Genomic DNA, 72,089 nt, shown 5'->3' on the forward strand with positions numbered 1-72,089 from the left:
AGTTTTTAAAATCTATTTTGGATGTTAATTCCTTATTGGATAAATTGTGTATGAATATATTCTCCCATACTGTAGGTTGCTCTTTTGTTCCGTTGATGGTGTCCTTTCCTATACATAAGTATTTTAGTTTGATTAGTCTCACTTGTTCATTTTTATTTTGTTCTCCTTGCCTGAGGAGATTTTTTTCAGAAAAATATTGCTCCTGCTTATGTTCAAGAGATCTTTGCCTATGTTTTCTTCTAATAATTTTATGGTTTAATGTCTTACATTTAGGTTTTTAATCTATTGAGAGTTTACTTTTGTGTATGGAATTAGACAGTAGTCCAATATCATTCTCTTGCATGTAAGTGTCCAGTTTCTCCAGCACCAAGTATCGAAAAGACTGTCTTTTCCCCATTGTATAATCATGGCTCTTTTATCATATATTAATTGACTATATAGGTATGTGTTTATTTCTGAGCTCCCTATTCTATTCCATTTATGGGTCTGTTCTTGTGCCAGTACCATACTGTTTTGATTACTATAGTGTAGCTTGAGGTCACGGAGCATAATACCTCCCAGCTTTGTTGTTCTTTCTCAAGATTGTTTTGGCTTTTTGGGTTCTTTTGTGGTTCCATATGATTATTAGAATTATTTGCTCTAGTTCACTGAAAAATGCTATTGGTATTTTGATAGGTATTTCACTGAATCTGTTAATTGTCTTGGGAAGGATGGGCATTTTTGCAATATTCATTCTTTCTATCCATGAGCATGGATTGATTTCCATTTATTTGTTTCTTCTCCAGTTTCTTTCATGACTGTCATACTATTTAGTGTAAGTTCTTTCACCTCCTTGATTAGGTTTATTCCTCAGTATTTTATTCTATTTGATGCAATTATAAATGGAATTGTTTTCTTGATTTTTCTTTCTGCTAGTTCATTGCAGGTATATAAAAATCAACACATTTCTGTATATTAATTTTGTATTCTGCAACTTTGATGAATCCAGTTATTGTTTTTCAGTGGTCTTTATATAGTATATATACTCTATATATAGTATCATGTCTTCTGAAAATAGTGACAGTGTTACTTCTTTCTTATCAATTTGGATGCATTTTATATCTTTATCTTATCTTATTCCCATGGCTAGGGCTTCCAGTACTATGTTGATTAAAGTGGGGAGAGTGGGCATCCTTGTCTTGCTCCTGATCTTAAAGGAAAAGATTTCAGCTTCTTGCCATTGAAAAAGATGTTATCGGCGAGTTTGTCATGTATTGTCTTTATTATGTTGAGGCACATTCATTCTATACCCATTTTGCAGAGAGTTTTTATTATGAATGGATGTTGAATTTTGTCAATGCTTTTTCAGCATCTGTTGAGATGATCATACGGTTTTTGTTCTTTATTTTATTAATATGTTGTACCACATTGATTGCTTTACAAATATCATACCACCCATGTATCCCTGGAATAAATCCAACTATGCAGTGATGGATGGCTGTTTTGATGTATTTTTGAATTTGGTTTGCTAATGTATCATTGAGGATTATTGCATATGTGTTCATCAGGAATATTGTCCAAAATTTGCTTTTTTTAGTGTTTTTGGTTTTGGCATTAGAAGGTTGATGGCCTAATAGAATAAGTTTAGATGTATATCCTTCTCTTTTACTTTTGGAATTCTTTAAGATGGATTGATATGAGCTCTTCTTTGTATGTTTGGTAGAGTTCAGGTGTGAAAACATCTGGTACTGAACTTCGGTTTTTTATCAGTTTCTTGATTACCAGTTCTTGGTACATTGTACTTTTCCAGGAATTTGTCCACTTCTTCTAGGTTGTCCCATTTATTGTCATAATTTTTCATAGACTCCTCTAATAATTCTTTGTATTTCTGTGTTGTCAGTTGTAACTATTCCTTTTTCAATTCTGATTTTGTTTCCTGTGTTCTCTTTTTTTCTTGGTAAGACTTGTGGAGAGTTTCTCTATTCTGTTTATCTTTTCAAAGAATCAACTCGTGGCTTCACTGATTTTTTTTCTATTCTTTTATTATTCACTATTTTATTTATTTATACTCTGATATTTATTATGTCCTTCCTTCTACTCACTTCGGGTTTCATTTTCTCTTTTTCTTGTTTCTTTATGAGTTTAGACTCTTTACTTGGGATTGTTCTTGTTTCTTGAAGTAGGCCTGTATTGCTCCATACTTCTGTTTTAGAACCACTTCTGTGGCATCCCTCATATTTTGTACTGTTGTATTTTTGTTTTAATTTGTCTCCAAGTATTTTCTGAATTCTTCTTTGATTTGTTCACTGATCCATTGATTTTTTGGAAGCATCTTGTTTAGCCTCCATGTGTTTGTATGGTTTATTTGTTTTCTTTGTGTTATTTATAGTTTCATACTGTTGTGATCTGAAAAGGTGCTTGAAACAATTTTAATCTTTTTTAATTAATTGAGACTCTTCTGGTGTGCTGATACATGATTTCATCTGGAGAATGTTCCATGTGTCTGGCTGCTTTTAGATATCAATTAAGTCCTTATGATCTAGTGTGTGTTCAGTGCCTTTGTTTCCTTACTTATTTTCTGTCTAGTTAATCTGTCCTTTAATGTAAGTGGTGTGTTAAATTCCCCTAATATGATTGAGCCTTGGCAGTCTACTTCTCCCTTTAGTTAGTATTTATTTTACATATGTGGTGGGTTTGATGTTGGGTTCATAGGTATTTATAATTGTTATGTTAGACTGACCCTTTTATCATTATGTAATATCCTTCATTGTCTCTTCTTACTTTGTTTTCAAGTCTATTTTGTCTAAGTACTGCAATTCCTGATTTTTTCTATTATTTACAAAACTAAAATATTTTTCCATCCCTTCATTTTCAGTCTATGTCTTAAATTTCCAGTGAGTCTTTTGTAGGTGGCATAAAAATTGGTTTTATTTTTTATCCATCATTCCATCCTATGCTTTTTCAGTGGTCCTTTCAGTCCATGTAGATTTAAGGTAGTTATTGATAAATATGTACTTACTCCCATTTTATTAATTATTTTCTTGTTTTTGTAGATCCTCTGTGTTCCTTTCTTCCTCCTTTACACTCTTCTCTTGTCCTTTCATGGTTTTCTTTAGTGTTGTGATTGGATATATTTTTTAAAATGTTTTTTGTATTACTATTGCCTCTGTGGTTGTGGCATAAGTTCATGGATAGTTTCCTAAATACATAACAGTCTATATGAAAGTGTTGGTCACTCTATTTCAAACACAATCTTAAATTGCTTTTTTATTCTTCATCCTCCAAAATTTATATATTACATGTCATAATCTGTATTTTTTTGTATGCTTTGATTGATTTTGTTTACAGTTTGTTTTACTATATTTGTTTTGTTTTTCTTTGCTTTGTTTAACTTCATACCTTCTTGGTAAGTAACTGGTCTACTAGTTTTACTGTGGATTTATTTTCACGGGTGAAAAATATTTAGGTATAAAGACATTTCCATCTACAGAAGTCCCTTTAACATATTCTGTAATGCCAGTTTAGATTTGGTAAATTCGTTTATTTTTCATTTACCTGGGAAATTGCTATCTCTTCTTCAATCCTGAATGAGAACCATGATGGGTAAAGGATTCTTGGTTGAACATCCTTTCATTTCAATACATTAAATATTTCATGTCACTCCCTACTGACCTACAAATTTTCTAAAAAGTCATCTTCTTGCCTGATGGTATTTCCCTTTTAAGTAACTTCCTTTTTTTTGCCTCTCTCTAGCTGCTTTCAATACCCTCTCTTTATCCTTAATGTTTGTCATTCTATTATATGTCTTGGTGTTTTCTTCCTAAGTTCCTTTTGTTAGGGGCTGTCTGTATTTCTACTATCTGGGGATCTATTTCCTTCCCCTGATTGGAAAAATTTTCAGCAATTATTTCCTCAAGGAGACTTTCTACTCCTTTAACTCTCTCTTCTCCTTCTCGTACCCATATTATGCAAATATTGTTTTATTTGGAGTTGTCACAGAGCTGTCTTAACATCTTCTCATTTCTAGAGATTTTTTTTCTCTCTGTTCCTCAGCCATGTTGTTTTCCTGTTCTTTAACTTCCATTTCATTGTATGTCATCTCTAATTTCAGCCATCTATTCATTCACTCCATTGTATTTTTCATTTCAATTCTGTATTCTTCAATTCTGAGTGGCTCTTTTTCGAATCTATCTCTTTCTTGAAGTCCTCCCTGGCGTAATTAGTACTTTTTCATAGACCAGTTGGCATATTTATGACTGTTACTTTGAAATTTTTATCAAGAAAATAAGTAATCTCCATTTCATTTAGCTCCATTTCTGGTATCTTGTCCTGTACTTTTGTTTGTAACATATCCCTCTGCCTCCTCATTTTGTCTGTATTTCTGTGTTTCCTCCTTTGTGTTAGATAGATTCACTATGCATCTTGGTCTGGGGAGAGTAACGTCTTTTTGCAGAAGTGTCCTATGACATCAAAAAGCTTCAGACTCTCCTCGCCAGTGCCCGGCTCCACTTTGTGGTGGGTCCGCTGTTGCTCTTGGTGGGTGATGGTCAGCACTGCCTTTGCTCCTGTCTGCCAGCAGTGGTCAATCCTTATCAGCAGAGGCCCTTTGTGAGCCATGTGTCTGGTTCTGCCACTGGGACTGCTTTGTGTGGGGCAATCTTTCTGTCCTGAGTAAGTGGCTGATCTTAGTCATGGTAGCAGCTTGCCTCAGCTGTCCCTTTCTGAGCTGAACAGTTGGGATTTTTCTGGGATTTTTGTTAGCAGGGCCACCTCTGCTTGTCATGCAGTGATGATGGGGCTGCTCAGCTAAAGATGTGTGAAGGCTGAGTGTACTTCACTGGGTTGGGCTTCCAGCAAGGAGTAAGAAGCTTTGAAGCTGGTTCCACAGGCAGCCCCCCTCAGTTGGGCTGAGAGAAGGCTAAGAAAGCTAGAAAGCCTCCCACTGCCTGCAAGGCAGCAGACTAGGAGCTGTTGGACTGAGCAGTCTGGTTAGGTGGGCTTACAGGGAAGCATCTCAGGGCTACACCACCATCAAGGGGGATAAAACATTTGGGGCTAGCTCCTATGAGGACCCAATCTTTTGAGATGAGGGAGGGTTGGGGATACATCACCCACCTGCCCTTTCTCTTGCAGAGGTAGCTCCATTTAAGCCTCACCCTCTGTCCCCCTTCTGACAACTGGTAAATCTTTCAAACTGCTACCTCTGTGTTGTATCTCAGTTGGACCACTGGAGCATGTCTGTCCTCCACAAGTAGCAATAGTCTCAGCCTCCCAGAATGCTCCAGATATCCCTGGTGTCCAGCCTTGTTAATCACCAAAGCCCAGTGCAAAGTGAACGTGTCTTCAGAGCAGATCTCCAGGGCCAGATGTGCAGAGTTCCTGAGTGCTTATCCTTTCCCAGCTCTGTTCCTCTCCCACCTACTTATGGGCTGGGATGGGGGAAGGACTTTAGACCTGATTTATCATGGCTTTGCCACTTTACCCTTTCTGTGTGTTCTTCTCCTCTTCACCAGGTGTAAATGGTCTGTTCCACAGTCTTCAGGTAATTTTCAGCGTTAGTTGTATTCGCTGTAGTTGCTCCCTTGTAGTATGTGGAAGAAGGTAGTTCTGCCTTGCCTTCTTACTCTGCCATCTATTTCCCCCTGCACAAAACGTTTGTTGGCTTCTTTAGTTGTTTTTTCACTGTCTTAGACTGATTTCTAGTAGAGGATTGTAATGTATCAGACAAAGGCCTAGAGTGGCAAGAGTTTGTGCCTAAAGTGAAGACATAAAAATGATAGAAAATCGTGAGAAAGACAGGAAGGAAAATGCAACTCTTGGGTCAACTGAAAATATATTTTATTTCTTTCTACTGAATATACCTTTAGAAATATTTAAACAACAGCCAAGAATCCAAATACATTCTTCTCTTTTTTTTGTGTGTGTAAAGTTTTCTAGGACTATCCCAGTTTCATTTATTTTTCCATTGTTTAAGTCTGATTTTACACTACCATGCCAAAGTTGAGTAGTTAATAGTGAGGATGTGTATCCCATGAAACTTAAAATATTTACTACCTGGGCTTTTATAGAAAAAATTTGTCAAGCCCTAATTCAGATTAAAGAAGAAAAATTTATGTTGGAATTAGAATTATAGAAAAAAGATATTACTATTTTATGGTACATTAAATAAAAAGTATCTACATATCTCCCATACTTTACAGATGGACCTAATAACATTTATGGAAGCTGACAAGTCCTGTGTTCAAAATTAATAGCCAAAAATACTTCAATATCTGAAAGATTATATGAAATAGAGGATGAACCTAAAGTTTTCTAAGCACACAGACTCAAAAAAGAAATAGAACACCAAATAGTCACTAAGAGAAATAATAAAAAAACTCTGGTCTATTGTTTATACATTGCTTTAAGTACTATATCTTTTGGAATATAAATAATTCGTTATTAATTTCCACAATTAATTTTGAAATTTCTCTGAATCATGTAGAGCTGTAGGCCTTCAATCAAAACATTTGGTATTAAATAATGCTTAAAGAGAGTTCAATAGGAATATACAATTTTTTCATTTCATTTTCCTGTTTTCTATAAATCTCTTTTTAAAAATGAGTAACCCAAGGTTCATGCTGAGTTCTTCTTTTTATTTTTTTCCCATGGTTAAAGGATTTACAGATTGAAGCACTTTTAAATAAAGGATATTTTGTTACAGTATAAAAATTTTGGAGGAAAACCCAATATATATCAATATAAAATAGATTAGCTTCTTGGGGAAAAGAAATTGATACAAAATCCATTATATCACAAAATATGAAAAAGATTGAAAATTTAACATAGAGTAGAAAATGCAGGATTACTGCATACCTTAATAATAAATTAGGAACCTCATATTTTTTGAGGAATAATAATGTGGTTACCCTGTAGGGTTGCCAGATAAAACAGGCTATCCTGTTATATTTGAATCTCAAAAAACAATAAATATCTTCTTCTGGGACAAATATATCTCAAAATCATTCATAGGGTGTACTTATACAAAACAAAAGAAAAAAGTGTTGCTTTTCTGAAATTCAAATTTCAATGGGCATTCTGTATACTTACTTCCTATAATCTGGCAACTCCACATTTCTTGCCCAATTAGGCTGGTGCATAGCACTTAACAGCTCAGCTACTGAGCAGAGCAGCAGGTATCCTACCGTCAACTCTCAATGGCGGTTCTGCCACATACATGTCTAATCCTGCTTGCTTCCCCTTTTCCGAAGCTCTGTGCTAATTTTATTTCATCTTCCTCTCTGTTATGTACAACAGAGCTGGGCTAGACTGGTTCTTTCCAGGGCAAAGAAGGAAGCTCTACCCTAAAACTTCATGCCTGCAGTTGTCTTTTCCTAGGGAATTATAATTGGGAGTGAATTGTCTTAAAATCTTAATGCTATAACACTTTTCCTGTTCTAAAGTCAATGTAGGTTCTACATTTCTTTTTTTGTTTACTTATCTCCTTGAGTTGGATCACGGTTTTATGTGAATTTAGAAGATTTAGAGGGAGAAATCATAAGGAATAGTATGGTTTCACTTCAGATTATTAAGTATTTTCAAGTACTAATTATTAAAATGTGCCAAAACTGAGTGAAATATTTTATATATGTAATCTCACTAATCATGATTCAGCTTTGTGAAGTAGGTATTATTTTCATTTAAATATGAGGCTATGAGACATTGGTTACATCGCCTAAGGTCACATTTGTAATAATAAGTTTGGCTTTTGAAACCAACTCATCTCACTGTGTAGCTCATGCTTTATTTTTTCAATGGGCTGCATACATTATAATATTGGTTTATTTAGGGAAAAAGACATCTGGAGAAATGACAGCATTAATTATAATAAGGTATTTTAATGTTGAAAATTATAATTTAGATTTAATATCTGCTCTGATTCATTTTCAGGAAAGAAAGTTTGGATTATTAATTCAATTTCCTTGTTAGTGTAATAATGAGCCTGTGTGGTCAGAAACTGTATGCAGGAATTATGATGATTGAAAAATATGTCAATTAGATGAAAATACAAAAATGAGTCACTAGTACTGAACATAAAAAGATCCTGTGAGAATTTGTTGGCAGTATTGAAGGAACCTTCTTATTAGAGATTTATTTTCAAATGTATCACTCTTACAGTGTTTAATACTCAAGAAGAATAAAAATTAAAGAGTGGCATTCCATCAGATCAAATAGTTTTAAATACTGGATGTAAAAGATTTGGGGACATGAAGAAACAGTCTGTTATAAACACAAAGGTCTAAAAATATCATAGAGATCAGCAAATTGAAGCTCTGTCCAACACAGAACTTAAAATATGGAAACACATTATTTCAAAAAATTATAAATATAAACATTTTGTATTGAATGAAAATCTGAAATTTAATTACCTGTTGTTCAAAATTTATGTATTTCTGTATTTTTTTTATATTTGTTGATTTCCTTTTTGATTCCATTAGGTCCCTTCATTAGAATGACATGGAAGAGTATAAAAACATAAAATGATATAATGATTAAATAATGCCCACACTTATTAAGAACACTGAAATAACTTCTAAAAAATAAACAAGGAAATACCATAAAATAAAATTAAGGTAAAAGTGGCAAGTAAAAATTAAAGATCTATTAGGAAAGAAATTTTACATCTAAATTAAAACTAACACCTTTTCCTTTTTCTCACCACAGTCTAGTTCGTGTTCCTAAATAACACCAGTAAATAAAAAACATGTTTAATTGTAAGATTTATGTTATTGATTATTTAAAAAATACATTGTATATTTACAAGAGGCACATATTTTTTTCAAACTGAAAGTTGTACTAAGGAGAGAGACTAAACAGTAAAGAACATACAACATTCCTCTCTTCAGTAAGAATCACCCACTACTATACTTGAGATCACTGCTTTGTGGGACGCTTGAACAGTAATATAAACTACCAGAGATGGAAATAAGATTTACGTGTTTAAATAAGAGAAAAATAGCATAGGCACTGTGGCTGGAGCACAGAGGTACGGCTCCCCTTCCATGAGTGATGTAGTTGGCAGAATAGGATCTTTAGACTATTCAGAGTTGTTTATGCCACACGAGAAATTTGATATTTATTAAGGGAAGATATTGAAATATATTGTTTCGCTCTTTTTTGCTTGTTTTTTAATTGTTTTTGTAGAAAAATGCTTTTAAATTATTTAGTTTTCAAACACCACTCTTCAAGCTGTGTGGAAATTTACTACTGGAGTGGAAAGAAGTAGACTAATTAGGAGTTTCAAAAAAATGTTTAGAAGAGATTATATGATGGTTTGAATTGGGGTAATTCACCATATGAAAACTATAGACATAATAAGACATGGATTCATAGACAAAAACATTGGCTGGTAAAGAGAGCTAAAAGAGTGAACCGATTATAGAATACCTTTGAAGTTTATGTGCTTAGTAAATGTATAGATGGTATGTACCTAGGTCGGTCCTGGAATTAGAGCATGCCTGGAGGAGATGGGAAAAGTTTTTCTGTTTTGGGAACGTTTGACATACCCATACAGACATCCAAATGGATGTGTGCTCAGTAACGGCAGATAGAAATTTAGAGTTCAAAGAAGAAATCAGGACTAACGACTTACATTTCAATTTGGATATAAACAGCCTTATTAATAGTTACTAGTTTCAGAAATGGCATGAGTAGAGAAGTAGTTCACTCTCCAAGCATTTTGAGCTCAGGTGAGAGAGAGCATGTCCAGCACGTGAGACATCGGTCACTGTGAAGGAGACTGGTGACAGACAAGGAGGAAGCCAATAAGGGAAACAACTTTGAGAAAGAAGAAGTAGTGAACGAAGGTGCCAAAGGCTTTTGAGATGCTGGAAAAGATAAGAACATCGGTTACCCAGTGGGTTTTGAAAATTCAACATATTTGGTAATTTTGTAATAGTGTTAAAGGAAGATATGGTATCAAAATGTTCTACTCAGATGAGTTGAAGAGGGAAAACATGGGTTTGGTAGGAAATTGTTCATCTTTTTACTTCATAAATACGTGAGAATAGTTAGTTGAAAATGTCTGAATCATTTGATTAAAAAGTGGAAAACAGACAAGTAATAGCCAAAAGGAGGCATAAGGACTGAAGAATTGACTTTCTGCTTTTATACATCAGACATGTGAATTTGGTCAATATGAATAACTATACTTTTTAAGATACAGTACAAATTGATTAATATATAAAATATATGAAGAAATTCTACCCATTGGTGGAAATATGATAGCTGATGATACTCATGAGCAGTCATTTTTTCTAAAGTATGACTAATGTTTTCATGAAGAGATATAGGAAATATGAACTAAGGATATAATAAAATAAATCTCTCAACCAATAACTTGGGAAACATTAAGCTATATTAAGTTATATTATTGATAATCAAGAAATTAAAATATATTTTGACCTGTGGTCTTTTCCTTAAGTTTGTAAAGCAAACGAAGTGTGTCAAATGGCAAACTGAAAACAGTTTAATAGAAAGTTTGATGTCCTTCATTCAAGGGAGACAATCCATGGATTGGGAAGGTGGGTAAGTGTCCCATAAGCAGCAGAGCATCTGCCTGAGCAATTTGAGTCAAAAGAAGATGTAAGAAGAGGTAACAAAGAAACAACACATGATTGGCTAGGAGGTCTAGGATTTTCTTATAAAGCCAGCCAATCCTGTTTCTTAAGGTGAGGTGAGTCGGAGGGTCGTGTTTGGCTAGCTTTCAGCGACAGTGGGATACTTCCCATCAGTGCAGGGTGACTTAGGCTTATATATTTGTGAATTAGACTGGTCACAGGGCAACCTCCATTTTTGGGTCCCAGTATATGAACTAACTTTACCAAATATGTTCTTGTTAAAGTTAAGAGTGACTGGAGAATTGTCGTGTAGGATTTGTGGCACAATTATAATCATTTTACAAATGGCATACCTATTTCTAAAGTTTCTGTGATATGACTGCCCTTGCACTGCTCACCATGTAAGAACTTATTCACTATGTAAGAACTTGTTCACCATGTAAGAACTTGTTCATTGTGCTTCGGAGGATTGGTGACTGTTGAGAGTTGGGCTTGGGGTTGATTAATGATTGTGCATTGAGTCCCCTATACAGAATTTTATTGTTGTTAACAACCATTTGATCAATAAATATGAGAGATGTCCTCTCAAAAAAAATAACTTTAATATTTTAGGAGAGAAAACCTTTAAAAGATTTATCAAAATGTTAATATATCTTAAAACATATCTCTAAATGGAAGTATAATCTCAATGACCCTGTTATAGCTATTTAGCTTCACAGAAATCATCACTGAAACTTGAGCTGCCTATAATGTGGTAGACTAGGCTATGTTGTAGTGCTCACAAAACATAAAATACAAGATAAAATATGATAAAAGTATCTGTAGAAATGTATGCTGGAGTACAAAAGAAAAGGAAATTCCCGTATTTCCGAAGAAAATAAAGAGCTGAGAACTACAGCATTGACTCATGAGCTAACGTTCTTGTAGCTACCCTAGGAAGTTATTGGATCCAAGAGTTAGTGGTTTGGGCTTTATTGCCAAGACAGGAACTAGGACAAAGTTTTCTGATTTAATCAAGTATTGTATATAGTGCTGAAATATTATTCCAGGATCAAGTAAAAATAAACTTCTATGATCCTTAATAATCATAGTTGATATATGAAGAAAATATTTAAAGCTATTCTTCATGAAAAAAACACACAGGAAAAAAATTAGTAATGGTAATGATCACTTGGAAGCTGTGGTTTAAAACAAGATGCAAATATATAACAGTAAAACACAGGATTGGAGGGGGTGACTGGAGGAACAGGCTTTTAGAAGCCCTTCCCCCACCTCTGTGTATTGTTCAAGACTTACTCTAACATAGCTTGAATCCATCCAGCTCTTTCTTGCATCATAATCTATTTTTATCCAAAAACCAGCTGTTCTTTCCTTCATGTTCTTCTGAAATACCTTACTCACTTACATCCCATGGCCTTTGCACATAATATCTAAATGGCTTAATCTATATTAACCCATTCTCTTAGTCAATACTTTCTCTTCATCTTCCAATATGTTATTTTTTAAAGAAATAGTCATGCCATCAATCAAATATGATACAGTACCAGGTAATTGTTAAGAACTTAGTCTCTGGCCCTAAATATCTGGGATTTGTTCCCAGATCAGCCACTTATTAGCAATATGGCCTTGGATAAATATGTTAACATTTCTATATTTAAGGTTTCATCCTAATATGGTTAACTAGACACTCCTCAGTGTCTATGAATTTATTGCTATTCTGTTCATTTTGTTTTGCTATTAGATACCAAAAATAAGTAAAATTATATAGTATTTGTGTTTCTCTGCATGGCTTACTTCACTTAGCAAAATATCCTGTGGGTACATCCATGCACCCAAATGGTGAGATATTTTTCTTTTTTGTGGCTGAATAAATTTTCACTATTTATAAGTTACACAACATCTTTACATTGGTATATTGATGCTTTGGTTGCTTAAATATTTTGGCTATTGTGAATAATATGGCAATAAGCATAGGAGTACATATATTTTTTAGAATCAAGGTCTTTGCTTTCTTTGAGTAAATTCCTATATGTGGAATTCCTGGGTCTTATGGTATTTCTACTTTTAGTTTTTTGAGGAGTCTCCATACTGCTTTCTACAATGGCTGCACCAATTTACATTTCCACCAACAGTGCAGGAGTTTTCTCTTTTCTCAACATTATCTCCAACACTTGCTATTTCTTGTCTTTTGTATAGTGGTCATTCTGATTGGTGTGAGGTGATATCTCACTGTGGTTTTGATTTACATTTCTCTGATGAGTGATGTGAAGTATCTTTTAATGTGCCTATTGGCCATCGGTATTTCCTCTTTGGAAAAAGGAGCCATGAATATACAATGGAGAAAAGACAGTCTCTTCAATAACTGGTATCAGAAAAACTGGACAGCTACATGCAAGAGAATGAAACTGGATTAATGCCTAACTCCATACACAAAATAAAATGGATTAAAGCCCTAAATGTAAGACATTAAACCATAAATCCCTCGGAAGAAAAATAGACAATAATCTCTTGAATGTAAACATGAGCAGTGTCTTTCTACACACATCTCCCCAGGCAATGGAAACACAGTAAAAAATGAACAAAGGGGACTACATCAAACTGAAAAGCTTCTGTACAACAAAGGATACCAACAGAACAAAATGGCAACCTGCAATATGAGAGAATATATTCATAAACAATTTATATGGTAAGAGGTTAGCATCTAAAATATATAAACAACTAATAGGAGGCAACACCAAAAACCAAATAACCAAATGAAAAAATGGGTGGAGGACCTCTGCAGACATATTTCCAAGAAAGAAATACAGATGGCCAACAAGCACATCAAAAGATGCTCCACATCCCGAATCAGCAGGAAAATACAAGTCAAAACCACAATGACCTATCACCTCACACACCTCACAATGACCTATCAGTGGTTAGAATGGCCACTATCTAAAGGACAAGAAACAACAAGTGTTGGAGATGATGTGGAGAAAAGGAACCCTCCTACCCTGTTGGTGGGAATGTGCATTGGTGCAGCCACTGTGGAAAGCAGTATGGAGGTGTCTCAAAAAATGAAAATTAGAAATACCATATGACCAGTTATTCTACTTCTAGAAATTTATCCAGTCTGTTTCTTAACCCTCCTCTTCTGGGATTGTATCATCTGACCATATTAAAACTTTATAAAACAAAAAAGCCGAGTTGAAGACAGTTGCTTGCCTAGCTGTGCAATGTTCTAAATGTCAGAAAGCCTCAATGAAAGCAATAGTCTGATGCTCATTTCCTTCAGCTGTGGAATGAATTCACCAAAACTCTTGTTTAGAAGCTGACAATGAGGTTGACAGACCTGCAAATGAGACAATCTTCTCAGGTGGACTAGTCTGTCCATACGGGGCCTGTAGGGTGTGGAAACATGGGAGGGCAGTAATCGAGATCATTTCGAACCCCCAAATTCACCTGATTACTCCTAGCTGGAGAAATGGCTCCCTCTGTGTTTGTAGAAGAAAACAGACCCTCTGCAGGGAAAAACATAAAGCCAAGGTACTTGGTTTTTCCTCCCTACTCCACGGACACTGTTCTCTACAGGGCCAAAACAAAGTTCTCACTGAATCACAAGCAAAGAAGTGCAATCCCAGCTCTAATCTCACCCTTAAGGAATTATAGGAATTAAGAATTAACTTCATCCAAAGAACTGAGGATGTGAGAGATGTGTCTTTATTGTGCTGGTCTCTAAAGGGTGGAAGGGATTTAAGGGTGTATAGAAAGAATTCTTGACATGTGTTATTCAACCACGATTCAACATTCAATGTCCTGACAAAAACTTGAGTGGTTGTAATTATGGAAAAAAACAGATAAAAAATTGTAGCGAAACATTGAAGAATTTATTTAATAAATTAATGACTACTAACTACATGCCAGGCAACACTCAAGACACAGGGCAACATTAATAAAATAGATAAAATTTGCCCTCATGGAGCTTACATTGCATATTTAGTGATATAGAAAATAAACAGTATGCATAATAATTAAGTACATTATATTGAGGCTATTAATATTAGGTTATTATTAATAATATTATTGTTATTAATCTAGTAACATTAGGGCCATGTCAGGTACACTGGGGGTGCCAAGAGTAAGCCCAGAGACTCTAAATGAGGTTGTCAAGACAGTACTCTATTTGAAGTAAACATTTGAGGAAATCTAAAGGCCAAGAAGGAGTTAAGTCTTGAGTATCTGGGGGAAAAATATTCTATGAATAAGTAAGCTTGGTCAAGGAAGAACAAGGATACCAGACAGCCTGGAGCAAAGTTAACAAAAGAGAGAAAAAAGGGAGATAAGATGAGAGAGTGAACGGAGCCAGGCCCTGTGGGGCCAGACCTTTGTCATGATTTGGGTTTTGATTCAGCATAAAAAGGAGAGCTCTCTAGGAGATTCCAAGCTTGCAAGTGATTTATCTGAAACTTTAAAGGGATCAATCCAACTGCTGTGTAATAGTAGGTAATGTATGTATGTGAGAAGGTGGGCAGGAGGGTTACAGGGAGAACAGAGTTTCACCACAGGAAACCAGGAGAGACATGCTGATAGTTTGGGTCTATAGGAAAAAGAAGATGGTTAGAACAACAAACAGCAGACAAGTAATTTTTCCTCATTGTATATTTTCTCAGTATCAATCAGTCAGTCAATCAAAGGGAAAGGACAATAACCTCAAAATATTTGGATATATAGCTCTAGTTCTGGAATTTTATACCAGGTGAAATTATCAAAATAAGTTATGTTAAACAGATTTCACACAAACAAAGGACTGAGAAGTAAGTGTATTAACAGTAGACTTTCAGTAAAGAAACTTCTAAAGAATGAACTTCATTTAGAAAATTCTACATATAGAACTGAGACAGGGACCATGGATGTAGTCAGAGTAGGGTGAGAGCCTCCAGAGGGGGCAAGGCGAGATATTTGCAGTCAGAGCAATGTAACTACATGCAAGGAAACCCCCCCTGCTAAAACTCTTATGTTAAACATTGAGCTCTAGAATCATTCTTCAGTGAGATCAGTTAATGTTCCCCAGATAAAGAAGGGTAGCACATGTTTTATTATGCTAATCATTTGTAACCATGTGTAAGATTCACTTTAGCATGCTAAAAGGCCCAGGCCTATGTGCTGTCTTTCCTCCTTCAGATCTGACAAGGTGATTTTGCAAACTGAGCAATTAACTTAACATGCAGACCCAGCTGTAGTTGGCATGGTTAAAGGCAGGAAGAATTCCATCTTAAAGATAAGATTGCATTTTAACACCCAGGAAGTTCAAGAGGCAAGATTCTTTAGCAAGTAGACAATACCTCAGCCCACCTTGGGAGCTGAGCAGGCAGCCTTTTGATATGCTCCCAGACCAAGGCGCTGGTGTTCCAGAGAGAAATCAAAGCAGGAAATTCCTTACAGTTAAGTTAATTTTTAATGTTCAAGAACCACTTAACAAGTCCCCACCCCTAAGATTTTTCATGTTCTCGAAAAATCCTCAACTGCCTATAAAACCCCCTAGACAACGCACCACTATGGACTCTCTTGTCCCTTCCTGGCGTGAGCCGGGAGCTCTGTTCTTTCATTTTATCACCAAATAAAAGCCTGTACCTTGTTCTCCTACCTTGGCTGTGAAGCTCATTCTCTGGCTCCGCAAACAAGAACCCTGGCATCAGAACTATAGTTATATAGACAGACCTACAATAAAGGTCTCAAATGCAAGAATTAATGTTGAAAAATGAATTCAAGGTGGTAAATAAAAATTTATTTTGTATATGAAACATTTGTATCTAATGCTTGTATTTATAAATCACTGTAGATCTAAAGTGGAAAAAATTAGTCAGGAGACCATATTCACAAATTGATATAAACATTTTAGAAACAATTTGATATTATACAGTGTACTACAATATAAACATTTGTTGTGCTCCAACCATTCTATTTCCAAAATAAACTTTTACAAACACATACAAGTAAGATTTTTCATACTAACAATATTTTTAATAGCAAAAATCTAGATATAAACTAAATGCACTTCAAAAAATAAATAACTTGCAAAATATTTCATAGCAATGAAATCAGGTGAATTATAGTACCATAAAGTGGCATGTTTGCTTTTCAAAGACAAACATTGAGAAATAACCACAAATGAATTCACACACTCCATTTTAAATACATTATTTAAGTAAGTATACATGCATGGTAAGAGTATAGAGATAAGTATAATGAATAATTAAATTTCAATTTGAATTAAAAATAATATGGCTGAATGGTAATGAAAGTACAGCATAGTGAAACATCTGTGTTGAAGCTGAAGTGGTACCTAGAGAAATAAAAAACATGTATTTAATTTTAAGGGAAAGATGAAATGAAATAAGTTAGCATTCAAAGAAGTTAGAATAAAAAAACACAAAATGAAATAGAAGAAAATATTAGCTATAAAAGCTTAAAGTAATAAGTATTATTGAAATATAATAAATAGGATCAGCAAGCAAAAGTTGGTACTCTGAAAAGACTCATAACATTTACATAGTTCAAGCAAATATTTAAATGCAAAGAAAGGAGAACAATAAGTAATATTGGTGGAATGGCTGAATTCCAAAAAATAAAAATAAAAGTCAATAAATGTGACACAGGATGGAATAGAAAATCTAAATAGTTTATAACAAATAAATTGAAATGGGGTTACTCCATATAATGAAAACAAAAACTAGTGTTTTATTAGAGAATTTTAACAATTATTTAAGGAACACATGTTATTAAGACTATTCAAACAATTTTAAATAATGAAAGTATGCTCATTATTTTATAATTCCAATATAAACTTAATAATAAAAGCAAATAAATATATTGTATGAAGAAATAAAGGTTACTCCCAATGATCAATTTGATAATTCTAAACAAAATATTATTAGCACATTGAATGCAATAGTGTCCAAATGCTGGTTATAAACAAGTATCTATTTTAGAAATGCAAGGTTAGTTCAACATTAGAAAATAATTTTACTACTTCTACATAACACAGTGAAGTTGAGAAAACTATGCAATCATCTAAATTTAAAATTGTTTTTTAATTTTGAAAGACATGTATTGAACCCTTTGTACCAAACTAGGAATATAAAGAAACATATAAACTGTAAAATGGGAATCTAAAGAAGAACTAGCAAACAATATGTTAAATGCTTAAATGATGAATTTTGCTTTGAGATCAGCCGACATGCTAAAATGTCCACTATGAGCCATTCCATTCATCATTTTATTGAAGATTGTAGTCAATGCAATAAGGTGAAAAATATAAGGATTTGAAAGAAAATAATGAATTCATTATAATTTTTAGAAAATATTGTCTGTATCAAAAATATAAAATAATTAATGCAATATTAAGCAATATATCTAGATTATAAGCTAAATTGCATTTATGTTTTTTACTTATACATTTATACATTTATAAGTAAAAAATACAATCCAAAAGAAAATAAATTGCTTATATAAGAGAAAGTGTAAGACTACACATGTGCAAGATTTATGTAGAGAATTATAACCTAGTTTAGTGAATATACAAATCAATCAATGGGTTTATATATTTTTAGATATGCATATTATCATTATTATGTCCAGTCTCTTCAGTGACACTCTTTGTACAAGAAAATTAGAATCAAAATCTCTGTTTTTTCACGAAAAAAAAACTTCCTCTAAAATCTATGTTGAATACAAAGAAGCCATTATAGTCAAGGCACAAATAAAGAGGTATAAACTCTTCAAATAATCACTTTTTTCTGTTATCAAGATGCTTTATAAAGGAATACAAAAATAAAATACTTGGATATTTACCTAAGACTAAGATATTATATCAAGCAACAAATAGTAATCCCAGATACAGATTTGGATATGACAAGGATGACACTGAAAATAACTAGAAATAGTATAAAATAAGAAAATAGTAAGAACAAGAAAGCTGGTGGAAAATTTTTTAAAAAATTTCCTTTCTATTGCCATATACATAAATAATAAATTGTTGCTAGATGAAAGATTTAAATATAAGTGGGACAAATCTAAACTTTTGAGAAGAAAATATATGAGAATGTCTTGTGTCCTCATAGCAAGAATTTCATTTAAATTTCTTTTAAAAGAAACATTTAATATGTGGTAGAAAAAAATGAACTTCTGTTCATTTAAAGACAAGAAAACAGTAATGAAAATATGATTCACAGAATAGGAGAAAGCATTTGCAAAATAAAGAACCAAGTAATGACCTTGCAAATATAATGAACTCCTATAAATTAAAAGGGTAACAGATAAAAACAATTAAGAGTAGCTAAAATACATAAAAGGACTTTTCAGAGAAAAGGAAACACAGTTATCCAGAAAATAAGAAAATATTTATACCACTATAATTAAGATAAAGGAAATTAAAACCACAAGTTCTCTGTAACGATACTGGCAAAATCAAGTCTGTAATGATGAAGATGAATAAGAACATGGCATTGCACAGTGAAATGAATATGTTAGATGGACAAGCTCATACACACACATGCAGTATGGATGTTTTAATAAACAACATATAATACAAGGAAACACTCATTTACTCATGACCTCCCATTAACAGATGGACAAATACTAGTATCTCTGAAGACCACTTGGGCCCTTAAGTGATTTCATATTCCTGACAAGAATTATTTGTGGTGTTGATGGGAATGTAGATTGATATAAACACTTTGGAAACAGTTTGATATTATATAGTATAGTACAGTGTAAACATTTGTTATGCTCCAACCATTCTACTTCCAGAATACACCTTAACACACATGTACAAGTAATATTTTTCAACCAAGAGTATTTGTATGGCAAAAATCTGGAAATAAACCAAATATATAATCATATAAAAATAAATTGTGGAATATTACATAGTAATGAACTCAGGTGAATTACAGTAACATAAAACAGCATATTTGCCTCTCAAAGACAAGCATTAAGTAATAATAACCACAAATGAATCTAAACACTCCATTTTAAATATATTATTTAGGTTACTATACCTGCATGGTACGAGTATAGAGGTAAATAGAATGATTAATAAAATAATTTAGGTAAGTAGATAATTCTTGTGTGTATGAACTTGTACATCTAATATATTCAATTATATAATTAGTTAATTCATAAAGAAAGTGATTTTCAGCATGTTGATGAACCTACGCTATTTATGCATTAAGGAAATACAGTTTCCTGGATCTGTCAGCTTATGAACTGTGTGCATTGGCAGGGGCCGGCACTGCTGAGCAGTTTGGGTGAAGAGCATTTTGTAGTCAATGGAGTGCACGACACAGTCCCTAATCCTCACTGGCTTCAAAAACAGAAAATGTGATGCAATACAGTTAAAAATCTTTACAATTATAAAACCAGAAATACTGGACTTAATTATCCAACAAGTATAATGAGAGATGTGTCAAAAATAGCATTGTGATCTAAGTTAGCTTAAAAGGACATAAATAAAAATTAGGCAACAAATTGATAAAAGATCTCTAAGTACTGGCTATTAATGCAACCCTTTTGTCTACAAATGATAAACACTATAAAAACTGAAATTGGAAGGATGCACATAGTGTAGACGTCAAGAAGAACAAGAGAAAATACTTTGCCTTTCCACACTCTTGTGAGGAGCAAACGATTTATACAAAAGAATATTTTTAATTTTTGAAAACCACAGGCTTTGCTATCCTGTTTTTTTTCACTTGATTCCTCTTATATTTTTTGACAACAAGGATGCTCATCAAACTTTTCACCGTCTTATTAAAGACATGTATGTTAAAAACTCACATATATAAGTTACAGCTTACCATACCCAAATTAAAATTTAAATGGCATTCAACTCTAAAATCAAGATCACAAGGCCAGTTATCATTGTTTGCTTGGGAGAACAGGCAGTGAAAGTTAAAATGTGCTCATTTATAGTTAAGAAATTGGGCAACAGATGCCAAGATAAATGGAGCATATCAGTAGTACGTAAATTTTTGACAAACATAGTAAACACAATGTTTCCAAAACATGTCCTCTTGGCAACTTTTTTCTTAAGTTTTAATTTGTAGTCCAAATCTGGGCTATTTAAAAAGAATTCAAATAATTTACAATAAAAATAATGGCAAAAGAAAGTTTGCTGGGTAAACATGAGAAATGAAGAGATTTATTTCTGCTGAATAGTAGTGACAGAAAATACCTTTACAAAAAGAAGATGTTTTAGCTGGCAAGCCTGCACCTATGGATGTGAAAATAAGCTTCTCTACTCTCTAACGATCAGCTAGGGTGCAGAAGCCGAGAAAAACTGACTCATATTCTAGCTGAATATAAGTGAAATTAAAAGAATTACAAAGCACAGGTTACTGCTCACCAATAGACTTGCATGTGGCATTAATCACATGAGAAAATATATAGTTGCTCCTACTGGGATACAAAATTACTCTAACCAGTGTTCTTACTCTCAGAGATGTGAATTATGAAGAAAAATCAAAGAAGTTGAGTGAGTTCCCATAGGAAATAGAATGGTAATCACTTAATTAAAGTTTTAAACTGAGCAGGGATCTACAAAATCATTCCAAGTTGAACTCCTTATATTTGTAAAATGAAATGACAAACAGGGTGAAATGTTATCAAGTACTCTTTCAATGATTTGTGGCTTCATGCCCCTGCAGTGTGAGTGCCTTGAATGCAGAACTGATGCACAGTCTTTTCTGTATCTCTGTCATCACCCGTGTTTCTTGCATTGAAAATATCTAAATATGAATGTGATTAAAATTAAAAATATAAGTTGTGATAAAGTTAATTTTTGAATTTAAAAATGGCATTTTCAACAAGTATTGAGTATATCTTTGTGTTAAACATTCAATAGAGAATGATTCCCGACCTCTTTCCTCAAGAAACTTATACCTCACTGGGTGAAAAGGTCGAGAAAATACATAATTTCAAAACATTGTAAGAGGGTTCAAGACAGGGATATTCCATATGCAATGTAAACACATAAAGCAGAACCTAACCAAAAGTGGGGAGCTAAGAAAAGTTTCTTGACACATTTTATGTGGTGAATACATAAAAATTAACCAAGTTGCAAAACAACATTCTGATCACATGGATTAATAAAGTCATTTGCAAAACCATTTGTTGTCTGAATTTTTTTAGGAGGGTTTCTACACATACAAAAATGACAACATATTTTTCTCACTTCATAAATTTTGAGAAGATGAATTATTTTAATTAACTAGCACCACTTTTCTCTGTTGAATTCTTAACAGTACAGACTTTGGACCATAATGAAGTTAGATATAATACAAGATATAGCTTGTAATTCAATTTATAAAACAACGATTATGTTTAAGTAAAAATTATCTTGAGAGTGTATTAAATCATCTATACTGAATACATGTCCATACTTATCCCTCACATTAATTATGTGCATTTCTTAATAAATTCAACTCAGTCCTGTTTTCCTCCAATGTTAAAACAGATCAATTTTTAAAATTTGAACATTAGATGATGCTACTGGCTTGTGTTTGAAACAATACTTAATAGAAAATGACTTTCATTAAAAAAAATTAATCTCCATAATGTGAACATCTGAGTATCTGAAGGAAGCATGGAATCATCATATACTCACTATGGTAGAATCTCCCTAAGTGCAGGAGAAGGAATCGTTAGTTCTGTTTATACTATTTAACCTTCTCTCATGTAAGCACTCTCCACCCTCTTCTTTCTTCTCTTTCTCCCTCACTCTCCTCCCTTTTTACTGTTTCTCTATATAAATGTAGTAGTCTTCTATTGCTGAATAAGACATTGTCACACAATTCATGACTTAAATCAATCCCCATTTCCTACCTCACAGCTGTTCAGAAGAGAAGTTCAGGCAGTGCATTGCTGGGCTCTCTGCTCAAGTTCTCTTAAGTCCAAAATCAAGGTGTCAGCTGGGCAACATTTTCACGTAGAACTTAGAGTCCTCTTCCAAGCATATGTGCTTGTAGCAGAATTCAATTACTTGTAAAATTTGTTAAACATTATCCAACCATATTACATTAAAATGCTATATAAGTATTAAAAGTTTTGAAACAAATTTCTGAATTACTATTTCTCATTAGCCTTATTTCCTTGCAGCTCAACATTTTTTCATATGTACACGACAAACAGAATGCCTACTTAATGTTTAAATGTTAGGTCTTTGAAAGTTAGTGGAAAGATAGGAAGTTGCAAATGTAAAGAAGCCACAGTGTCTGCTAATAGGAATCCAAAGACAGTAGAGTAGCCACACATGTGCAGAATATAGGAGAAGGCAGGTATAAACATGGGATTCAATATTTTTTGATAAGTTCATAAATAAATGAATACATTGTTAGTGATCACAGAGGAATGAAAGAAAGAACAGTTCTTGCCTAAGGTAAAGATGAAGGTTGTAAACTATGAGTTGTGAAAGAGAGAAATGAGTTTTGTGTAATGGGCAAGAAAAGAATGGAAGGCGGAAATGGTAACCATCCCATGAAAGGGAAAGATCAAGGAAAGAGTTATGGTGGTGGTTACTAAGCTGGGCTTGAAGCATTGAATAATGAGACACTGACAAAATATGGAGCCAACATACCAGAAGTTTCTGCTGTTGTGCAAACTTAAGAAACAGCAGAATCAGGCACCTTCAAGAAGGTAGAGCAGGAAGATTAAAGCTGTCACCTCTCAAGAATCAAACGTATTTCTTAAATGTAAATTAGAGAAAATTTGTTTTTCTCTAATAAAAAAATAGAAATATTAATGGCAGGAATGTAGTAACTGGAGTTGGGAATTGAAGCCAGAGATTTAATACTTCCAAGAGTATTCTTCATTAGAACTTTGAAATTCCAGGCACAGGCTGGAGCACATTATTGATGTTTGCTTGCTTAATCCTCTAAGAGTTTTTAACAACACAAAAACAACTAGAAAATTGCAGTACATGACCTTGAGAATGTCTTGAAAGGCTGGAGGGTAAGAAATCTCCCCAGACCACTATTTATGTTGGCCATTTTAACAAAATATACAATATAAGAGAGTGTTAGAGAAACACCCTATTCAAAATGAGCTCTGAAATTCACTATACAGAGGGTAATTGGTATTCAAGATATTAAAAAGTCACAATACTTAAAATGAATTTTTTGACTTAAGAAAATATTTTTCATGTGAAACAACATGAATTGTATGATGTTAAGGGATAGAATTTATAAAACAAATTCTGTTTACAAACAATTATTGATGCAAGAAAGAGACCAAAAGAGGAAGAAAGTATCCTTGAGGAATATAAAATAAAATAACAACCCTTTGTTTAGTAAAGAGCCTCAAAAATACTTTGAAAACTCCTTTACTTGGCCTCTAATACTTCCAATCTAACCATAAATGTAAATTGTCTCTAAAACCACATTGTTAAGGATGCAAATATTTCTATAGCAATGATTCCAAGGCTGGAAGTAAGCAGAGGGGAAGGTGAGGATGATGTACAGTCGCGCCTTGGCAACGAAGGAAGGCGTTCTTGAAAAAGTGTTCAACTTAGAAAAGCTTGTCAGAAGCAATTTTCCATATGAAATAATAGTGAAGGACTTTATTACACAATTTACAAGATGACAACCTCTACAGCAGATTAATTGCCAGTCTGTGGGCTGCAGTAAAGAGTCCCTGAGGTTGCCCATGCCTCTGCCTCTTTTCAAGGGAAGAACTGATGCTGTGTGCAGTGACGACCTAATCACAAACCACTCCTGTACTACCCCCATATTCACATTCTATCTACAAAACGCTGGGAACTAAAAGCATTTTCAGTGAATGCTTTCCACTTCACCACCAGTGTTTCCCACTGAAAGAACCAGAATGATGTTTTCTGACAGGTGATAAGGGCAAAACACAGGTGATCCAAACATCAGTCAGCTTTACTACTGCTGATGAACGTATAGAGCTGTTCTAGGCACAAAACAAAGTGGGACCATGTGTGTGTGAAGCTGCATATTACCAGTCGCTGGTATATTACCAGAAGCTGATAACAGTTATCATACTACGGTATCTGTTAAACCTCTGTTTTGAGGTGCAGCCTATGATTATACCAGTTGAAACATTGCTATTATGAAAAATGTGTAGTAGTTGCTATTCTATCTGGGATCTAGCAGTGAACAAAGCAATCAAATCTTGCTTTCAAGGGAATCACAGGAAACACAGACAAACTGATAAGTAAATAAATGTGTAAAACAAAATGATTAAAGTATTTGTAAGGAGTATAAAGAAAAGTAAAGCATGGTTAGGGGAAAAATTATGGGAATTGCTATCTACTAGATAGGTCATGATAGTCTCTCTAAGGGTGATTCAGTATGAAGAAATATGACAGATAATCAAACTGCATGGGTAAGGGTAAGAAGAGGGTATAATATTTGTGAATAGTGTCTATTGCCTAAAGAAGAAACCTTTCCCTCAGTAAATGGCTCTTAGGTCCATCCATATTTTTCTCCAGACTGGTAATATAATACACCATCTTTTCTCATTCCAAGCATATTTTAATATGCTTGGCCTCTTCCCCCTTCATAATACACATCTATGATTTCACAAAATTTTATCTTTTAACTTTGCTCATTAACTCATAGCATTCACTCTGCCTAACACATTTTATTCATCCAGCTTACCCTTTACATTTAAAAGATTAACTACTCGTTATCTCTTCACTTCTCAAATAGCAGAGTGTTTTATTCTTCAGAAGTCATCCATAGCAGTGAAAGGATTCCAGCTAATATCCCTTGATTTTGTCTGCCCAGTTTCCCATTCCCATTCTCTTTCTGTAGTATCACGCCTTTTTCCATTGTGAATTGTGCATCCCCTCACTCAGTATGGTTCTGGAGGATCTGCTAATAGCAGTGATTCCTCCTCCACTGGGGTAGGCATATTTGCCAGGCTATTTTAAAGGATCTGTTATCACCCCGAAGTCAGCGGTTATTCTAAGAAAAGGCACCAGGTCCATAGGTGGCTAATCAAAATACTTTATGGTTTTTCTTCCCAAAATGACAAAGGAAAATATTATAAAAAGAAGCTGATAACAGACAACAGAATGAAAAATGGGGAACAAGTGAAAGTCAGACTCTTAACAATATCAAATCAATCTCTGGATGTAGCAGGGATTTCTTGAAACAGATCGATACTTACAATCTAGTGTTATTTGAGGTAAAAACATACATTTTAAAAGCAATATAAGGGTTTTAAAAATTAAATCCAAGATTAAACATTCTAACTAATATTGCTCTATTTGTCCACCAACAATACACTTAAGACATTCATTTGTAACTGCTTTTTTATATAATATTTCTCACTAGACTAAGATATAAGAGAGAGTTAATGTTTGCTAGTTGCGGCAATATTCCCAGGGGGTAATTAAAGTATCTTCCACATCGTATCATATGGAAAATATAAAGGTCTGAGTCAAAATAACAACAATCTCAATCATATTTTCCATGTCACTTTACACCAAAAGAGAGACTAGTTAAAGAAACAAGTTAAAAATCAGTAACACCTCATGACTAGTTGCAGGCATTTAGCAATAGCTGAGCATATAATTTCATTTTTATTGGTATATATTAAGTACTATTTCCCCTCTTCCTAAAGAATACATGGAAAGATATTAAAGTGCTCATTTACCTTATAATTTTATCTCTGATTATTGTATGCTTGTATCTTAACTAGAAAAGCAAACGAACAAACAAACGTAACGATCAACCAGAGAGGGATACAGTAACTTAGTCAACTGTGGATCTCTACCTTGAGGAAAGAGCTTTAGGATATATTCATTAAATGAGGAATGTTATGTTATATTAGATCAAAGCATGTTCTTGTTAATTGTGCCTTTATTCAGAAGTTAAAATATAAGCCATTGGTTTGGGTTGAACACTGGGAAATAATTGAATTTTGTCAGAGAACATCAATTCCAAAATCCTTATAAGCTCTTCCTTCTGGTATCATGACTGTCAGCCTGAGAATTTCTTATCCCAATATTCTTGCACCAAATTTCTAGATAAGATTTAAGTTCCACCAACAAGATAAACTTGCTCGAGTTTCATAATGTTGAAGGGAAGTAGATGCCATAGTAATCTTCAACTGGTAACGGTGAGCAGAAGTGTGGGCTTTCGGAAAAGTGAGGTTTTTGGCTTTTTTTTTATCCCTAGTAGCTTTAGGTCATTTCTCTGGCATTCATTTGCTTTGCTGCCACAAGGCAGGAGCAACAAATGGTGACAGTGTTTTGGCCCATTGGGGAAGGGAGAAGCAGCAACTTCCTGATTATCTAGGAGAAAACTACTGAGTAAGATCTAAAACTAAAACATTTCACCTTGGCTTTCAAATCTTTACTTCCTAGACAATTTCATAAGTATCTGATTCCCTGTGTTTGATATATATCTGTTGCTTAAAAATCTTTTAACATTACTCTTTTCCAGACTTAATCCTGATTTATTCATGGAGTCAATTTACCAGCCAAATCTTTCACTAAAAACTGCAACAGTTTCCAACTTCTTAATATGGGACATCAATATTTCTAAAAATCTACACAAGTTTCACATATATATTGCTAATTTACATGTGAAATATGGATATCTATATCTGAATGTTTAGCATTACCAATTATTTTTATTCCATGGAAAAATCTTAGTTTTTGGAAAATATACAGGAACATGTTAAACATGATCCTTAAACTGTCAAATAATGATTTATTTCTGTAGCTTACACTCTCTCTGTAGGCATAATCTCAGTGGAATAGTCAACTCTGCATCTGGCAAGTTGAGCTTTTCAACTGGCAAAATCCCTGAATGATTCGAATCAGGAAACAAGAAGATTCTGAAAACCATCACTGGGGAAATTGTAATCTGTCAAAGAGTGAGTCACTGGGAAAGCCAGAAATGTGTTTCAAAGCTTCCTTTTTTGTGACATCAACTCTTAAAAAACACCTTCTAGCCATGTTTCTTGACTTCTGTTTACAAAAATCACAGACCCAAAAGAGAAATAGGAGAAATAAAAACTGCTAAAATGAAAAAGTTAAAGTAGAAATTTAGTTAGACATAACCATATAAAAAGAATAAAAAGTGAAACAATTAAATGAAAAAAAAACTAAAATAAAATAGGTAGGTACGTAGGTATATAGATACATGGATACACAGATTTATGTATAGATATATGAACCCAAATATCTACTAAACATCTCCACATGGCTTTCTAAGAGACGTCTCAAATTTCACATGTCTAAAATATAACTTCTGATTTCTTCCCCACCACTTCACCTAAAATCAGCTATAACTTTCCTCATATCCATCTTTCAGTTGCTCAGAAAAAAAACTTGTTGTCATTCTTCATTATTTATTCAAATTCATACCTCAATCCACCAATAAATCCTTTTAGCAACTATCATCTATTACTTGGAATATGCAATAACTTCCTACTGAATTTCCCTGATATTCTCCTTGGCCCTGTAAGTCTGATCTTTCAAAATGCCCCCCTAGAGTGATCTGATTAAGTAGAATCAAACCATGTCATTTCGTTGTTCAAATTGTCAGCATTCCCTCAGAGTAAAAGTAATAGCCCTGACCTGGCGATATAAGTATAAAGTAAATGTCTTACTATTAGTTTCTTTGCTGATTATGATCCACTTAGACTGCCCTCCCTGCTGTCCCTCACTCTAGGCTTGGCATTTGCTATTTCTATTTGGACACATTTGCCTTAAATATTTGTATGGCTAGCAATTTCACCTACTTTACATCTATTCCTAAGTGCAATGTTTATATTGACTCAACCCTGACCATACTTTCTAATATTTCAATTTCCCAATAATTGCTAATTCAGTTCTGTGGTTTATTTTTCACTATCACATCTTCCTTACTAATGTAATTTGTTCTATTAATGTATTTGCCATCTGCTTCATCTATACCCCCATTGGAATATAAGCATCCTGAGGGCAGGGGTTCCTGCTTATTTTTTTATATTTCTCTTTGTATTCCCACCAGTTGTGCACAAGTATTCCCTTTCTCCACATCCTTACCAACACTTCTCTCTTGTCTTTTTGATGATAGCCATTATAACAAGTGTGAGATGATACTTGACTGTGGTTTTGTTGTACATTTCCCTGATTACTAGTTTTGTTGAACACATTTTCATGTACTGTTGGCCATTTTGGATGTATTCATTGGTAAAATGTCCATTCATATCTTTTGCCCAATTTTTAATTGAGTTGTTTTTTACTAAGTAATTGTATGAGTTCTTTATATATTTTGGATTTTAAGCCATTATCAGATTCATAATTTGCTGATATTTCTTCCCACTCCATCAGGTTGCCTTTTTATTTTGCTGATAGGTTCCTTTGTTACACAGGAGTTTTTAGTTTGAAGTAGTGTCACTTGTTTATTTTTACTTTTGTTGTTTTTTCTTTTGTATCAAATCCAAAGAAAACTTTGCCAAGACTAATGTCAAAGAGGGCAAATTGCTTACCCTCTGTGTTTTCTTCTAGGAGTTTTATGGGTTCAAGCCTTTAAGTCATTTTGAGTTGGTTTTGTGTGTGGTCCAATTCCATTAATTTTGCATGCAGTAACCCTATTTCCCCAAAACCATTTTTAAGGAGACTCTGATACCATGTTGCATATTCTGAGCTCCTTTGCTGCACATTAATTGATCATGCATGCATGGGTTTATGTCTGGCCTCTATTCTGTGCATTGGTCTGTGTCTGCTTTTATGCTAGGAACACAGTGTTTTAATCAGTGTGTCTTTGGAATATTATTTGAAATTAGAAAATGTGATGATTCTAGCTTTGCTCTTCTTTGTCAAGATTATTTTGGCCTTTGCGGTTTTGTGGTCTCATACAAATTTTAGGTTTGTTTCACGGTTTCTGTGAAAAAATGTCATTGGAATTTTGATAGTGGTTGCATTGAGTCTGCAAGATCACTTTGGCTAGTATGGACAGTTTAATAATCCATGAGCTTGGGATATCTCCCCATATGTGTGTTTTCAGTTCTTTCATTAGTCTCTTTGCATAGGTCTTTAATAGCCTTGATTTAAATTTATGACTAGATTTTCTTTTATTCTTTTCATGAAATTGCAGTTCAAAATCTGTAGCTCAGGCTACATTTTCAGCTATTTTACCTATATCTCGTTGGATATGAATTTTGGCTTTTAAGCAGAGCACCATTTAACAAAGTAGGCTCATCAGATATTGGTCATGCAGTTTTATGTTGCTTTTTTCAGTATAAATTCTTTAATGAGTGGCCTTTTTTATTAAGACATAGTTCCAAATTTCTGCAAGTGTTCTTTTTGTTTAAAAAGCAATATATACATACACACATATGCTTACCTTTCGGCCTGTTAATCTCCAATATTGATTGGCTAATAGCATTTACTCTACATTGATTTCTATCTTCCTGGTAATAAGAATGAAATTTTCCACTAATTCCATCAAGTTTCTTGGAGAATTTCTACCTGGGAAGGTTCTATCTCTAACTAGGAAAGTCATAAATAAGTTTTTTGCAATGCTTCAGGACTGCTCTTTATCCATTCTAATTCCTTTCTACAACCTTTAATACCTCTAAAATTATTATAGTCAAACATGCCCCCCACCAAAAAAATAGGCAAACCTCAGAGATACTGTGGGTATGGCTCCAGACCACTGCTATAAAGCAAACAGTATGATCAAGCAGGTCAAATTATTTTTTATTTCCCAGTGCATATAAAAGTTATGTTTATGCTGTATTGTAGTTGTTAAGTGTGCACATTAGGTCTAAACAATGTACATACCCTTAAGTAAAAAAATACTCTGTTGCGAAAAAAATGGTAATGATCATCTGAGCTTCCAGGAGTCATAATCTTTTGGTGATGGATAGTCTTCCTGTGATCATGCTGGCTGCTGACTGAATAGGGTGATGGTTGCTGAAGGCTGGGGTGGCTGTGGCAATTTCTTAAGATAACAATGAAGTTTGCAGTATCAAATGACTATTCCTTTCATGAATAGTTTCTCTGTAGCATGCAATGCTGTTTGACAATATTTTACTCACAGAACTTATTTCAAAATTAGATTCAGTGCTCTAAAACCCTGCTGCTGCTTTTTCAACTATGTGTAATATTCTAAATCCTTTATCATTTCAATAATCTTCATAGCATCTTTACAAATCCAGTCCATCTCAAGAAACCAGAACGTGTTCATCCAAAAAAAGCAACTCCTCATCCATTGAAGTGTTATCCTGAGATTGCAACAATTTATTCACATTTTCAGGCTTCACTTCTAAATCTAGTTCTCCTGGTATTTCTACTGTAGTTACTTTCTTTACTGAAGTCTCAAAGCTTCAATTTGTAAAAAATGCAGTATCTGCAAAGTGCAATAAAATGAAATGAAATAAAATGAAGTATGCCTATGAAGTGTTAAGCAAGAGTGAAATATTTTATGTAGATGGTCATTTTCTCTAGTAATGCTCCCTGATATTACGTCCTTTGGAAAGAGTAGTGAATGAAATGACAAAGGTTCGGAGAAAGAGCATATTGTTTTCTAGACAAGAAAGGAGATACAAGTCCTTACAAAAATTTAAGAACATCTATGGAATACTATAGATGTCATGAACACTTGAGAGACTTTAACCAATTATATTACAGGTGAAGGTAACCAACTTGAAACAAGATAACCAATGTATTAACTGCCTAATCAATATACCAAAGTACAGTGCAAAAACTGTTCTTGAAATGCCGAGTATTTCACTGTTATTACTGTTGCTACTGTGGTCACCGTTTTAGCAACTGCTAGCTTGCTCTTATATACCTAGCACCTAATATGCACTTGAACTGTAAACAGCATTTATATAAAATCTCACTTATATCCAGAACATTTATGGAAATAGATAATATGGCTAGTTTAATTTTACATATGAAATAGTCATGCATAGAAGCATTAAGTAATCTTTACAGTGTGACACAGTGATTTTTAGGTTGAAAATTGAGGCCAAGACCTTTTTGTTTACACTCTTGTAGCTAGCAAATTATATTTTCTCAATGAGAAATGTGTTGTTGGGTAGTCATTAATGGATTTATCATCCAAATGCCATATAACGTAAACCATTATATTTTAATAAACTTCTTTTAAATTTAGCCAGGGCAATATGCTTAAAAATAATGAATGATTAGAAACCTGTATGTCTATGGCATAATTATCCCTGGTATTTGGGTGGGTATTCAAACAAATGAGGAAATCTGGCATGCCTAAATATTATTTCCAGACCATCATGCTTTTACAATTAAAACAATAGCTAGCATAACATACAGTATAATTGTAAAATATAAATATCATCCAGAAGCTGTGATTTGCAGTCATTATTTAACTTATTCTTCATAAAAATGTAAAATTCTAAATCATGTGTTAATAGGAAGATATTATGGGGAATACTTAGGGATTATTTTTTCTACTTCATTAATGCAAATGTTCCTGATGAATAATGCATACGCAATACATAAAATGATCAACAGTACATCTCTTATCAGCTCAATCAATTTTCTTTTTTAGTTTTGCCTTTCTCTCAAGTATTTATAAGAAAAAACAAGGACCTTACCTAAAGGGTATTAACTGTCCCCTAAGCTTGACTACATTTCAGACAGATTTCTTCTTTTATAAAAATTATTAATTTATTTTTTATTGAAGTATAGTTGATATACAATATTATATAGGTTTCAGTAGAAAAGTACAGTGATTCAACAGTTCCACATATTATTAAATCCTCACCCTAATTAGTGCGGTTACGATCTGTCAGCACAGAAAGATGTTACAGAACCATTGACTATATTCTCCATGCTGTACTTCCATCCCCATGTTCAACTTATAATATAATTGAGGTTTTGTGCCTCTTTATTCCCCTCACCCACCCCACCAATCTCTCCCCTATGGTGACCAACAGTCACTTCTCAGTGTCTATGAATCTACTGCTGTTTTGTTCATTTTCTTTTAATTTGTTTTTATATTTCACATACAAATGAAATCATATGGTATTTGTGCTTCCCCATTTGGCTTATTTCACTTAGCAAAATACCTTCTATGTCCATCCATGCTGCTGCAAGTGGCAGAATTTCTTTCTCTTTATGGCAGAATAATATTCCACTATGCATATGTACCACCTCTCCTTATACATTCATTTACTGATGGGCACTGGTTGCTTCCATATCTTTGCTGTTGCAAATGTATTGTGGCAAAAAAAGAAAGGGGTGAATATATCTTTTAAAATTTGAGATTTTGTTTTCTTCAGGAAAATTCCTAGGTGTGGATTTACTGGGTCATATGGTATTTCTATTTTTAGTTTTTTGAGGAATCTCCATACTGCTTTCCACAGTGGCAGCACCAGTTGACATTCCCACCAGCAGTGCAGGAGAGTTCCCTTTCTCCACATTATTGTCAACATTTGTTATTTCATGTCTTAGATAGTGGTCATTCTGCCTGGTGAGAGGTGATATCTCATTGTGGTTTTGATTTGCGTTTCCTGATGATTAGTGATGTGGAGCATCATTTCATGTGCCTGTTGGCCATCTGTATTTCTTCTTTGGAAAAATGTCTTCAGGTGCTCTGCTCATTTTTTAATCAGGTTATTTGCCTTTTTGGTGTTGAGTTGTATAAGTTCTTTACATATATTGGATGTTAACCCCTTAAAAGATAAATTATTTATCAATATAGTCTCCTATAGTTTAGATTGACTTTTTATTCTATTTATGGTGTCTTTGCTGTACAGAACTTTTTAGTTTGATGTAGTCCCACTTGCTCATTTTGTATTTTGTTTCCCTTGCCCAGGAAGATGTGTACAGAAAAAAAAAATCATGCTTATGTTCAAGAGGTCTTTGCCAATGTTTTCTTCTAAGAGTTTGATGGTTTTACATCTTACATTTAGGTCTGAAATCCATTTCAAGTTTACTTTTATGTATGGAGTTAGACAGTAATCCAGTTTCATTCTATTGCATGTATATGTCCAGTTTTCCCAAAACCACTTATTGAAGAGGCTATCTTTTCCTCTTCGTATGTTCAGGGCAACTTTATCATTAATTGACCATATATGTGTGGGTTTATTTCTGGGCTCTCCATTGATCTGTGGGTTTGTTCATGTGCCAGTGCCACACTGTTTTGTCTACTGTAGCTTTATAGTACAGCTTGAAATAAGGGAGCAAAATATCCCCAGCTTTGTTTTTCTTTTTCAAGATTGATTTGGCTGTTTGGGGCTTTTGTGGGTTCATATGAATTTTAGGATTATTTGCTCTAGTTCAATAAAAAATCCCATTAGTATTTTGATAGGGATTGCAATGGGAAGGATGGCCATTTTGATAATATTCATTCTTCCTAAACATGAGCATGGGATAAACATATTTATTTGTGTTTGCTGCAGTTTCTTTCAGTTTTAATTCTTGCTTCTATTTTAATTCTCTTATAGTTTTCAGAGTACAGGTCTTTAGCTTCCTTGGTTAGGTTTATTCCTAGGTATTTTATTCTTTTTGATGCAATTGCAAATGGATTATTTTTCTGATTTCTTTTCCTGTTAGCTTGTAATTAACACATAGGGATGCAATAGATCTCTGTATATTGGCTTTGTATTCTGCAACTTTGCTGAATCCAGCTATTAGTTCTAATAGTTTTTCTATGGAGTCTTTAGGGTTAGCTATATGTAGTATCATGTCATCTACAAATAATGACAGTTTTACTGCTTCCTTACCAGTTTGGATGCATTTTATTTCTTTATCTCATCTGATTGTTGTGGCTGTAGAATATAACCAAGGTGGCTTAAATAATAAATATTTATTTCTCACAGTTCTGGAGCCTGGAGCTTCAAGGTCAGGGTACCTGCTAATTTGTGTTCTGGTAAATATCCTCTTCATAGTTTATATTGAGCCATCTTCTTGTTTTAACCTCACATGCCAGAAAGAGAAAAGGCTAGCTCTTTCCTCTTCTTATAAAGACAGTGCTCTTACCATGAGGACTCTACCCTAATGATCTAATTGCTTCCCATAAGCCATGTCTCCTAATACCGTCTCACTGGAGGTTAGAGTTTTGACATATGAATTTGGGACAGCAGACACAAAAATGTAGTCTATAACACTAGCTGGTGTTATTTATGATCAGAAAGGTAGTGAGCAATTTCTAGAAACTATACATTAACAGAGTAGTTTTCCAGTTTGGCTCTATTTCATTATTTTAAACTAATTTACCTAGATTAATTATCTTAAAAATCCACCAACCTTTTAAAAGAGTTGTTGAATCACCACAGGGAGAAATTTAGAAAGCTAATAAGTTATTTAGTCAAAGACATACCAGTCTACTTGGCAAGTTGAATCTATATTCAAACTCAGTGAATTTTTCACTATTGAAATCAATAAGACATTTATAAACTTATTTTAATCATAAATTCATTCAATGTTTTTTAACATTTATTGAATATGCCCCCCTTTTCTCAGCAAACACCTACAGTTTCATTATTTGATGATTGGACATATCATAAAGCTAATATGTTCAAATCAGTGAATCACTGATACATTATCATTATCACTTCCAAAATGTTCTGAAATTTTTGTTTGAGATATAAATTATAGTATGTGTATTATAAAACACTGAGCTCATTTATGAAAATAGCAGGATAGTTCAGACTCATATAATGCTTCTGGGCAAGAAGTTGTATCATCATCCTAAAAAAAATGTATTAAACCCTCTCGACATACATCTTCAAGCATAGTCAAAATTATTTAATAAAAAAGTTTGCCAGGAACATATGCAGTTCTTTTATTTATTAGTAAAATCTGTTTTTAAAAGAGAGTTTAACCCTAATATGAATACTAGTCTATTTGTTATAATTTTCTCCCTCCATAATTATTTGAAAATACAATTAAATGTTTGCAAGATAAAAGTAAAAGTAACTATACTAAAATAAAAAGACAATGACAAATATGAAAAATACTTGCACTACACATTAAAAACAATTTTTTTGAGGAGGAAATATGAATTTATAGGACATTAAGTAAAGGAGCACAATGGGAACTTAAACATAAAGTATGATCCTCATAATAAAATTAATATAAATTAAATTTGTGAAAGTATTTTTTATTTATCATATAGACAAAAAATTAAAGATCAGTAACCAATAGCAATGATAGGAATGTGGACAGAGGCTACTTGCACATTGCTGGTGAAAGCATAACACAGTAGTTTGGAGGGTAATATGACTATGCCAACATTGGAAACGCACACAGTAGTTTCAAGTTTTACTAGAAACATTGTGACAGCCAAGCTCTGAATGTTCTCTCCTCTCTCTGGCAGATAGAGTGACTCCCTCCTGCCCTGGCCAGCTCTGTCTTCACATCTAGGGAGGTCTGTCTGACTTCAGATCAAGGATAAGGGCAATGAGACTATGATGTTCTGTTTAAAGTCCAAAACTCCCCTGCCGACCACCAGGGGCAGCTGGTTGCCTGCTTGTTTTCACTGGCCTACACAGTAAGAAGAGAGAAACTAGTTTGGATACACAGCCAGAGAGGCATTTGAATATCACAACAAAGTAAAACAAAAAAACTTTGTATTTTAACTCTCTCAAGCAATGATCCCTTGTAGAGATCTGCATGACCCAGCCCAGACAAGTATTGGCCTTGAGTGAATAAGTACCCTGAGGAGTTTGCACCAGGATCTCACAATTCTTGCCTGCACTCTTTCTCTTGCTGCATTTTATCCTTAGCCTTTAAATAAAATACTTATGTGTTTATGCAAAGTAGAATCTGGAGAGTCCTTCCAAATATTCAACTTGGGAAACCTTTAGAACTTTCAAAAAAGTATTGAAGGAAAATATAGAATAAGAAATAAAACCCCAGAAATATATTTTCAGTGAAAGTAGGAGACAGAAAATCTAAGTGCTTGTGAGCACTGCCAAATGGGCTGTTGGTTAGCTCTCTTTGCAAGTAGAAATGTTCAGAAGTGAAGGACTTCACAGATCCCAAGTGTTTGTGGGTTTACTGAGAAAGGCACCATCTGAGAGAGAGTTTCTGTAAGCATCACCCAAATTTAGTAGTTTCTTCTCTTCTGGGGAGTATGGAGGAAAAAGATCTGAAAGTGTTACTGGCACATGAATAGGTAGGCTGCATGATCCGATGAGAATATTAAGAAGCATACCCAAATAGAAAGAAAGAAAGAAAGAAAGAGAGAAAGAGAGAAAGAAAGAGAGAAAGAAAGAAAGAGAGAGAAAGAAAGAAAGAAAGAGAAAGAAAGAAAGAGAGAAAGAGAAAGAAAAAAGAGAGACAGAGAAAGAAAGGAAAAGAAAGAAAAGAGAGAAGAAGAGAAGGAAAGAAAGGTAAAGAAAGGGTCTATATCTCAGAACACGAACTAGAAAAATACTCCAGTGATCAAAGCAATAAATGTAAAGCCATAGAAATGCTAGAAGAAATATGGAGGTTATATGCATTACCTTAGACTGAAGTAGTGAAATTACATATGATCTAAACATGATTAAAACCATGAAAATGTAAAAGGACTCAACTGGCCTTATAAAAAAATAAATCCTACAGGAACAAAACACCAAAGTCTGAAAGCAAAATGCAAAACATATCATAAATATTTAAAAGATCCTACTAATAAAGGGGGAGGAATAACAAAACATAAGAAAACAGTTCATAGAAAATGAAAGGCCAAGGACTTTTAAACATCTGAAAAGAAAACTCCAACTGAGTCATACTAAGAAAATAAAAGTACAAACTCTTCAGATATACTATTTCTGTCTATGTCATTGTGGCAAAAACCCAAGACTCTGAAAATAAATTTTTAGCTTACATGTGAGGTAGCAGATTTTCTTAATTTCATTGGATAATCATAAAATAATATAAATAATATCATCTAGTATATTATCTTACCTACATTTCATTCATGCTGTAGATATTAGTGAATGACTTTTCTTTCTTTACTAGTTATTAGGTTCTTTAAAGACAGATAAAACTTCAAGTCACAGTATTTTCTTTCTAATCTTTTTCTTGCTTCCTTCCAACCCTAATACTGTAACAAATACCACAAATATCTCTAGAATCTTGCCAAATAATTACAATAGTAAATTGATAGATATTAAATAAAAAATCTTTCTTACTCAAGATTAAAAATTAAAACATAAACACTTATTTTTATCATTTCAATTGAATTTATTTATTGAATCATATATTACTAAGACCGCTGTATTATTTCTCATAGCTTTCCAACTTTTTCAATGTTTCATTTACATAAGGCTTAATTTAACAAGTATTTAAGTATTTGAATTATCTTTATGTCATTTTTACATAGAGGAAAATAAAGTTATAATAAATATCACTTTTTTCTGAACTGCAAAGAGTTCTTCAAAGCAGTTATAGTTTATTGAGTTTATTGACACTACTGTTTCACAAATCAATATTAAAAATGTAATTTACTATTTTTTGGTTTGAAGATTTTTTCTGTCATCTTTTCATAGGCTTGGTGATTGAATAAATATATATATTTGTCACCAATAACATAATGCTTTTTTGTAATTAATAACTCTCCCAAACAGAAAACTGAACTTTTTATGGGAGTTTCTCAGTAAATGAAGAGGTAAATTGGAGAATAATAAGACTGAAGCTCAAGTTGATATTTTTCCTGAAAATGGCAAAGGCTATTATTTTTATTGGTGTATCATTGATTTATAATCTTATATTGATTTCATGAAGTGTAGCCAAGAATGCACATGGATGTAGTGAGAAATGTATTACTTACTGCAAACAAAAAAAGTCACAATACAAACAAAAAATCTGATAAAACTATGATGTGTTCCAAATTAGTGTGTTGGTACAAGTAATTTATGTGTACAATATGTCCAAAAATGTGATGAAAGTGAGGATAGAAAGAGTGAGTCAAATTGTATGAATGGAGAAAGGAGACAATACAGGTAAATTTACATGAAAAAATAACAGAATTTGGTGAGTAATATGAGAAAAGTGAAATATTTGGAATTATTGATATGCTTTTTATTGTCAATGTTTATCTAATTACAAAACTTGTGTAGAAACATTCACCCCTTTAATTTCAGTGTGCTTTCTCCTTGACTTTTAGTAATGCTGATATTTTAAAATCCAATAAAATATGTATATAAGCTAATTTTGACATATTGAACAGGTTTTCAGTATAAATTTTTAAAAAAATTCTTGATGTGACCAGGGTTTGTAGTGTCTTTTATATGCATAACCTAGAGCTTCCTTCCATTTTGCACCCATCTAGGAACAGTTTCTCAAAGATGATAATCAAAAAGAATATTAATACCTTTGTTACCTAGTAGTATAACTGGAACTGGGCTCTTCCATGTGTCCCTTTCCATGAACTTTTGGGCTTTGTTGTCAGATTGTGGGACTGGATCTAATCCTACCTTCTGTTATTACTAATGGAAGAAAATTTAGTAAAATTAAATAAAATAACTTAATCCCACTGCATAGTGGAATGGTAATATAACATACTTCATAGATACATTGTCATGACTAAATGAGGTAAAGATCGTAAGAGACTTAGGTTAGGACCAGGAACATAAAAAGATCCCAATGACTATTGTTAATAGTACTATACATCTGTTTAGCTTATTATGATATGATTGCTGATGTTCTCATCTTGCGTGTCTGAGATAATATGAGCTCATTAAAGAAGATTGTGACTTGTTCATGACTTGTTAGGGATGAGTCAGTTTTCATATAATCTAAACCAAAGGCAATGTCTATTGCTAAAACTTTCTTACTAATCTTTAAAATAGGCTCTTACCTAATCAGATGGTTGTGTTGAAAAATCAGTAAATGTTTTGTATGCAAAATATGAAATGTTATATAAGTATATTCTGATACATATAAATGAACATAACTAAAATTTACCTTTGTAGTTTTTCTCTCCAGTACCTAAAAAACAAAAACACAAAAAGATATTTTTTCTTCTTTATGAAAACAAGATGAGAAATGCTGTCAAGTTTAAGATAAATTCTGAAAAACTTTAGAATGAGCTCTCTAGAGAAAATATGCAAAAGCCACCATATGTTCTCCTGTTCTTAACTTTCATGATTCATGAATCCAGAGACAGTTGTTACAAGCATAAACTCCATATAAAACTAGACAAATTATTTATTCTTCATATGAAAAATGGTTAATGCCTCACATTAGCAGCTTTTAAGACTTCCAGGAAATGTTTTCTTCATTTTAAATTCACCAAATGACTATACTCATTGGTGACAGTATAAGGAATACATTTTAATAATGTCATTATAAGTACTCATAAATATTTGATGATTGTAAAAGTCACATAACTATTTAGGTATCCTAGTAATATATAGATTTAAATAGTTCAAACAGATTCAAGGTATTTATATATTACCACTTATAAAAAACTAGTATTTATGTATCAAGAAAATTATATAAATAGAAATATTAATGACTGTATTTAACTGCCACATTTGAAGATATCTAGGGCAGCACAGCTGTCCAAGCTGCATAAAACAGTTTGTGCCAGATTCTTTAATGTACTATGTAACTATTGCTAGAAAAAGCCAGAAATCATAAGCAGGTGGTATTTTTACTATTTATTATATTCTCTGGTTTCTTCCCTTTGGCTATCATTGAAAGAGAGGAAAAAATAAGTTTAAATACTGTTTAATCACCATAATAAAAAAGTACTATAGAGTTAAAAGAACTAAGACTAGGTTAATTAAATATGTATAAAATAACACCAATAAATATTGGATACCTTTTCCATTATTTAAAAAAGGAAAACTTTTGGAATCACATAAATACTTTAATACTTCATGTTACAACATATTCCATATTTATATTCTTCTAATAGTCAATAAAATATAGTTATATCACTGTATATCAACCTTCCAATGACAGATGGAATACAATTTCAACATTAAAACATTCTACTTGTACATGATATGACTTGAAAAGAGGCTAATTATTCTTATTCTTTTGAGATTGGTTTCATGATAAAATCCTAAAATAATTATCTTTTGTCTTAAATAGTTAAGTGTTTAATAACAAATAAAGTGAAGTCACAGGTCTTAATAGGGTTTATTTCCTATTTAGATTAATTATAGAAAATTAAGTCATTGTCTTAATCATATTTTTTATTCATACAATTGCAAAACGGAAAACCAAACAAAAGAAATAGCAAATATAACAGATGTCAACTCTATCAGAACCTGTAACTGTTCACAAAACAACCACCATTCAGTGCCTGCATGGGACTCAAAAATATAAGAGAGAGGGGCCCAGAGCAGAGGTAACTGAAGGGAGGGATCCCGTGTATAAAGCTTGAGTAAAGTTATGATAAATGTAGTCTCTGAGTGTTATTGAGGCCTAAAGAAAAATGTGACCCAAACTAAAGGAATAAGGGAAAATATCCTGTAGAAAATAACAATGATTTTTGTCTTGAAACATGAGCAAAAGGTTTCTAAATAAAGTAGTAGAAAGAGTGATAAATGGGGAGTTTTGGGAAGAGGCAATCCTACAAGTTGAAGGGCCTAAGTTTAAGTGGGTTGTTACGTATAGGAAAAATAGATGCTGCTAAAGTACCACTGTGTTTTCAATCCTTACACATCACCTCACACACACAAACCACAAACTCTACTCCTTTATTCTGCGATCACAAAGTGAAGTTAGTGGAGATGAGAAAGGAGGCCTTCTTGTGTTTCAGACAGAGGGATATGTAGGGAGCTGGACAAGGAGGGAAGATGCTTACCTATCCCTGGGGGGTAGACTGCAATATTATTAGACTAAAAAACCTGCATCCTGCAGAACAATAGAAAGCATAGCTCTCATAATTGAGATGCCCCATTGGTTTCCAAAAATACCGAAAAAGCATGAAAAATAGAGTCAAAAACTTCTTTCATGACACAATAAATTGTGCAGTTTGCAATTCTATCTCCTTGAACACTCAACTTTTCCTCCTGTATTTACCCAGTGATTTTACAGCATCTTACTATGCTGATGGACAGTGACTGTGAAGAGGTATGTGGGGGGAACTTGGTGAAGGGGGGAGCCTAGTAAACATAATGTTCTTCGTGTAATTGTAGATTAATGATACCAAAATTAAAAATATATATATATAGCAGAAACTAAGGTCACTTTTGCAGGTAAAAGCATAAAATTAAAAGCATGGACTCTGCATTCAACCTAAAAAAAAAAAAATTGTCTGCCTGACCTGCCCTATGTATAGTATGAAAATGAAATCACATAACCAATGTATCCCATAAAATGCATCTAGTTTATAAACTCAGTTTACAAAATAACAAATTCTTTCAGTATTTATATCTCTTCATATTCCTGGGTCGGCCTTTCTATTCAATACTGTGGATTCCAACGGAATCCTATTCTAGCTATGGGTCACCATGTAATGAGACTTGGTGTTCCTGAAACAATCAGCATCCCTTTGCAAGAATCTGGCTCAGGTAAAGGCATTAGAGACTTTTGAAGTAAGTCATCTAATCTCCCTAAAGGACAGGGAAGGGATGCAAAAGAGATGAAATGTTCTCAGATTAATTGGAATCTACCAACATTACTCCTCTAATTCCTAATCAATAGTATCAATTTCACACAAAGTAACATTTTAAATCACATAACAATTTTGCAACTTGCAAAATGGTAAGACATGAGTTCTTGATTTCAGATATATATATTTTTCTGCATTTCTAAGAAACAGATATTTTTAGAGCATTTATAGAAGTCCGGTGGTTGTCTGGCACCCGCTGAATTTTTCACTTTCTTCACTCTGATATCTGCAAGTTAGTAAGGAGTAGCCATCCACCTAACCCAACAATCCTTGCTGTCTACAGTTGCATCAAAATCTGTTGCAATAGCTGTTGTTTTCCTTAAACTATATCAATAGATACTTCATTCTGGAAAATTACAGTTCATTTAAGTAATGAATGATTCGCTACTGCAAGCCATTGACTTCAGTATTCTACTTCCATTAAATTAAAACCATTTATCTCTTCTGATCTAACCAACTCAGAAAACCAATTCCAGATTTCCATCTTTAGGGGTCTATTTCCTGGAATCACTTCTGTACCATTCACCTCCTATTTTGTCTTTCTTTTCTCTTGATTACTTTTTAGAGAAAACAGAATAGTGAATTATGGTCACATTACCTCTCGTATATCCTTACCATTCATAGTTGTATAATTTTTACTTTCACTATTCCTCCAAATATATATTTAAATGTGAATATTTATATGGTAACTCTTCTGAAGAGGAGGGTATCTAAGAAAAAAGTACATATGATTTATTCCCTCATATTTGAAGACAATTCAGCAGATGAAATTCTAAGTCCAAAGTTATTTTCCTTAAATACATTAAGAATATTATATTGTCTTCATTCAAATTTGCTATTGAGAAGCCTGATTTGTACAGATGCTTGTTTCTTTGTAGAAGATCTCTTTTCTTCTTGGAAGCTTTAACATTTACAACATATTTTTTATTTGCTAAAATTATGTTCTATGTTTTCCTTTGTCTCCATTTTGGTACTTTAATGTGCCTTTTTGATCTTCAATTTTCATCTCTATTTCTTAGTAAATATTCTGATTTCTCTTTTATGACTTTTTATCCTAGAGCTCCTATAGCCCCAGTTTTGACACTTCTGCAACTATACTCCTTATTATAGTTTCCTTTTATCTTTTCTATTTTTATAGCTATCTTTTTCTATATCCTCTGATAGAGTTTTTCTACTTTTAAGGTTTAAAATGTATTCTTTATCTGTATCCAACTTATTTTTGTCAATATTCTATTTATTATTTAAATTACTTATTCATACTTTAATTTTTTTATTATTTACTTAGGTTTTTACACCTTCTTGATATTTTTTATACAGTTATTTATCTTCTTAAGTAAATATATTCATTAAATTAGGTCATGTTATATTTCTGTATTAGATAATACTTTATTTTTATTTTTAGGTACAGTCTCAGATGTCGTGGAATCCTTTGGAATTTCAGCCCCCTGTTGTCTGAAATTGTGGATGGGAACCAGTTGCAGGCAAGCTCCTAAATTGTGTCACTTCTGGTTTATATAAAAACGAGTGTCCAATTTAAAAGGTATTTCCATTATTTTTTGCTTTTGTTTCCTGGAATCCATAAGACAATTTTTAATTGCTTCCATGTTTTGGTACTCCACAGAGCAGCTCCATTAATGGTTGGAGATGCATTTAACTCACAATGATTTAGAGAGAAAAGAACTGAATGGCCAGGCACATCTGGTTAGCTACACCAACATTTCATTTATTCTGATACTGTCCTGTGGATACATAGCCAAGGTGTCATTGCCATTTTGGAAGAAAAAAGAAGAGTAAGAGTAATTCTAGTATATATATATACCTGGAAATTGAATTTTTCAGTCATGGATAAGGGTATCCTCAACCTTACCAGATACTGAGTAAATATAATCCAACAGTAGTATTAAATTTTGCAATTTATATGCCAACAGTGTGTTAGAATTACCTTTGGTTTATATATACATCAGAAATGAGTATTGCCAAACTTTTAATATTAAATAAATATAATAGGTTTATAATGTATCGTATACTTTTAATTGCAATTCTGATTAACAATGAAATTGATTATCCTTTTGTTTATTTTCTGACTAGTTAATTCTTTTGTAGACTTCTGCCAATCCAAAGATTTATCAATTGTGTTTTTATCTTCTTATCTATATATATATAATAAGTATGTCTTTGGAATTAATATTTGTTGGTTACATTCAGTGAAGTGTTTTCATAGTCTTTCCAGATCAATGAGTTATTTTCTATAGTTTATTTTTTGACAATATTTTTAATTTTAATACAGCCATATTCATTGATTAATTGTCTTTTATATATTTAGGTTTTTTTGTTGTTATTAAGGAAATTCCTCCCTACAGACAGATCAAAAGTACTCTACCATATATTTTCCAAAAGATTTAAGATGACTATTTTCATTTTTAACGATTTGTTTTCATTAGTACATTATTGTTTAGTGTATTCATTAGAAACCTATTTTTCATTTAAGCTGTAATTAATATTTATCATGATCCAATTAGTTAATAGATGCCATCTATCATAAATTATGTTTCCATGTTCTTATTGCTTTCTGTTCTTTCATTTTCCTTTAGTCTTCTCTTTATCATTTCTTATATCAGTACTATAGTGTCTTAGTAACCATACTATTAAAATAAGTTGTATTTTGTAGGACAAATAAGACCCCCCATCCTATACGTATTCTCTCTTATTGATTGGAATTATATTTATCATAGTGATAAATATACTATAATTGTATTGTACTATAGTACCAATAGTACTATAATAGCTTTGCTACTATCCCATTTGTCCCTATTATTTTTTGAACATATTTTTTGACATTTTTGAGCTTTTTGAAATTAGTATTCTGATGTTCTCTATTTTTTATTCCCCAACACTTTTTACCGGTTTTTAACTTCAGATGTTATGGAGAACTAATGTGACATACCTTTAATAAGCTTTACCTATGATTAATAATAGTTGTGAAATAATTGGTTAACAAAAACTATCTACAATTTATTTTTATTGTGTTTTATTAATATTAATGCAATATATTCATATTAGTGAATTACATTAATTACATTAATACATTAATGTCATATCAATTGTATAAAAATTATATTGATCATAATAACTATGAAGCGTAGTTAGAAAATGAACACCTACCAATAATTTTAAGAACTACAGAATGGTGACTATAATTGAGCTAGCTGTTTGCTCTAGCATACCTTACAATCTCACTTTCCAGAGAGGTTTACTATTGACAATATTGTGTATATCATATCCTTGATGTTTCATTTTCATTTCAAGTCATTTATAAGTAGTGCAATATCATCTCTTTCAGTAATTCACTTTCTGTATTAAAGGTGTGTTTTTATTTCATTTCCAAAATTTCTGCCTATGACTTGTTTTTAGATTTGGCTCTCTACCAATATCTAATTACACTGTTGTTGCATAATTTATCATTCTTTTAAGTGTAAGTTATGTTGTCAGTTATAATTTTAAACATCATTTTTCACACACTTCTTTAATGATTTATTTATTTTTTTTATTTTTTATTTTTTTTTATTTTTTTATTTTTTAGATAATTATTTTTTATTGAAGGGTAGTTGACACACAGTATTACATTACATTAGTTTCAGGTGTACAACACAGTGATTCAACATTTATATACATGATAATTCTAAGTACCAGCTATCACCATACCAAGTTGTTACAATATTTTGACTATATTCCTTATGCTATACATTACATCCCGGTTGCTTATTTATTTTACAATTGGAAGTGTGTACTTTTTCTTGGTTGTTGTTGTTAGGGCATCTCTCATATTTATTGATCAAATGGTTGTTAACAACAATAAAATTCTGTATAGGGGAGTCAATGCTCAATGCACAATCATTAATCCACCCCAAGCCTAATTTTCGTCAGTCTCCAATCTTCTGAAGCATAACGAACAAGTTCTTACATGGAGAACAAATTCTTACATAGTGAATAAGTTACATGGTGAACAGTACAAGGGCAGTCATCACAGAAACTTTTGGTTTTGCTCATGCATTATGAACTATAAACAGTCAGTTCAAATATGAATACACATTTGATTTTTATACTTGATTTATATGTGGATACCACATTTCTCTCTTTATTATTTTAATAAGATGCTGAAGTGGTAGGTAGATACAACATAAAGGTAGAAAACATAGTTTAGTGTTGTAAGAGAGCAAATGTAGATGATCAGGTGTGTGCCTGTAGACTATGTGTTAATCCAAGCTAGATAAGGGCAATAAAACATCCACATATGCAGAAGATTTCTCTCAGAACAGGGGGGGTGAGGTTCTAAGCCTCACCTCTGTTGATCCCCAATTTCTCACCTGATGACCCCCCTGCGACTGTGCCTGTCTTAGGTTGTTCCTCCCTTGAGGAATCTTACCCGTCTCTGGCTAACCAGTCATCTTCCGGGGCCATACAGGGAAATGTTAAGTTGGTAAGTGAGAGAGAAGCCTTATTGTTTGAAATGGTTAGCTTTTTATTTCTTTGCATATTTATGCCCTGTGGCTTCTATGCCCAGCATTTGTCTTGAGGTATCTTTACCACTTGGAGGAGTTATGATACTCGGTAAATTTGGTATGAGGCACGAATTCTATATAAGAATTCGTTGTAATTAGGAAGAAAGAAGAAAAGCTATAGAAGTAGCAGGCGGGAGAAAACATGGGAAGATTGATTATTTCTTTGACATATCTTCTTGTAGAGTAACTTCAGCATGTATAGATTTTAAGCTACTACTTAAATTGCGCACACACATTAACATAATATGAGTATAGTTACATAACCAAAGCATACCTGTAATTACCAGCCATCTCCAGTGAAACCAAGAAAACCAGTTAGGCACCCTAGGCATTTGTGAAAACTTATCAATGATATGATGGTTATTATCTAACTGAATTTGAGTAGTTTGAGAAAAATCAGACAAATTAAAACAACCCATTCCTGGGCACTGTTCACATCCCATATGTTCTTTTAACAGTAAATAGTCTGTAGTTGTAAGAGTTTGGAGCGCTACAATTTGCACTTCTCCTAATTCTTGGTTGAGTTCCAACAGTGTAGATCCAGTCAAATTTGTTGTTTTACTGTATGCACAGGCCAGCTTAGATATCTCCTTCATTCCCATGGCAAGTCCAGGAGCTGGTGGGATGAGTGCATCTACAGCTGTAGCAGTGCGTGGATCTTTGTTGGGGTTTTTTGATGATCATCTTCTGGCATGAGTCTTCCCGAGAGTGCTGATGTTGGAAGTTCTCTTTCATATCGTTTCTTAGTTCATTTTCGGGGTAGCCAAATTAGGCTTTGATCCTCTGTATAAACACAAACAGACCCTTTGCCTACACTTTTATATGTCCTTTATATCATTGTGTAGAACTCATTAGAGGTCACCCCATAGGAACTGCATTTTTTTTTTTTTTAATCATTACTCTACACTTACATGACGAATACTTTGTTTAATAGGCTCTCCCCTATACCAGGTCCCCCCTATATACTCCTTTACAGTCACTGTCCATCAGCGTAGCAACCTGTTGTAGAATCACTACTTGTCTTCTCTGTGTTGTACAGCCCTCCCCTTTCTCCCACCCCGCTATGGATGCTAATCTTAATACCCCCCTACTTCTCCCCCCCTTATCCCTCCCTACCCACCCATCCTCCCCAGTCCCTTTCCCTTTGGTACCTGTTAGTCCATTCTTGAGTTCTGTGATTCTGCTGCTGTTTTGTTCCTTCAGTTTTTCCTTTGTTCTTATACTCCACAGATGAGTGAAATCATTTGGTATTTCTCTTTCTCTGCTTGGCTTGTTTCACTGAGCAAAATACCCTCCAGCTCCATCCATGTTGCTGCAAATGGTTGGATTTGCCCTTTTCTTATGGCTGAGTAGTATTCCATTGTGTATATGTACCACATCTTCTTTATCCATTCATCTATCGATGGACATTTAGGTTGCTTCCAATTCTTGGCTATTGTAAATAGTGCTGCGATAAACATAGGGGTACATTGGTCTTTCTCATACTTGATTGCTGCATTCTTAGGGTAAATTCCTAGGAGTGCAATTCCTGGGTCAAATGGTAAGTCTGTTTTGAGCATTTTGATGTACCTCCATACTGCTTTCCACAATGGTTGAACAAGTTTACATTCCCACCAGCAGTGTAGGAGGGTTCCCCTTTCTCCACAGCCTCGCCAACATTTGTTGTTGTTTGTCTTTTGGATGGCAGCCATCCTTACTGGTGTGAGGTGATACCTCATTGTAGTTTTAATTTGCATTTCTCTGATAATTAGCGATGTGGAGCATCTTTTCATGTGTCTGTTGGCCATCTGTATTTCTTTTTTGGAGAACCGTCTGTTCAGTTCCTTTGCCCATTTTTTAATTGGGTTATTTGTTTTTTGTTTGTTGAGGCGTGTGAGCTCTTTATATATTCTGGACGTCAAGCCTTTATCGGATGTGTCATTTTCAAAGATATTCTCCCATACTCTAGGGTTTCTTTTTGTTCTATTGATGGTGTCTTTTGCTGTACAGAAGCTTTTCAGCTTAATATAGTCCCACTTGTTCATTTTTGCTGTTGTTTTCCTTGCACGGGGAGATATGTTCAAGAAGAGGTCACTCATGTTTATGTCTAAGAGGTTTGTGCCTATGTTTTCTTCCAAGAGTTTAATGGTTTCATGACTTACATTCAGGTCTTTGATCCATTTTGAGTTTACTTTTGTATATGCGGTTAGACGATGGTCCAGTTTCATTCTCCTACATGTAGCCGACCAGTTTTGCCAGCACCATCTGTTGAAGAGACTGTCATTTCGCCATTGTATGTCCATGGCTCCTTTATCAAATATTAATTGACCATATATGTCTGGGTTAATGTCTGGATTCTCTAGTCTGTTCCATTGGTCTGTGGCTCTGTTCTTGTGCCAGTACCAAATTGTCTTGATTACTATGGCTTTATAATAGAGCTTGAAGTTGGGGAGTGAGATCCCCCCTACTTTATTCTTCTTTCTCAGGATTGCTTTGGCTATTCGGGGTCTTTGGTGGTTCCATATGAATTTTTGAATTATTTGATCCAGTTCATTGAAGAATGTTGCTGGTAGTTTCATAGGGATTGCATCAAATCTGTATATTGCTTTGGGCAGGATGGCCATTTTGACGATATTAATTCTTCCTAGCCATGAGCATAGGATGCATTTCCATCTGTTAGTGTCCCCTTTAATTTCTTTTAAGAGTGACTTGTAGTTTTCAGAATATAAGTCTTTCACTTCTTTGGTTAGGTTTATTCCTAGGTATTTTATTTTTTTTGATGCAATTGTGAATGGAGTTGTTTTCCTGATTTCTCTTTCTGTTGGTTCATTGTTGGTATATAGGAAAGCCACAGATTTCTGTGTGTTGATTTTGTATCCTGCAACTTTGCTGTATTCCGATATCAGTTCTAGTAGTTCTGGGGTGGAGTCTTTAGGGTTTTTTATGTACAGTATCATGTCATCTGCAAATAGTGACAGTTTGACTTCTTCTTTGCCAATCTGGATTCCTTGTATTTTTTTGTTTTGTCTGATTGCCGTGGCTAGGACCTCTAGTACAATGTTAAATAACAGTGGGGAGAGTGGGCATCCCTGTCTAGTTCCCGATCTCAGCGGAAATGCTTTCAGCTTCTCGCTATTCAATATAATGTTGGCTGTGGGTTTTTCATAGATGGCCTTTATTATGTTGAGGTACTTGCCCTCTATTCCCATTTTGCTGAGAGTTTTTATCATGAATGGATGTTGAACTTTGTCAAATGCTTTTTCAGCATCTATGGAGATGATCATGTGGTTTTTGTCTTTCTTTTTGTTGATGTGGTGGATTATATTGATGGACTTTCGAATGTTGTGCCATCCTTGCATCCCTGGGATGAATCCCACTTGGTCATGGTGTACGATGGTTTTGATGTATTTTTGAATTCGGTTTGCTAAAATTTTGTTGAGTATTTTTGCGTCTACGTTCATCAGGGATATTGGTCTATAGTTTTCTTTTTTGGTGGTGCTTTGCCTGGTTTTGGTATTAGGGTGATGTTAGCTTCATAGAATGAGCTTGGGAGTATCCCCTCCTCTTCTATTTCTTGGAAAACTTTAAGGAGAATGGGTATTATGTCTTCCCTGTATGTCTGATAAAATTCCGAGGTAAATCCATCTGGCCCGGGGGTTTTGTTCTTTGGTAGTTTTTTGATTACCGCTTCAATTTCGTTGCTGGTAATTGGTCTGTTTAGATTTTCTGTTTCTTTTTGGGTCAGTCTTGGAAGGTTGTATTTTTCTAGGAAGTTGTCCATTTCTCCTAGGTTTCCCAGCTTGTTAGCATATAGGTTTTCATAGTAGTCTCTAATAATTCTTTGTATTTCTGCGGTATCTGTTGTGATTTTTCCTTTCTCATTTCTGATACTGTTGATTTGTGTTGACTCTCTTTTCCTCTTAATAAGTCTGGCTAGAGGCTTATCTATTTTGTTTATTTTCTCGAAGAACCAGCTCTTGGTTTCATTGATTTTTGCTATTATTTTATTCTTCTCAATTTTATTTATTTCTTCTATGATCTTTATTATGTCCCTCCTTCTGCTGACCTTAGGCCTCATTTGTTCTTCTTTTTCCAATTTTGATAGTTGTGACATTAGACCATTCATTTGGGATTGCTCTTCCTTTTTTAAATATGCTTGGAGTGCTATATACTTTCCTCTTAAGACTGCTTTTGCTGCATCCCACAGAAGTTGGGGCTTAGTGTTGTTGTTGTCATTTGTTTCCATATATTGCTGGATCTCCATTTTGATTTGGTCATTGATCCATTGATTATTTAGGAGCGTGTTGTTTAGCCTCCATGTGTTTGTGAGACTTTTTGCTTTCTTTGAACAGTTTATTTCTAGTTTAATGCCTTTGTGGTCTGAAAAGTTGGTTGGTAGGATTTCAATCTTTTGGAATTTACTGAGGCTCTTTTTGTGGCCTAGTATGTGGTCTATTCTGGAGAATGTTCCATGTGCACTTGAGAAGAACGTGTATCCTGTTGCTTTTGGATGTAGAGTTCTGTAGATGTCTATTAGGTCCATCTGTTCTAGTGTGTTGTTCAGTGCCTCTGTGTCCTTACTTATTTTCTGTCTGGTGGATCTGTCCTTTGGAGTGAGTGGTGTGTTGAAGTCTCCTAGAATGAATGCATTGCATTCTATTTCCTCCTTTAGTTCTGTTAATATTTGTTTCAGGTATGTTGGTGCTCCTGTATTGGGTGCATATATATTTATAATGGTTATATCCTCTTGATGGACTGAGCCCTTTATCATTATGTAATGTCCTTCTTTGTCTTTTGTTACTCTCTTTATTTTGAAGTCTGTTTTGTCTGATACCAGAATTGCAACACCTGCTTTCTTCTCTCTGTTGTTTGCTTGAAATATCTTTTTCCATCCCTTGACTTTAAGTCTGTGCGCGTCTTTGGGTTTGAGGTGAGTCTCTTGTAAGCAGCATATGGATGGATCTTGCTTTTTTATCCATTCTATTACTCTGTGTCTTTTGATTGGTGCATTCAGTCCATTTACATTTAGGGTGATTATTGAAAGGTATGAATTTATTGCCATTGCAGGCTTTAAGTTTGTGGTTACCAAAGGTTTAGGGTTAGCTTCTTTACTGTCTTACTGTCTAACTTAACTCGCTTGTTGAGCTATTATAAACACAATCTGATGGTTCTTTATTTCTCTCCCTTCTTATTCCTCCTCCTCCCTTCTTCATATGTTGGGTGTTTTGTTGTGTGCTCTTTTTAGGAGTGCTCCTATCTAGAGCAGTCCCTGTAGGATGCCCTGTAGAGGTGGTTTGTGGGAGGCAAATTCCCTCAACTTTTGCTTGTCTGGGAATTGTTTAATCCCTCCTTCATATTTAAATGATATTCGTGCTGGATACAGTAGTCTTGGTTCGAGGCCCTTCTGTTTCATTGCATTAAGTATATCATGCCATTCTCTTCTGGCCTGTAGGGTTTCTGTTGAGAAGTCTGATGATAGCCTGATGGGTTTTCCTTTGTAGGTAACCTTTTTTTTCTCTCTGGCTGCTTGTAATACTTTGTCCTTGTCTTTGATCTTTGCCATTTTAATTATTATGTGTCTTGGTGTTGCCCTCCTTGGATCCCTTGTCAAGGGAGTTCTGTGTACCTCTGTGGTCTGAGAGGCCATTTCTTCCCCTAGTTTGGGGAAATTTTCAGCAATTATTTCTTCAAAGACATTTTCTATCCCCTTTTCTCTCTCTACTTCTTCTGGAATGCCTATGATTCTTATATTATTTCTTTTATATTGATCACTCAGCTCTCTTAAAATTCTTTCATTCCTGGAGATCCTTTTATCTCTCTCTGCATCAGCTTCTCTGCATTCCTGTTCTCTGTTTTCTAGTCCATTAATGGTCTCTTGCATCTCGTCCATTCTGTTTTGAAGTCCTTCCAGAGCTTGTTTTATTTCTGAATTCTCCTTCCTTAGTTCTTGCATATTTCTCTGCAAGTCCATCAGCATGGTTATGACTTTTGTTTTGAATTCTTTTTCAGGTAGACTGGCTAAATCTATCTCCCCAGATTCCTTCTCAGGGGAAGATGTAGCAGATGCCGAAGCTGTCTGGGTTATTCTTGTCTGGATCATATTTTTTTGCCTTTTCATGTTGACAGGTGCTATTGACTGTCAGCTGGGAGGGCCAAAATTTTCACTTACTACTGGCCTTTCTTTACTGGGGCAACTGCGTCCCCTAGTGGCTTGTGTTGGGTAATTGCGTGTAGAGTGGGTCTTTGTGTCTTGCCTGGCCGGAAGGGAGAAATTTCCCTTTCTGTGGGCGGAATTTGTCTCAGGCTGCTTCTCTGCTTTCGCAGCGCCCGGTGGGGTGATGGATGGGGGGGCTGCTTGACTGTTTGCCTCCATGAGGGTCTCAGAGCTGTTGCCCAGGGGGTTAGTGCGCCCGGTTTTCCCTGTAATTTCCAGCTGCTGTACTGTGACCTGGGTTTTTTCCGTCAAGCTGTTAAGTCCCTGTCCCTTTAAGACTTTCAAAGAGCCCCCGCTTTTCTTTGTCACAGGGGCATCAGCTTCAGCACCCGCTCAGAGGTCTTACTCCCTGTTCCCCCAGTATCCAGGGCCCCCTGCCCACGCACTGTGTCTGCCCTCTGGCCCGGATGGCTGGGGCTGGGTGTTCGGCAGTCCTGGGCTCCGTCTCCCTCCCGCTCTGCCTGCTCTTCTCCCTCCGGGAGCTGGGGGGAGGGGCGCTCGGGTCCCGCCGGGCCGGGGCTTGTATCTCACCCCTTTCACCAGTCGCTGGGTTCTCGCTGGTGTAGCTGCAGTCTGGCCACTGTCCTGCGTCTTCTGGTCTCTCTTTTAGGGCTAGTTGTGTTTGTTGTATTTTCAAAAGTATATATGTTTTTGGGAGGAGATTCCCACTGTCCTACTCACGCCGCCATGTTGGCTCCGCCTCCTAATGATTTATTTTTTCAGGAATAAATTTAATTTTTGTTAACATTGTTGGCATATTTAGCATTCCATTTCTTCTTTTATTTTTATTTTTATTGTGAGTTCACTTTCAGCAAGGGGTCTTATTTTTATTTCTGTTTGACATTTTTAAATTATATAATTCATGAAGAACCTTAGGATATCATGAGTAGTATTTTAAAAATATCTTTCTTGAATTCACTGAGAATGGAAATAAATGGCATCAATCATTAAGCTAATCTCAGATCCTCATGTTCATGAGGAGTAATTTAGAGCACTTACCAAGCAGGACCCAAATTCATACGGAAGAAAAATTTCCTGTCCTCAGAGGTTTTTTCTCATATATCAACCCAACACATCTTTTTTAGTTATTATCATTAGTTATTCTGGGTTTGGAGCGAAGGGCAACAGCCAAGCTGGAAATAATTGCCATCTTGCTCTGCTTATTTTGGCTAAGTGTCAATATTGCCTCAGAATAAAAAAGGGAATACACTTTTCAGTTACTGGAAATAAGTTCATTTTTTAAAATACAATGAGAATTCAGTGGTTTTATAAACAATAGGTAACCAGGGACTACTAAGGGTAATTCTATTCATACTGACTGCATCATGATTTTGAGGAACTACTGAGAATTTTTATATATCATTAATAACATTTTAATCCATTCTAATTTTATCATTTAGATCACAAATATTATATTGTCTAGGTTTGTGGATAAATTCCACAATAATAATGTTAGTGCAATCTTGTGTAGTAATATGTATACTGTATCATTGCTTTTGTCATTAGAACTTTTTCTGTTACACATCATTTTGTTTCTTTTTTAATATCATAGGAAGTTACAGTAGTGACCTAAAAATAACTTTACTTATACATAATGCTTAATAGGAGCCACGTGATTGGTGACTCACTTTTACCTGTAAAGACACTACTGGATATTCAAATGGTATGAGAAATAAATATTTAACTATCATTGATGCTCATGTGATGATTGTATTCAGTTATTCATTAATTCTGATCTATTTGCTTAATAGCAATTAAGCACTATCTCTTCCAATACTTTCTCTTACAATTAAGAAAAACATGGAGCAATTTTGTGACATTTATTTACAAATTCTCACAGCAAATTGAAATTCATTATTGAGACTTATTCAAACATTTGTTGACATTAAACATTATAAATAAGTTGTAAAATTCCTACATATACATTTAAAACTTACACTCAAATTCAAGTCGATTTTATAAAACTGTTAATCTAATTTTTGTTTTTATAATACTGTACTCTGTAATTAGATTGCTCCTATCGAATACCCTTGATTTAGGAAAACATAATGTAATAATAACTAGAGAATATAATGGTTGCTCCTATGTGCTATTTTGCTATATCTCTGGGAGGAAAATCCACTTTATGAAAAAGATAGCTTGATGGTACATACATTCCTTTACTCTTTGACTGCAATGGTGGTTATGTTGACTTTGCTATTAATGAATTCTTCATTACTTACAATGGTTAGTCTATGCAAAACAAATAACATATTCTGTTAACTCACCATCATAAACTAATGTCAGTCAAGAAGTCTCCTGAATAACAACTTTTAACTTTGTTAAGCAAATTAGATTGGATAGCAATGATGCATAGCCAATTTAGCAGCAGTATATAATAACGTATTTCACTTTGATTGGGCTATATGATTTAAAAAAAGAAGTTTTTAAAGCATCCCATCAAGTATTTATTTTCTACATTATAAAAATGTTCTTAAGTTTGTCAGAACTTCTTTACATATCAAAATATAAATTTAAAATAGGACTTTCTCTTAAAGATGGCAGGTTAAATACACGAATTTAGTTTCATTTACCTTTACACCTGAATGTAATGATCATAATGTAACTTTTTCAACTTCTTCATTACCCATTTAGATGTTTTTTATCTCTTTATCTTGCCTGATTGCCGTGGCTAGGACCCCCAGTGCTATGCTGAATAAGAGTGGGGAGAGTGGGCATTCTTGTTTTTTCCTGAACTTAGAAGAAAATATTTCAGCTTTTTTGCCATTGAGCATGTTATCTGTGGTTTGATTATATTGGTCATAACTGCATTTAAGTATATTCCTTCTATACCCATTTCGTTGAGAGATTTTATTATAATGTTGAATTTTGTCACATGCTTTTTCATCATCTATTGAGATGATAATGTAGTTTTTATCCCCCTTTTTGTTAATGTTTGACATTGATTAATTTATGAATATTCTTCCATCATTTCATCACTGAAATATAATCTATTTGGTTGTGGAGGATGATCCTTTTGATATATTTTGAACTTAGTTTGCTAATATTTTGTTGAGGATTTTTGCATCTTCGTTCATCAGGGATATTGGTTTAAAACTTTATTCTTTTGTAGTGTCTTTGGTTTTTTTACTAGAGAAACACTGATCTCATATCATGACTTTGGAAGCATTCCCTTCTCTTCAACTTTTTGGAACACTTTAAGAAGGATGGGTATTAGCTCTTTTTTAAATGTTTGGTAGAATTCAGCTGTAAAATCATTTAGTCCTGATTTTTTGTTTGTTGAGACTTTTTTATTACAAATTCAATTTTGTTACTGATAATTGATTGGTTCAGACTTTCAATTTCTTCCTAGTCAGTCTTGGAAGGTTGTACTTTTCTAGGAATTGCTCCATTTCTTCTAGGTTATCCAATTTATTGGCATATAATTTTTCATAAAATTCTCTAATATTTCTTAGTATTTCTGTGGTATCTGTTGTGATTATTCCTTTTTCATTTATGATTTTCTTATTTGTTTAATCTTTCTTAGTTTTGAAAAGTGTGAGTAGGGGTTTGTCTATTTTGTTTGTTTTCTCAAAGAACCAGTGCTTGATTTCATTGCTCTTTTTCTATTGTTTTATTCTTCTTTATTTATTTCTGCTCTGACATGATATTATATAAAGAAAATCCATCAAAAAACTATTAGAAATAATAACTGGATTCAGAAAAGTTACAGGATAAAAAATTAATACACAGAAATCTGTTGTGTTCCTATATACTAACAGTGAATTAGCACAAAGAGAAATCAAGAAAACAATTCCTTTCACAATTGCATCAAAAATAATAAAATAACTAGGAATAAATCTAACCAAGGAGGTGACAAAACTGCACTCTGAACACTATGAGACTGATGAGAGAAATTAAAGAAGACACAAATGGGAAATCTACCCCATGCTCATGGATAGGAAGAATTAATATTGTCAAAATGGCCATCCTACCCAAACAATTTAAGGATTCAATGCAATCCCTATGAAGATATCAATGGCATTTTCAACAAAGTAGAGCAAATAATCCTAAAAGTCATATGGAACCATAGAAGACTCCATACAGCCAAAGTAATCCTGAGAAAGAAGAACAAAGGTGGGCGTATTTTGATCCCTGACGTCAAGCTACACTAGTCAAAACAGTATGGTATTGGCACAAGAAGAGACCCATAGATCAGTAGAATACAATAGAGAGCCCAGGAATAAACCCATGCATATATGGTCAATTAAAATACATGATATAGGAACCATTAAAATACAGTTGGAGGAAAAAGTCTCTTCAATAACTGGTGTTGAGAAAACTGGACAGTTACATGAAAGAGAATGAAACTGGGTTACTGTCTAACTCCATACACAAAGTAAACTCAAAATAGATCAAAGACCTGAATTAAGACCTGAAACCATAAAATCTTAGAAGAAAACATAGACAAAATTCTCTTGAACATAAATAAGAATGAGAAAATTTTCCTGGATACAACTTCTTGGGTAAGGGAAACAAAATAAAAAATCAACAGGTGGGACTACATTAAAAGGCTTCTATACAGTAGAGGACACCATTAGAAGAACAAAAAGGCAACCTATATTATAGAAGAATATATTTGTAAACAATTTATCCAATAAGGGGTTAATATACAAAATATATAGTGGACTCATATGTCTCAGCACCATAATAATAATAATAATAATAATAACCTGATTTAAAAATGGGTGAAGGACCTGAACAGTTTACACTTTAGTAGTTTTCACTCACTACCTAAGCTGAATGCTATCCATCAGTGGATTTATGATAGTAAATGGCTTTAATTTAGTGTCAAGATTTCCATATATTATAAATTAAAGTTTGAAAATTTAATTAAATCTAAATAGAACATAGATAGATTTACTTTGTAGAATATAAAAAACAAGTACACATATGTTATTACTATTATTATTATTTGATTTTTTTTACACAGATTTGTAAATATTTAACTTATTTTTATTGAGATGAAGTTGATATACAATATTATTTTTGTTCCAAGCATACAACACAGTGATTCAACAATTAACGTATTATAAAATCCTCACTCCAACTAGTGCAGTTATTATGTCAACATAGAATGATGTTACAAAACCACTGGCTGTATTTTCCATGCTGCATTTCTATCTCCATGACCAATGCATATGAATACTTTAAAAAAAACTTTTATTTATTATGCTACCAATTAATAAAGTAAAAATGAAAATTTTGGGGTAGTCAGAATTATTTGTCAAAAGCAAATGAAAACTATTGGTAAATTCTACAAGAAATTGGCAGATGACAGCTAAAATTTCTGTCTAATTTCATGCACTTTTGTGCAGTATTTCTACATTTCCTAGAATTAATAATTTATGATACAGTCACACAGAAGCCTTTTAATGATACTTATTTACATGCAAGTAAATGAAAATATCTGAACATGTCATAAGCATCAAAGTGTATATTAAACAAAAATAATCAATTATTAAGAAGGGATAAATATTCATTAGGGCAGTGTGATTATTGAAAACTAATAGGCTAAGTTTTAGCCTTTAGCCCAGGTATTTGACAAAATCTTGAGTATTAATTAAATCAAGTATAAAAAATGTGTAGTATTCAGCCAGATTATTTATTAGCTCTTGAATTGAGCCATCAGTCTGTTCAAAGGCTAATTAGACCAAACTGCAAATGTACTAATCCTACAATTACTCAGACTAATCATATTAATCATCTAAAATATGTTCATGAGAAACTGTTAATGTATAACCTTGTGATTTTGTGATGACCTTAGTTCATCTAAGAAATGCTATCCCTGTATGATTCTCCAAGTGTGGTTATTATAAATAGGATAGGGAATTTAAAGTAAATATATAGATGAGCAGACATGAAATTAGTCAGATAGCATGATTTCAAATATCTCCAATTACCAGGACTTGGCCAAAAGAAAGATTATTGAATATACCTTCATTTGGAAAGACAATGAGTAGGTTATTGCTTAGTGATTCCTCTCTTCACAACTCTGTGTATATGAGTTACTATGTATATATGTGTGCATACACATACATGCATGTGGGCAATCTGTATTTGTAAGTGGATAATTATCAGAAATATATATCAAATTCAGATTAATTCAAAAATTTAACTGAAGTACTTACTATACACGAGGCATGAATGTTAGATTGTGGTAAACTATGGGTAATAAAGGAAACATCCGAGAACACTATTTGCTTAAGGACAGGAACAGATAAATATGTAATGATAATAAAATGTAGAAACATTATATATCTTATTTCTACTCACATGTCAAGACAATATTCATCAACATTGAAAGAAAATTCATCATCCAACTGAAGTTTAATGACCATGGGCAGGCAGTCAGAAGAGGAAGACTGGGACACCAGCGGCAGGAGCTGAAACTGATTTGCCGCTTAAGCCATATGAGCAGGCAAATCTGATGGCACTTGGATTATCATTAGCAAATAGAAACGTCGTTTGGAGCCATTGGCAGGTCCCTAAAGGAGAATCTCACATCTCTAATGTTTTTTTGTAAAGTCCAGACATCATATGTGGATAACTAGTCTTTTGGGCAAGTGATTTTGGCTTACTAATGGGCCTTAGTAGAGACTAAATACTTAACCATGGGCCACCAACTTACCATGCAACATGAGCTGTCATGATGCAGTAGGATTTTTGATATACAATGGCATAAAGTTGGGCATGTGTGACAGCAGCCCATTATCAAACAAAAGTGCTATCTATGAGATGGGGCTTGAGTACTGAAACATGGAAAGAAAAGAAGTTGCATGAGTGAGCAGCTCAAATGCCCATGGCCCTCATTACAGATATATCACCTTCCTAAGCACAGGATAGACAATCCTGCACAATATGAAGGGACCACCCAAAAGCTGACAGCAGTTGCATTAGTGTCTCTTTGTGGGAGCATGTCTAAAAGACAGTTGGGAAGGGAAATCCTCCAACTTCATTCAGTGAAACTGTTCATTTTTGCATAGGAGAAATGCTAATTGGCAAAGTCTATATCTACACATAAGATGTGGCCTATGGTTTAGCTGTATGGTCAAGGGTTTAGAAAACACACACTTCGAAAAAAAAAGAGTTTTTGGGGAAGCTATAAACCTCATTGAATGCAGGATGTAAAGATATTTGTGTTCCATGTGAGTTACTAAAAATAAATGACTTCAACAGAGGGGGATTTTAATAACCAACTGAATAAGATGGTCTATTTTGTGGATACCTAACAATATCTTCCGTAACCATTTGTGTCATTGTCCAGTGACTCAAAAACAACATGGTTATTGTGACAAAGGATAGAAGGTGAGCCTTGGATTAGTAGCAATTGATTTCCATTCACCAAGGCTGACTTGGAACAGAGTTGTTAAATGTACAACATTCCTACAATAGAGACGGACACTGAATCCTGATATGGCACCATTCTCTGCAGTGATCTGTCAATACCTGGTAGCAGGTTGACTAGATAAGAGCACTTCTATATGGAATGGGTGACATCTTGTTTTTATTGGAATATACACTTACCTTGAGAATGTGTCTGCCTTCCTTTCCTGCAGTCCTTCTACCCAAACTACCATGGCTGTCTTAACTGCTGCCATGGTATCCACACAGTATTGTTGCTGACAAAGGGATTCACTTCAAAGCAGATTAAGGGTGCCGATGTGTCCGTGCTTATGGAATTCATTAGTCTTACCATGTTCCCTACTATGCTGAAGCATTTGGCTTGCAGGAATGATAAACTGGTCTTCTGAAGTCTTAGTTACTAACATACAAATAGGCATGATATATTTTCGATGTTTGTGATGTTCACATCTAGTTCTATAATCAAAACTTTATAGTTAGCTTTATTTTTAGAGGACTTGATTTTGCAAGGCACTTGTTTTATACATCTTAATTAAAAACTATGTGCTTCATTAAATTTAGAAAATAAATGTCTATGACAAAAACTTGATATTCCATTTCACCTCATTAAATTTTGCTTCCCTCCCAGAGATATTTCCTGGGTAGTGTATGTTCTTTTAGACCTTTCATATGTTTCCCTAAGTAACTAATATGTATACACATTTTATTTTCATAAATGTCATGTTATACATACTATTGTTATTATGCCCCTTTTTAATGGCAATAGCATTAATTACATATATAGTGTTTCATCATCACAGAAAAAGGTAAAAGTACATAGTATTGAAGACATTATGATATTTTAAAATACATTAATGGATGCTGATGGGAAAGAATTCTGGAAACCCAGAGCTCGAGGTCCTGCTCTGGACACTGGGTCTGGGTGACAGACCCAGGCGGCAAGGGGAGTACTGGCCCTGAAAGAAAAGCAGTTCTTGTAACTGAGATCACAGATCAGAGGAATACGATGAACTGCATGCCTTTTCCTCAAATTTATACAATGAAATCTGCCTTTACACATAGTACATCGATTTGAAAGCCTTTTATGATGTTGGCACTGAATTCTTATCTTTGTTTTTGTTAATTTTGCTTACTTTTCTGTTGTGTAAAAAATGTCAAAGGAACAGTGTCTATAAAGAAGCACAGGATGACAAAATTATCTTATTTATCCCTTGATCTCTTTCCTCCCATTTAAGAAAGTCATTCTATAATTTCTACAAGAATAAATTCATGTGAGTTGATAGCTAGCCCTGGATGAGAATACAAATATTCATTCATATAATATTAACTCCAAACCATTTATGTTTAAAACAATTCATTCTATTTTCAACATCGTTTTTTTCCTTTATTAAGTTATCATCACAGATTAAGTTACAATGACTTAAAGAAGTAGATAGGACTAAATATGCCGGAGTAGACACTAGCTACCTCTGGAGGTTTAATTAAGAAGGCAAGTTAAACAATTATTCCTCGGAATGCAGTCATGAATTTCAACATATTTGCTCATTCTTAATACTGTGGTAATTATCCAATACTGATTCAGTGTTAGTATTATATATGATCATATCAAATGAGCTCTGAAAAATACAACCATTGCCAGAGTATTTAGAAGAATAAAATCCCAAATTATCACTGCACACAAACATGATTCTTCTTGCCTTTAAAACTTTCTTCTCAAATGTGTATGAGGTATCTTGCTACAATAAAAATTCTGTTTTGTTATTTAATTCACACCACAATACCTTGCTGTCTGTAGTAAATTATAAATCCTCCTTTTGAATGTACAAGTTTAGAGTCACACCAAAAACAAGCTCTACCATACTGAGCTCATGGAAGATGCAGAAAGGTTTGAAAGTGAATAAACCTGTCTAGAGAAATGTCCTGACAAAGCAATAATGAAAGGTCATGCCATTTTTCAAGTATCATTTGTCTTGTTTAATAAAAGCTGTGTACCAAAATTAGTTTCAATTACTGATAATTAGAAACATTATATTTAAAGGGGAAATCAGAACTACCTTTAATATTAGATTAAACACACCATTGTAAATTTTTTATCAAAATGACATCCTTTTGATATTGGCATTCAGATTTATTCTCAGAGTTTTTTAACTTTTTCTAAAGATCAAGGACATAGAGTTTTGCAGTTTCTTTTTATTGTAACTTGAGCCCAGATTTTAACTATTATTACTCTAAGAATCATGGCTTATGTCTGCAGGCTGATAAAAGAACAGATCATAAGCATACCAGAACATAAATTTAAATGGATACACAGAGAATGTGGGAAGTATAGAGCTTACCATAAAAAATAATAGAGTATTTATTAAAACATTTCAACACATTTCTTGCAGGTATAGAATATTGACATTTTAAATTTATGAAAGAAATATACAAAGGAAAAGCCATTATGTGCTTTTCATTGACCTTTTGCAAGAGTTAATTTAAATATAACATGCAACCGAAAGGCAGCTTACAGAGCAATGACATTCTTATCCTTGCTGAGGACTTATTTTGAGGAATAATGCAATCAACCTCAACAACTTCAGTCAACTACAAACTGTTGCCAAGTACAGCTGGATTAAAATCTCAGCAGTGTTGCTTGTTGATTGCCTACCAAATATAGGCTACCTAATTCCTTTTAATTTGCAGTTCTTCATTTATAAAACATGGAAAATCTTGGTTGTTTTTTAGAGCTATGAAAAGAATAAAGGAGGTGATAGGCTGCTGCACATTAGGTTCTCATTAAATGTTATATCATTTCATCAACCTTGTCACTAGAGATAATTGAAATCTCTAATCCATGGGTCAAGGTCCTCAATGTCTCTTAATGAGGGCACATGTACTCTGAGTGGCCCTAATGCCTCTTACACATTGTACAAGTTTGCCTAACATACTGATTAACAGTGAGGTTGGGACAAAACAATAGTTTCAGTATGGAACCATCTGAAGAAGTGAGAGAGTATGTGTAAAAAATATTGAACATCCTCTGGATAACTGGCAGAAGTTTGATCTTGAAGGAACCTAAACTAGAGGTTTTAGGAAATTACCTAATGTTCATGTTGACAAAGAGGGGAAGTGGGAAATCATGTAAGAGAAGAAATTGTTTTCCTGAGATTAGTGTTTTATCAACTGTTGTAATTAATTATTTCAAGTTTATCTATATAAATACATGCTATTTTTCCTTATTGAAAAAGAAGAATTAAGTAAAGGATTAGAGCCCTTATTATATAGTTAAACTTATGAAATATATAAAAATATATCCTAGAAGAAAGGTAAATACATATTTGTTTGATATATACATATATAAGAAAATTATTGCATCTTCTATAGAAAGAAGACATTACAGTATAAACACTGTGTAGTACTTTGTAACTGCTTCAAAAATAATTTAAAATAACTTGACCATTCAAGGAAAATTCCACTTTGAACATATCAAATATGGTGTATACTTTTTACTACAAGAAAGTTATTACTGAAGTATTGTAAGAATGTATGCATACTTACTGAAAGCTAATGACATAAACTGAATTTTACATAAAATAATACATTACTTTGTATGTTGGAGTCAGTCATCCTGATTTCAGACAGATCTTAATTCAGTGGACTGAGGAATCCGTTGATGAGACACAGCTGAGAGTTCAGAAAGCTCAAGAGTAAAGTTCCTAACAGTCAGAGAGAAGAGTGTTTCAAAGACACAGAATTATAGACATCTGCAGGGGGCCCCCTCAAGCATCTCACCAAATGCTGTATAGTGCATGTGTATGAGGTACTACCTGAAGACAGGGAAAGAAGAATTTGAAGGATTGCATGTAGCAGGGCATGGTACTCATACAGGGCCAGAAATACTGAATGATTTCATACCCAGACTGGAAAATCTCAAAATTTATGTGGTAACAAGTATTGTAAACAGCAGGGTCTTGCTTCAGTAATAGGCAATCATTAACCTATAAAAGAATACTTCAAAATTCCAAAAAGTGAATTTTGTTAATAAGACCCAGAGAATCAAAACATTTCTAATGAATTTAAATAAATTTCAAAATAAAGCATAATACTATAGAAATGAATATATTTAGCAACAATTATGCAAAATTCACAATTTTAGAAGCAAGGAAAAATTAACCAAGTGTTAGAAGTAGTATAAACTGACTTTAAAAGAAATTTTTAACTGTGTTCTGTATGTCCTAGAGGTAAGTAGAAAAAAAGAAGTTAAAGAACAATGCAAATCAAACTTTAAAAGTTCTAGAAATGAAAATTGTAATGTTTGAAATGAAATTACGTTGGTTATGATAAAGGACAGGCTAAATATTATAAAAAACTTTTAGTAAACATGAAGACATAGCGATAGAAACTTTCCAAAATAAATAAGGCCAGAGAAGATAATTTTTTTAAAATCAGCATTTTATTAACAATAATAACAATAATAATAAGGGAGAAATGTGGGATTCACATTTAAATCAAGTATAAAAATCAAACGAATAATCATATTTGACCTGATTGTTTATAGTTCATGATGCGTGATCAAAACCGAAAGTTTCTGTGATATGACTGCCCTTGCACTGTTCACCATGTAAGAACTGATTCACTATGTAAGAACTTGTTCACCATGCATGAACAAAATATTTTTGAGCTATGGGGCAACTGAAAGCAGCCTGCTAAACATGCAGCCCCAAAAGAACTGAGTGGTTAGGATCAGAAAAATATAGAGAAATAATGCCTGAAATCTGTATCCAAATGTCATGAAAACTATACCTACTAAGGTTCAAAAAGCACAGCAAACTCCAAGAAGAAGATGAAGAACACTACAATAAGGAACATTACGATTAAATTTTCCAAAAGTAATAATAGAAACACAATTTATAAAAAGGAGACATGTTACAGAGGTCTCAAAATAGGAATTTCATCACATATTTTGTTGGAAATGACACAAATGAGAAAACAGGACAAAATTTAACAGGCTAGAACATATTCTTGGACATAAAAATGTCTCCTAATTTTATAAGAATTTTTCATACAACTTATGTCCTCCAGCCACAGTGGAATTATATTAGAAATGGATAATAATATCCACAACCATTGGAAAGTAAATTAAAATTTCTAAATAGCATATTGATTAAATTAAAAATAATGAGTTTTTTAAATAAATGAAACTTGAAAGTACAGTATATCAAAAGTTGTGGGATGTTGCTAAATTTCTACTTAGAGAGATTTAAATATTATATATATATATATATGCATGTGTATATACAAATCTCAATAAATGGCCTTAGCTTCAAACCAAGAAAATAGAAAAGTTGAGCATACAATGCTCAAAGTAGATGAAATGAAAAAATAAAAAATAATAAAGACAAGAGTAAAAATTAATAAAATAGAAAATAAAACAATGTAAAAACAGTGAAATAAAGAGCTCTTTCTTTGCTAAGATCAATAATGTTGATAAGTACACTTTTACTTGAATCAATTGCACACACCTAACATGCACACAAAGAGAAAGAGAGATAAATTACCAACATTAGGGGGAAAAATTTGTGGAATCACTGGAGATTCTACAGATATTAAAAAATAAATAAATAATTATTTGAATAATCCATGCAAATAAATTTAACAACAGATTAAATATACAAATTCTTTGAAAGACCCACACCAACAAAGTTCTCTAAAGAAGAAATATATAATGTGAATATTCCTGTATTGTGCATAAAATTGAATTTGTATTTAAAATTCTACAAAAAAAACCCAAAAAATATACTCTGGGCTACACTGGTGAATTCTACCGAGCATTTAAATAAATAATGTTCTGTATATACTCAGAATATATGAATACATAGATTGATAGGTACAATTCTAGAATATTGGTGAGTTGAGAAAAATACTCAGTTTGTTCTCTGAAATCACCAGTACACTAATCTTATCGAAATGTTTATATAGCAAACATCATTGGTAGAGACTGTCTCTCATTATCATTGATGAAAAAGCTCTAAGTGAAATTTTAGATAGCTGAATGCAGTGGTATCTAAAGAGATAGTACATCTTGACCTGTCATATTTTTAGGAAGCTAAAGATGTTTTCACATTAGAATGTACTTCATCACATTAGAAGATACAATAAAAACCATATGATCATCCCAATAGATATAAGAAAGCATATGACAAAATCCTACATGCATTCTTTCTTTTCTTTAAAAAATTTTGTTATTTAAACATAGTTTATCTACAATATTACACTTGTTTAAGATGTCCATCATGGTGATTCAATAATTATATACATTATTAAATTCTCATGATAAGTCTAGCATCTGTCACCACACCAAGGTATTATAATATTATTGGCTCTATCCTTTATGCTATAGTTCAATCCCTGTGACTACTTTATAATTTGACATTTGTACCTCTTTATCTCATTCACTGTTTTACCTACCATGCCTGCAATGATAGCCACTAGTCCATTGTCTGTGTTTATGTCTATTTTTGTTTTGTTTGTATACTTGTTTTTTTTTTTAGATTCCATATGTAAGGGAAATCCTAAGGTGTTTGTGTTTCTCAGTTTGACTAATTCATTTAACATAGTACCCTCTAGGTCCATCCATCTTGCTAATGGCAAGATTTCATTATTTTTCATTCAGTAATATTTCATTGTGTGTGTGTGTGTGTGTATACATATGTATACACACACACACACACACACCACAATGTCTTTATCCATTCATTTCTTGAAGGACACTTAGGTCCCTTCCATATTTTGGCTATTTTAAATAACACTTCAGTAAATATAGGGGGTCCATCTGTTTTTGGAATTACTGATTTTCTTTACTTCAGATAATGCATTCTTGATAAAAATTCTTAGTAAACCAGGTATAAAAGATAACTTTGTAGAAGAAAACACAGGAGAAAATGTTTGTGACTTGGTTTAAGTATAGATTTTTTAGATAAGACACTAAAGAACCATAAAAATTAAAATGATAATGTGGACTTAAATTTAAAATGTTCTCCTCTTTAAATACATATTCAAGTAATAAAAAAAATAAGTCACACAATGGAAAAATATCTTTGCAAATAACATTTGATAAAGGTTATGCTTACAGAATGTATAAAGAGCTTGAAAACTCTATAATAAGGAAACAATATAACACATGGACAAAAGATTTGAACAAACCAAAGATAATATATAAATGGATATTAACTAGAAGGAACAGAGTTAAACACCTTTATTTATAAAGGAAGTGCAGATTAATACCCCAATGAGGTACAAGGAGAGAAATGTATTAGAGTGACTAGAATTAGGAAGACTGGTAAGTTGGAGAGGAAATGGAGAAACTGGAATGAACTTTCTTGTACAATTTATAAGAATGACATTGTACAAGCTTTTTAAAAAATATATGTACAGTTTCCTAAAAAGTTAAAAATAAACTATCATATGCTCCCTTTATTCTATTTTTATGTGTTTATTCAAAATAAATTTTAAAAATATGTCCACACAATGCTGTGTACAATGTTATTAATATCTTTATTTGTAATATTCTCAAACTAAAAACTACCCAACTTCCCATCAATGACCCAATGAGTAAGTTAACTGTGCTACATTCTTATAATGTAATGGAGCAATAGAAAGGAAGGGACAATTAATACCACAGCAATATGAATGAACCTCAAAATAAATATGCCAGTAGAAAGAAGCTAGAGAAAGGGTATATACAATGTTTTTAAAGGCATATAGAATTGTAGAAAAGTGCAAACTTATGTATCGTGACAAAAGATTAACTGTTTCCCCAGATTAGTAGAGTAGATAGAGATGGAAGAGAAATATTAATACCACAAATAAACATTTTCCTCAAATGATCTATTTATTATTTTGATTGTGGTGATACTTTTTTTTTTTGGAGAGGACATCTCTCATATTTATTGATCAAATGGTTGTTAACAACAATTGTGGTGATAGTTTTATAGTTGTATATATACATTAAAACTAATCAAATTAAATGCTTTAAATATGTGCAGTTTATTTATAAATAATAAAGTTGTTTAAAAATAGATGAATGACTAAACAAGAGATGGTACATGTATATGATGGAATATTATTCATTCACAAAAAATAAAGAAATCCTGCCATTTGTGACAGCATGGGTGGACCTAGAGGGTATTATGTTTAGGGAAATAAACCATGCTTCCTGGAGCTTTCTCTAGAAATACCATAGCATTTCACTTATTTGTGGAATCTAAAAATTAAACAAGGCAAAATGGACCAAAGGACAGTGGACTAATAGATACTGTGAAGTGACTGATAGTTACCATGGTGAAGGAGTTGAGGTAGATGGTTGGAGAGTGTGGGGGGGATAAAAGGGCACACAAATTCTCAAACATAATATAAATTGGTCACAGGGATGGTCTACCTCATGGAGAATATGGCCACTGATTCTGCAACATCTTCCTAAGTTGACAGATAATAACTGCACCAATTGGGTTGAGGATTTAACAATATGGATAACTGGTGAACCACTGTGTTGAATACTTGAAACAAGTATGTTTCAATCAAGTATACTGCAGTAAAAAATTATTTGTAAGAAAGTGTGCAAAAGCTTGTAATGGGTTTTCCTGTCTCCTAAAATCTATTTTTTTAGACTTGATGTTACCACTGTAATGTTCAAAGGAGAATTTTTGCAGAGCTCACCACTGTAGAAATTTATGGAACCTCACTGTTTTTCAAATAAAAATATACCAACATTGATTTAATTGCAAGAAGTCTATTCATCTTTATTACATATGAAACTGCAACCATTATGAAACTGCAACCATGTGTGGTAAGACAAGTATCTCTGGGTCTCTTGCATATTTTGTGGTCTTCAGAGTAGAAGCAGTGACTACATTTTTCCAGATAAGTTTTCTTTTTTGTGTCTAGCTAAAGAAGAAATAAGGCTTACCTGCTCATTTCTTTTCCTCTCCAAGGACAATTTCCAGAAGTCACTCTATAATCCTTTGGAGGGTAAACTAGACTACGTAATCTACAATTCTAAAATAATATGATCTAAAATTTATTTTCTATAATTATGTGAATCATTCTAACTTACTGTGAATGTATTCTTTTAGGAAAATTATAGTTGGATGGATCAACTATTTTAAAACAAACATTAACTTTTACCCAACTTGTCTCAGTGTGTTTGGCTAGTCCTCTTTAGCAAATAAACAGCTTAATACAAATTTCAAATATTTAAAAAATGTATATCGTGATTATTCTCATCAGGTAAATTCTGAATATTTTTCAGAATTCATAATCATAAGACCATTTTCATTGCCTCTCATATAATATTAATTTTGTTAATGAAATTAAGAAATTCTCTATGATATTATGTTGAGTTCTTTTGACATATTACCTGTATTGAACAGTTTCAATTATTTTACAGATTTGCTAGATTATTAAAATAGTGAATTATTAAAATAAATACAAATGCACATATATATCTAAATTTCTTTATCTTTCCATTTTGCTAAGTATCTAATCATAAATTTATAAAATAAAAAAATTCTTAATCATCTTCAAAAAATAAAACTCTTCAGTGTGAAATTTGATCCTGAAATGGATTTTTTCCCTAATGAACAAGTTGCTCATAATACTCAAATATATGTTTTTTGCCTATTAGTTTCAAAGATCTCAAATAAGACATACTTCAAGGGACTCCTAACCTTTCAGTAATGCATAGCTCAGATATTAGTTCAATGGCATCATAAACACATCACATTACAATAAAAATTATGTAAAATACTTATGACATTCATGTGGTTATCTCATGAATTTAAAATATGTCAGAATACATGCTAAGTGAATTATAAAATAAACAGTTCCAATGTATTGAGAACACTTATTGGACAGGGAAAAATGTGTCCTTGCTAGAGAACTCCATGAGAATGCATAAACTTGGTAGTATAATATATGTATCCCAGAAAATTCCCTATGATCATATTGAAATAAACACTAAAATAAAAATAAATTATAGATATAAAAATATTAACAATGATTATAAAGAGTACAAAATATTTTTAAAATATATAAATCATATTCAAATGTGAAATATAATAATTTCATTTAAGTAATATATTTGCTTCTTTAACAAATTATTGCTGAGAATGTTATATCTTTCAGATATTTTATGAGGTTGTAGGAAAGAGTGAGAGAGAATAGTTTTTATACTCAAGGTGGAATAGTATCATAAGAAGATTGAGATTTTATAAAAACAGTAAATTATAAAAGGAAATAATTGATATGTGCACAGGAAATTACATATGTACAGTGTTTGCATAAAGGTGTGCTTAAATGTGTGGTGAAGAATCAGGCAAGTTTTCGTAGAGTTCTTCATGTTGGGCAGTCTAGGTTGACAAGAAGAAGGAAAAGCTTTTGCAAAGGTGGAGTACCTCAAGTAGTTCAGAGCTACTGGAGCAAAATGTGTATATGTGTGTGTACGTGTGTGTGTGTGTGTGTGTATGTGGGCACATGCGTATAAGATATGAAAGGAAGAGAAAAGATCAGATAAATTGGCAGAAAAATAAGGATAACAAAGGGTTTTATGTGAATGAATTTAGAAACTCTGGAAGTCTGGGGAGCTGTTAAATATTCATGACCACAGGATCAGCACGTTCAGATTGTATTCCAAGAAGATGACTTCAGCAGCAATGTGACGGCTGGATTCTAGGAAAACAGCATTTGAATAAGGAGGGAGAGATGACACAGAGACTATTGAGGTAGACAGAGAGAAATGTGCTTAAGTAATAGCAGCAGTGGTCTAGATAAAGAGAAGAGCACCATAATGAAATAAGCCACAGAAATCGAAATTGGTGATAGGATCTGGGGAGTAAGAGAGAGACAACATCCCCAGTAAGTCACAGGTCCTAACTAAAGTAGAAAATTGGAAAGTTATTCCACTTATATTGGGAATACAGAAAATATCATTATTTGCAAAATAGCTGCATATGTTATGCCAGTAGGGTATACCGCTAAAAATGTCCAGGAAGAGTTGCATTAATATGCATGTCCAGAAGTAAAAGAGCATTCTGGAACAGAAATGTAATTTTTTATATAGGTGAATATTGGTCTGGAATATAGAAGATAAGCAAACTTTTTATTTTTATTTTTATTTTGGTATCATTAATCTACCATTATATGAAAAACATTATGTTTACTAGGCTTCCCCTTTTCACCAAGTCCCCCCTACAAACCCCTTTACAGTCACTGTCCAACAGCATAGCAAGATGCTGCAGAATCCCTACTGGTCTTCTCTGTGTTGTACAGCCCTCCCCATTCCCCCCTCACACATTGCACATGCTAATCGTAATGCCCCCTTTCTTTTTCCCCGCCCTTATCCCTCCCTTCCCACCCATCCTCTCCAGTCCCTTTCCCTTGGTACCTGTTAGTCCATTATTGGGTCTGTGATTGTGCTGCTGTTTGATTCCTTCAGTTTTTCTTTGTTCTCATATGAGTGAAATCATTGGGTACTCGTCTTTCTCTGCCTGGCTTATTTCATTGAGCATAATACCCTCCAGCTCCATCCATGTTGTTGCAAATGCTAGGATTTGTTTTCTTCTTATGGCTGAATAATATTCTATTGAGTATATATGCCACACCTTCTTTATCCATTCATCTACTGATGGACACTTAGGTTGCTTCCATTTCTTGGCTATTGTAAATAGTGCTGCGATAAACATAGGGGTGCATCTGTCTTTTTCAAACTGGGCTCCTGCATTCTTAGGTTTACTTCCTAGATGTGGAATTCCTGGGTCAAATGGCATGTCTA

This window comes from Manis pentadactyla, chromosome 19 (assembly GCF_030020395.1).
Source record: "Manis pentadactyla isolate mManPen7 chromosome 19, mManPen7.hap1, whole genome shotgun sequence".
NCBI classification, from domain to species: Eukaryota; Metazoa; Chordata; class Mammalia; order Pholidota; family Manidae; genus Manis; species Manis pentadactyla.